Source organism: Lycium ferocissimum, chromosome 5 (assembly GCF_029784015.1).
Source record: "Lycium ferocissimum isolate CSIRO_LF1 chromosome 5, AGI_CSIRO_Lferr_CH_V1, whole genome shotgun sequence".
Classification (NCBI taxonomy): domain Eukaryota; kingdom Viridiplantae; phylum Streptophyta; class Magnoliopsida; order Solanales; family Solanaceae; genus Lycium; species Lycium ferocissimum.
This window is the reverse complement of record NC_081346.1, coordinates 3,265,802-3,336,238: the sequence shown is the minus strand read 5'-3', so window position 1 is coordinate 3,336,238 and position 70,437 is coordinate 3,265,802. Positions and strand designations below refer to the sequence as shown.

General features: G+C 33.0%; 7 protein-coding genes, 1 long non-coding RNA gene and 1 other non-coding gene across 15 annotated transcripts in view; 5 read left to right on the top strand and 4 right to left on the bottom strand.

The window, feature by feature from the left end:
• The window catches only part of LOC132055468 (MAR-binding filament-like protein 1-1), a 6,672-nt gene extending 4,844 nt beyond the window's left edge, over positions 1–1,828 (top strand). For both annotated transcript variants that reach the window (XM_059447310.1, XM_059447311.1), the window contains exon 4: positions 1–1,828. This exon is cut by the window's left edge and continues 100 nt beyond it. In XM_059447310.1, coding sequence (XP_059303293.1) covers positions 1–1,631 — 1,631 coding nt within the window. In that variant the 3' untranslated portion in view covers positions 1,632–1,828.
• Positions 1,829–2,002: 174 nt separating this feature from the next.
• On the bottom strand, positions 2,003–2,076 carry TRNAR-UCG (transfer RNA arginine (anticodon UCG)). Its single transcript has one exon. It is a non-coding gene; the product is annotated as a tRNA-Arg (tRNA).
• A 1,957-nt stretch (positions 2,077–4,033) lies between these two features.
• LOC132055466 (uncharacterized) lies at positions 4,034–9,157 on the top strand. 3 transcript variants are annotated; one of them, XM_059447308.1, is made up of 4 exons: positions 4,034–4,410; positions 5,429–5,655; positions 6,579–6,699; positions 8,764–9,157. In XM_059447308.1, the coding sequence occupies exons 1-3, from the start codon at positions 4,187–4,189 to the stop codon at positions 6,653–6,655; spliced, it is 528 nt and encodes a 175-aa protein (XP_059303291.1). In that variant the 5' UTR covers positions 4,034–4,186; the 3' UTR covers positions 6,656–6,699; positions 8,764–9,157. The 3 variants fall into 3 exon arrangements, with proteins under 3 accessions (XP_059303291.1, XP_059303290.1, XP_059303292.1); XM_059447307.1 differs by having other exon boundaries at positions 4,035–4,410; positions 6,579–6,677; XM_059447309.1 differs by lacking the exon at positions 6,579–6,699 and having other exon boundaries at positions 4,036–4,410.
• A 786-nt stretch (positions 9,158–9,943) lies between these two features.
• Positions 9,944–15,346, bottom strand: LOC132055465 (probable sulfate transporter 3.4). The gene is made up of 12 exons (XM_059447306.1): positions 14,826–15,346; positions 13,638–13,845; positions 12,643–12,814; positions 12,459–12,524; positions 11,996–12,109; positions 11,800–11,916; positions 11,583–11,709; positions 11,100–11,386; positions 10,819–11,009; positions 10,652–10,737; positions 10,480–10,556; positions 9,944–10,386 (listed from the first exon to the last, which is right to left on the bottom strand). The coding sequence occupies exons 1-12, from the start codon at positions 15,190–15,192 to the stop codon at positions 10,216–10,218; spliced, it is 1,983 nt and encodes a 660-aa protein (XP_059303289.1). The 5' UTR covers positions 15,193–15,346; the 3' UTR covers positions 9,944–10,215.
• Positions 15,347–39,317: 23,971 nt separating this feature from the next.
• Positions 39,318–42,300, top strand: LOC132058087 (coatomer subunit beta'-1-like). Its single transcript, XM_059450652.1, has 9 exons — positions 39,318–39,654; positions 39,776–39,837; positions 39,996–40,050; positions 40,502–40,538; positions 40,625–40,950; positions 41,024–41,155; positions 41,234–41,382; positions 41,842–41,916; positions 42,064–42,300. Exons 1-9 carry the CDS (start codon positions 39,643–39,645, stop codon positions 42,137–42,139), a joined length of 924 nt encoding a protein of 307 aa, XP_059306635.1. The 5' UTR covers positions 39,318–39,642; the 3' UTR covers positions 42,140–42,300.
• A 1,763-nt stretch (positions 42,301–44,063) lies between these two features.
• On the top strand, positions 44,064–54,807 carry LOC132055464 (coatomer subunit beta'-2). 3 transcript variants are annotated; one of them, XR_009414578.1, is made up of 26 exons: positions 44,064–44,250; positions 44,764–44,784; positions 44,875–44,936; positions 45,564–45,618; positions 46,691–46,727; positions 46,859–47,184; positions 47,304–47,435; positions 47,535–47,683; positions 47,950–48,018; positions 48,307–48,457; positions 48,550–48,615; positions 49,144–49,332; positions 49,699–49,839; positions 49,930–50,004; positions 50,148–50,324; positions 50,423–50,514; positions 50,604–50,720; positions 51,060–51,174; positions 51,285–51,356; positions 51,829–52,025; positions 52,110–52,203; positions 52,691–52,797; positions 53,009–53,135; positions 53,358–53,590; positions 54,076–54,118; positions 54,338–54,807. XR_009414578.1 is itself a non-coding variant. In XM_059447305.1 (26 exons), the coding sequence occupies exons 1-25, from the start codon at positions 44,248–44,250 to the stop codon at positions 54,093–54,095; spliced, it is 2,751 nt and encodes a 916-aa protein (XP_059303288.1). In that variant the 5' UTR covers positions 44,064–44,247; the 3' UTR covers positions 54,096–54,118; positions 54,338–54,807. The 3 variants fall into 3 exon arrangements, 2 of the variants coding, with proteins under 2 accessions (XP_059303288.1, XP_059303287.1); XM_059447305.1 differs by having other exon boundaries at positions 53,358–53,514; XM_059447304.1 differs by lacking the exon at positions 54,076–54,118.
• Positions 52,257–52,684, bottom strand: LOC132055467 (uncharacterized). The gene is made up of 2 exons (XR_009414579.1): positions 52,420–52,684; positions 52,257–52,389 (listed from the first exon to the last, which is right to left on the bottom strand). It is a non-coding gene; the product is annotated as an uncharacterized LOC132055467 (long non-coding RNA).
• Positions 54,808–58,130: 3,323 nt separating the features above from the next.
• Positions 58,131–63,335, top strand: LOC132055462 (nuclear pore complex protein NUP50A-like). Its single transcript, XM_059447302.1, has 2 exons — positions 58,131–58,273; positions 61,665–63,335. Exon 2 carries the CDS (start codon positions 61,722–61,724, stop codon positions 63,111–63,113), a length of 1,392 nt encoding a protein of 463 aa, XP_059303285.1. The 5' UTR covers positions 58,131–58,273; positions 61,665–61,721; the 3' UTR covers positions 63,114–63,335.
• A 1,443-nt stretch (positions 63,336–64,778) lies between these two features.
• Positions 64,779–66,140, bottom strand: LOC132058086 (thionin-like protein 2). Of its 2 annotated transcripts, XM_059450650.1 has the most exons (3): positions 65,682–66,140; positions 65,083–65,155; positions 64,779–64,952 (listed from the first exon to the last, which is right to left on the bottom strand). In XM_059450650.1, the coding sequence occupies exons 1-2, from the start codon at positions 65,983–65,985 to the stop codon at positions 65,094–65,096; spliced, it is 366 nt and encodes a 121-aa protein (XP_059306633.1). In that variant the 5' UTR covers positions 65,986–66,140; the 3' UTR covers positions 64,779–64,952; positions 65,083–65,093. The 2 variants fall into 2 exon arrangements, with proteins under 2 accessions (XP_059306633.1, XP_059306632.1); XM_059450649.1 differs by having other exon boundaries at positions 64,779–65,155; positions 65,682–66,135.
• Positions 66,141–70,437: the final 4,297 nt, after the last annotated feature.

Sequence of the window (70,437 nt, the reverse complement as noted above, 5' to 3'; positions counted from 1 at the left end):
TTAGGCGAGCAGGTGAAGAGCAGCAAGCTCTGGTTAACCGATTGAATACAGCAAGGAGTACCATAACTAGCCTTGGTCATGAGCTGCAAAAAGAAAAAATATTTGCCGAAGAGCTCAAATTTAAGATTGAGGGCCTTCAAATTGACCTCATGCGAACGAAGGAAGATAAGAAGAAATTGCAGGAAGAGCTTAAAGAGAAGCTTGATTTGATACAAGTCCTGCAAGAAAAGATTACTTTGCTTACTACAGAGATCAAAGATAAAGAGGTGAGTCTTCAGAGTAGCACCTCTAAACTAGCTGAAAAAGAATCGGAGGTAGATAGATTGAGCTCTATGTATCAGCAATCCCAGGATCAGTTGATGAATTTGACTTCAGAAATCAAAGAACTTAAAGATGAAGTCCAGAAAAGAGAGAGAGAACTAGAGATGAAACGTGTATCAGAAGACAACTTGAATGTGAAATTAAACTCTTTGCTCCTTGAGAGAGATGAATCTAAAAAAGAGCTCGATTCCATTCAAAAGGAATACAGTGAGTTCAAGTCCAATTCTGAAGAGAAAGTGGCTTCAGATGCGAAGCTATTGGAGGAACAAGAAAAAAGACTACACCAGCTCGAGGAACAACTTGACACTGCCTTAAATGAAGTAAGCAAAAACAAAGTGCTAATTGCTGATCTGACTCAAGAAAAAGAAAACCTTGGGAGAATGGTGGATGCTGAACTGGAAAACGTAAACCAGTTGAAGCAAGATATTGAGTTAACTCAGGAAAGTCTTGAGAAATCAAGAAGTGAAGCTGCTGATATAACAGAACAATTAGAGCTGTCGAGGCATCTTTGTTCCAAACTTGAAGCTGAGGTTTCTAAACTTCAGATGGAATTGGAGGAAACAAGGACATCATTACAGAGGAATATCGATGAGACAAAACATGGGGCAGAGCTTTTAGCTGCCGAACTGACCACTACTAGGGAGCTTCTAAAGAAAACAAATGAAGAAATGCACACAATGTCCAATGAACTAGCGGCTGTTTCTGAAAATCGTGATAGCTTACAGACGGAGCTATTCGATGTATATAAGAAAGCAGAACGTGCTGCTAGTGAACTGAAAGAAGAAAAAAACATTGTGGGGACACTGGAGAAAGAGTTAAAGTTTTTGGAGGCTCAGATGACAAACGAGAAAGAGTTACGGAAGAATCTGGAACAAGAGTTGGAAAAAGCTACAGAATCACTTGACGAGATGAACCGGAATGTGCTGGCTCTTGCAAAGGAGCTGGAGGTTGCTAATTCTCATGTTTCTAGCCTTGGAGATGAGAGAGAAGTGCTCCGAAAGTCTGTTTCTGAGCAGAAGCAAATTTCTCAAGAAGCCCGAGAAAATCTGGAAGATGCTCATAGCCTGGTGATGAAACTTGGCAAGGAACGCGAGAATCTGGAGAAGAGAGCAAAGAAACTGGAAGATGAAATGGGAGAAGCAAAAGGTGAGATTTTGAGGCTGCGGACGCAAATAAACTCAGTAAAAGCTCCAGTGAACAATGAGGAAAAAGTTGAAGCTGCCGGGGAAAAAGAAAAGGCTAAGGCAACTGTATCAGCGAAGAGAACTACCAGGAGGAGGAAGACTGCTGCTCAGCAAGAGGAATCATAGTTGCCTGTTTATGTATGACATATCTTACTTCTTTTTTGTCCTTGACTCGTTTGTTTCTGATATTTTACCGGTGTATTATAGTGAAGCCGGAATTAGGACATTGCTGTTCGAAGAAACTTCAAGCTGTATTCTTAGTGAGTGTACATTTCCAGGCGAGAAGTTGAACAAACAAATGGAATATCATCATTTTTACGCAATATGACTCATCCCTTTTTTTTTTTGGGTTACATATGGCTCATCTCCTGGTATTCAGTCAGCTGCAACTTGCAAGTATATGAATCAAGCTATAAGTATTAAAATTGAGAATGCAGCTGATATCAGATCTTTCTTAAAAGGAGAAAAAGAATGAGATTCACCTTAAATCTCTGCACCGACCACAGTGGGAGTCGAACCCACGACCTTTTGATCCGAAGTCAAACGCGCTAATCCACTGCGCTATGCGGTCTCTTTGTTACGTGTTCCAGTTTTCATTTGATAGACCTTTTGCCAAATCAAGATAAGCTTCTTAAAGAGAGGTACATCTGTTTTGATTAAATTTAAATTAAATGACGCAAATCACACATATAATTCTGTTTTACCCCTTATACAAGGTGTCATTAGCACACTCTTCTGCAAAGTTTCTTCGCAATAATTTATTTGGATGATATGGCTTTAATTGCAGCTAGGGGTGTCAATGGTTTTGAAAAAACCTATTTAACCGACCGAACCGTACCGTACCGATTTTTAGGTTTCTTTTAATAAACCGACAGTTTTTATATAAATTTATAACCGTACCGAATAATTAGGTTGGTTTTTTATTTTATAAAAATAAATCGAAAAAATACGAAACCGAACCGTATAAGTATATATAAGTAAAATATATTTTATATATTAAATTTACATACAATAAAATATTAAAATTTTCACCTTGGGTTTGGGATGATGAAAATGACTACAAGCTGGCAACATAATCAACACTTAAAGTTTCAACTCTGAAACCTATTATATTACTCCTATTGAACTTAAATTAGTTTAAAGACTTGTGTAGTAACTAGTAGCTACAAGGCATTTCAACGATTTTGGATAGAAAAGCTACAAAATATTAGATATTTTTCCTCTCGTTTGATTTTAAATTCTCTTAGTGGATACTCAATCTCGGTAGTCTCAGTTCTTGAGTCTCATCTTCATTGATTTTTCCCCCTCGTGCGATCTAAAATATATTTGTTTTTGCTTAACATTAATTTACACTACTGTAAAATAGTGGGATCAATCTCTATTCTTGTCGTGTTTTATGTTTTCGATTCATCACCTTTTAATCAAGCAAAAATATCTAGAGTGTTTGTCAAAGTCCTACAGAAGTATGTATGTTCTTTAAAAAAAAAAAAACGAAACTTGACCCAACCGTACCGATACTGAAGAAAAACCGACATGATCAGACGGTTTCGAAAAGTCTAATTTTAATTCTACAAAATAAAATAACCGAAAAACTGATACGATATAAATTTTATGAAATAACCGCCCGAACCGTACTATTGACACTCCTAATTGCAGCAAACTACAATTAGCAACCCTTTTACTTGCATGCCTATCAATCAAAATCTTCTTTGCAGACATATCAATCAACCATTCTCATTAGTAATTTCCAAGCTAAGTAATATAAACATAATAACAATATTTTACAAAACATGTATTGGATTAAGTTAACAGCAGCTTTTTAACATAAAAAACAATACAAGATACTCCGTTAAAAAGGTAACGTAAAAGGGAAGGAGGAAAATAAATGAAGGAAGTATCAATTTTTCTTTCTATATATTCGCTCCCTATATATTAGACCCAATTTAATTTAATTTCCTCTAAGTTCCTTTAATGGAACACCTAATAAAGCTAAATTAGTGAAAATAATAAGATGAAAGCAATAGTAAAAAAGATAGGCGAAGAGAAACTTTTAACATAATAACAAGGAGGAAAAGATACATGAAATTTAAGAAAAAAATACAATAACAAACTCGCATCTTCTCTTTGACAATGAGAAATTTTACCATTCAACCATATGCACATTTTTTTTGTTCTTCATACACAATATGTACCCACATGTATGAAATTTTATTTGATTTTGATTATATTGTCTTTCTTAAACTTTTTATTTTATCGTTTTAACAGTAATTTATTTTGAAAATCAAACAAATATGTTATGTTTGGAAAAATAAAGGTAAAAAAGAACAAATAAGTTAGGCTATATACATAATGGGCCCCTAAACTTTGTCCTATTGACGCTTTACAAAAGAGTTCAGGTAAAGACGAGTGCCACCAAAGTCATCATCGTTAGTTTACCAAATTTGTACTCTTTTTTCAGATTCACAATTTAGATTTCATTTTCCAAATTTCAAGAAACCCGACCCGAACCTGACGAAATTAGGGTTTCTCCTCTGTTTCTGATCCCAATTCCCAATTACTCTTTCCTTTGAATTTACTTCAATTGAACTCAACCAATTTATTGTAAAAAAAAAAAAAAAATCGATTTTGAATTGTGATTTAGTGCCATTTTTTTTTTTTAGAGGAATTGGAATTATACAGACATGTTCTATGGAACGGCAGTGTGGGATCCATGGCTTATTGTTGCACAGATTGTGTGTTTTCAATGTTTATATTATTTGACGCTTGGGATATTCATGGTAATTCTTGTGGGGACACGTGTTTCTCGAATGAGTCTTGTTTATTTCTTTGATTATGCAACTGTTACTGCTTCCACTGTAACTGGATGGTGTGTTATTGCTTCATTCATTCTCACTTCAATTGCAGGGTGAGATTTCTCTCTCTTTTTTTTTTTTTTTTTTTTTTTTTCATATTGTTGAAACTTTGTTTTATTGCTCTCTTCAATTTCTTTGCTTTTTTCCGGATCTAAATTCATATTGTACTGTATTGTTATTTTAAATACAATGTTTGTTTTGATTGTTACTTAAATTTTTATTGTACCGTATCTTTAAATCCATCGTTACATAACTACGAAAAGTCCCATTTTATGTAACATCGATTTGGTGTGATCTCGTCGTTTCGTTTATTATTTGATAATCCTATTTTTGTTATAGGGCCATAGATGCATAGCAAAGAAAATAACTAAGTAGAATTGGTTGTTTACTACCATAAGTGGTCTGTCCACCCTCCCATGATCCAAACTAGAAAGAAGAAATTGAGTTTGAATAGGGAAGACTTGGGAAGACTTTCGTGTTGAAAAACATATTAGTATTTTATTATTTTTGATAGCGTTTTCCCATAGTGATTGAAAGCAGACTAATGTTCATATCTCCTAAGTAAGCAAGTTTCTTTTTTCTCCTTTAAAATTTCCGGTGTACTTCTGATCCGTTTTGTATGATTGTATATTAAGGTTGGGTTTATATATAAAAAGGTGCAGCAGGATTCAGCAATGGTAGTTTAAAGAGATGTCATCAGTGTTTTACAGCATGTCAACTTTGATCTTTGATGTTGAATTATTTAACTGGTTGAGTCATTACTATATCTTATATTCTTATGTTTGCCGTAGAAATGGGTGGAAAGGGTAATAGAAAGGCCAAGGAGCTAACCCTAGCGAAGAAAAGAAATTGGAAATGGAACTGTAAATAAGCCAAAAAAGGAGTGGTCAATGAAATATCATGATACTTATTTTATCTCTCCAATTTGTACTTCCGTTACTTTTATGTAGGTTTTCTTACGCATGCTGGTCTTGGATGAAGAAAATTTATATTCTGTGAATGGCTTCTTAGCTTTCCAGAAAATCTGGTTCAACATGCATAATTGAATATTTTTCTTGTCACAATATGCAGAGCTGGCTTTTTACTTTATTTGATTGAGAGGGCAAAGAAGTGCTTAGATTTTTCAGCAAGTCTCTACATCATCCATCTTTTAATATGTATTATCTATGGAGGTTGGCCTTCTTCAGTAACATGGTGGGTTGTGAATGTTACTGGGCTTGCGGTGATGGCATTGTTAGGTGAATACTTGTGCATAAGACGTGAATTACTAGAAATTCCAATTTCAAGATTCCGATCAAGTAAGCTCCTTTTCCTCCATTTTGAATAATTTCTGACTGAGAACAGCTTCTTTTTGTTATTTCATCTTTTCATATCATTGGCCTGAACACTATCACTTTGTCCTGGCATCTTTCAACCCTACACACTATTTTATCTTCTTTTAGGATCCTGGTAGTTGAAGCCTCTTTGATTATGATGCTAACTACTGCTATTTCCCTTTTATTTTTGGGTCATTTATTTATATTCTAAAGTTGAAGTGCTTGAGATATTTATGCATTGGCTGTTGTATATCTCTGGAGATTTGTTAACACCTCATTTCTCTTCACCATTGCATAGAGTATGAAGATCTTTGTCAATGTCTTCTACTATATTGGTAAACTTTTTGATATTTCCTCTTTCTAGGTCTCAGATCACAGCTTGTCGTAGTCATAGTGAAAATGGGATAGCATGTATAATTCATGAGCATCTTGTGCCTCTCTGGGTTCTTTGGGTACAAATTGGTATTTGGTACTTGATGTCCATGTGTGATGCACTAGGTTTGTCAATAAATTAGAGCAGTAGTTGCAGCAATAAATTTGTTAAAAGAGAGTAGGTCAGAAAAGATGAATGGGAGGTGAGGCTGAAGTAGAAGACATTGGTGCAGTTGATGGTTACTGCTACTTTGGCATAAATTACATAGAGCAATTGAACATTTGCTTTTAACAACATTGGATGATTCTGTTTTAGCTTGAATAGAGTCAGGTCAGGTTACATCTCACTTCCCAAAAGCACTGTGTATCACTTCTTTTTAGCATTTCCCATAATGGCGCAGCAGTGAGCTTCAGAAAACAGAAGAGGAATATTAGCCGCCATCTGTTGTGCTTCTCCTTCCGATTATGTTTTAGTTATCTTTTAGGCTTGTGAGTAGAATTTGTCAATTAGTACTGAGAGAATCTAAATGCAGGGTCAGTCAGTGAGGAGAAGCCAAACGAAGACATGGATGAGCAAATCCCTTTGTATCGTGCGGACAATATGGCTTGAAGAAATCGTAGGTGCTTTGAGGGTAGGGAGGAATAATTGCTTTTGTAAGAAATAGATCTATTCAGCATCTTAAGATTTGGTGTAATGCCTTTTTTATTTTGTCGCTGATGTTATGCTGGAATTCTTAGACTCGCTCCGGTTATAAGGGATTTAATTCCAGTAATTTTTTGTACTGATCTGCAGTATCATATTGGTACTGTTGTTTTATGAAATAAAGAGAAAATAGTCAAATGCCCCCTCAACGTATACTCGGATTAATTATGACGCACCTAACTTTTGCGGGCGACCTATTACCCCCCGGCCTTATTTTTTCTATATTTTTGTACCCTTTTCAGCTGACGTGGCACAAAAAAAGTTAGATGACCAGTTGCACACTCTCTGCCACATCGGCGCCACGTCAGTGCCACGTTGGAACTTTCTAAATTTTATTAAACAAGTATTAAAATTTTATTTTTAATATATCTTTTCATAATATATATGTATTTTTAATTAATTTTTCCTTTTTTTTTTTTTTTTTTCTATCTCATTTTTTACTTTTACTCCCTCCCTCTCTTCTTTTCGACTTCATCGCCGGCGAGCGCACCGTCCCAACGACCCTCTTCCTTCATCTCCAATTTTTTGGAAATCGATCATTTTCGACATTTTTTCATTGTCTTTAGTACGATTTGGCTTCACCTACTTGATGAGTTTCCTTATGAGTGAGTTCGTAGGTGCCTTTAAGTCGAGTGTAGAAGGGATTCTCCTAAGAGAAGCTTTAGCCCTGAACTCGAAACGACTTTTGGCGAGCCGATTTGTCCCCGATATCTCTAGGGCATTGACACCGTCGATGGACCGTCGGCTTGTGTCGGCAGCACCGAGCCCGTGCGTACTCTTGGTGAGGCTGTTCTCTCCACTGCTTGCACCACTGCGCCAATGACCCCTCCCCCTTCCTTCGTCTCCTTCTCCCCTCCTGCGCCACCACCACCACTGACGAGCGGCCATTGCCCCACCACCGCCGCCGGAAGTTGGTCTTTTTTAAGAAAAGAGAAGAAGCTTTTTTAAGAAAAGAGAAGAAGCAGCCCCGTGGAAGAGAAATTCTTGAACCCAAATAAGTTGATTTCTTGAAAAGATATGTATGATTGATGATGAAATTGAATGTGTGTGTGTTAATGGAGGAAGAAAATGGGTTGAATGTGTGTGTGTTACTGGAGGAAGAAAATGGGTTGGTTGATTTCTTGAAAAGATATGTATGATTGATGATGAAATTGAATGTGTGTGTGTTAATGGAGGAAGAAAATGGGTTGAATGTGTGTGTGTTAATGGAGGAAGAAAATGGGTTGGTTGATTTCTTGAAAAGATATGTATGATTGATGATGAAATTGAATGTGTGTGTTAATGGAGGAAGCAAATGGGTTGAATGTGTGTGTGTTAATGGAGAAAGAATATGGGTTGGTTGATTTGTTGAAAAGATATTTATGATTGATGATGAAATTGAATGTGTGTGTGTTAATGGAGGAAGAAAATGGGTTGATTGATTTCTTGAAATGAAGAAGAAGAAGAAGGGTTTAGTGATGAAGAAGATAAAATTAATGGAGGGTTTAATGGTTAATTAGAGGTTAATTAGTGTAAATATAATTAATAAAAGAAAAATCAAATGAAAAAAAGAAAGGAAAAGAATATAAAATTAAAATTTAGAAAGTTCCAACGTGGCACTGACGTGGCGGAGAGTGTGCAACACTCTCCCTTGTGCAACTGGTCATCTAATTTTTTTTGTGCCATGTCAATCGGAAAAGGGTACAAAGATACAGAAAAAATATGGCCGGGGGCGGGGGGTAATAGGTCGCCCGCAAAGGTTGGGTGCGTCATAATTAATCCGAGTATACGTTGAGGGGGCATTTGACTATTTTCTCATGAAATAAAATTATCTTATACTTGTCAAAAAGAGAAAATCTTAATTTGACAACTATTTATCATCCATATTAGAAGAGCCACTCACCACTATATGACTTTAGTATATTATGATGATTTGCATCTATTGGAAGTTCACATGCCACAGCGTGTATAAAAACTAGACAGGGTTCTGATTCTGCTATTATGACTAACTTTTTGGGTTGCATTAAAATGTGCAGATGTTTGACTGAGTTGAAGCACAAGAGCAAGAACAATTGTCTTCCGATTTTGTGATGTTGTTTCCCTGATCTGGATAAGCTTGTTTGTTTACAAGTTCGTCTTCTGATCTGACATTTGAAGCTTCTAAAAATGTCATGTCGAATGTGTTGGGAGATTGAAACGCTGGACAGGAAACAAGCTAAGCAGAGAAGTTCTCAGACATTTTATGTACAACTTGAGGAGACTTAGAATGAAGTAGCAGTTCTTAATGAGAACGACTGTGTTTGGCAAGCTTTATGCTAAGCACTCAGAAAGCATTCGTAAGGTTTTTTATTTGTATATTGCATGTTGTAGGTGTTGCAGTCAATGTACTTTTGTAATTCTTCTGATACAGTAATTGAAAATTGTTTGATGCTTCTTGTTCCTGGTCTCCTCCTAAGATGTCTCTTTTGACTTTGTAATATTAGTGGTATAAGAAGAATACTGAATGATGATTGAAGAACGTCTGATAGAAAAACATTGCATCAAAATTTAAATTGAATGCGTATACTTTCTCTTAATGAATTTAGTTGACCTGTTAGTTTGTCTGATAGTTAAATACACTTTGAACTCGGCTTAGAAGCAATAAAGGAACAGGATTAAATACTATGGCTTCACTATATATTTCTTCAATAATTCGTCCATTAATTTTATCATTAATTGTTCCATTCCCATCCTCTCCTACTTCCCTTCTCAAAAACAAATTAATTGCAAGTTTGGGAAGATGGCCGAAATGGTTGTGTTTTTTCTTTTCTTTTCGAAAGATGATTTACAGAGATGGAAAAGGAAGCAAAGAAGTTTGACCTTGATGAGGGAAGTGAAAAGAGTAATCTGCTGATTATTACTCCCTCCCTCCCATATTACTTGTCCACTTTTCCCTTTACGCGTCCTTTAAGAACTCATAAATAAAAATGTATTTTTACATCACCTTTATCTCTCTCCATAAATTGCACTCTAATTAATATTGGTTACTTTAAAAAACAATTAACGTTAAGGGCAAAATAGGAAAAATTTAATTAATTATATCTTGATTTTGTAAATGGATAGGTATTTTGGGATGAATATTTTTAATAACGTGGACAACTAATGTGGGAGGGAGGGAGTAGTTTTTAGTTTCTTCTTGATTTCCAGAGAGAGCAAACAAATGGCAAGACGAGACAAGAAAAAATAATAGCTCTTTGTTATTCCTAAACAGAAAAGAAGATAGATAGCCCCTTCCTAAATTATGTACAAACATGGGTAAACCAACTTAGATACATGCATATATGCTTTCTCTTCATTCTAGATAAAGATAAATAATATACGTCAAAATTCTCTTCTACGTAGAGCTTAGAACAAAAATCAAGTTACCCCCAAAACTTCAGATTGTTAATCCTTCTTGTCTCCATCCAAAATCCCACCTCCTTTTTCTTTTTGACAGGATAGTACAAAACTCATATAGTTAATGGTTCAGGCTTTTCCGGCTTTTCAGGCTTCCAAGAAGATGAAATATCGTCCACAGCTTCAGAAACTGTTAGATATAATCCGTCTAATCCAAAGGCCTCAAGAGAATTTGAGTTAAACAGCTTTTCCATAACGTTTCCAACTGGATTTGCCAGCACAAGCTGCAGCCGTAGACATCAAAGCATAAACGAGCAAGTAAAGAAAGGACAACACAATCGCGAAAACAGAAGCTTATTGACAAATGAAAATTTTACCTTAAGTGATCTTTTCTCAAGTAATCTTCTTAGTTCGCATATTGTATCAATGCCACTAGTGTCTATAGCTGTCACAGCTGCAGAAGGGAAACCCCAAAATCCGTTACGAGACCTGTAGATTACTGGTTAAAGAAAACAAGCGCAGATTGGTGTGTTCTCCTTTTCAACCAACCTGTCATGTCAATGATTACACATTTGATTGGAGGTTCGTTGTTGGCTTTGATCCTCGCTTCCTCTTCTCGAATCCATCTCAATGTCCTGTAGTTACATTTGTTAACTTTTAGTTGATACAACTCTAATATAACAAACATTTAACAACTTTACTACTATTACACTTACCTTTCTTGTAGGTAGGTAGAATTTGCAAAGTAGAAAGGAGCCTCAACAGCTATGATAAGGAAAGAAGGAATCCTAACAGCTGTGCTGTATCTGCTTAGGCTTTGAAATGATCGAGTACTAGAAATGTATCCCAAGACATTAGTATTTGGCCTAGTAACATGCAATAGGATCTTGAAAACTGAAACACCAACCTGAAGTTTTTTCCATGAACAAAATATTAGTACATTAGATATGAGAAGTAGAAATATTGGATTGAGATTTCTGAGGAGAATTAAGCTTACTGCAATTGCTAGTCCAATAGGCACTGAGATGAAAAGAACGCCAAAAAAGGAAGACAAGCACGCCACACAATCTAGTTTGTCAACTTTCCATAAACGGAATGCACCTTGATAATCGATTAGGCCGATCACCGCTGTTATAATAATTGCTGCCAAGATGAGGTTAGGGGTGTAATGGAACAATGGCATGAGAAACAGCAAGGTGATAAGCACAGTTGCTGCCATTACTATATTTGAGACGACAGTTTTTCCTCCAGCATTGTAACTTACAGCAGATCGAGAAAATGATCCTGCAACATTGAATTTTAATTGGAATAAGAAAAAGAGGAAACTAAGCGAGACAACTAAAACCTAGACACTGGCTATGTATATAATATACAAAACATATATGTCGGCTATTATTTTTTACAGCACCAGAAATGTAATTAAACTAAAACCCCTGAGCTAAAGCAAAATCTGAAAAGAAGAATGTTGCTTGGCTTGTACCCGTGGTGACAAAGCAGGAAGCACAAGAGCCAACCATGTTCATGAGTCCAAGAGCTATCATTTCCTTGTTACCATCAACTTGGTAATTCTCCATAGCAGCAAATGTCCTTCCCACTGCAATCCCTTCCTGCAGGGCTGTATATGTCAACCACAAATCTCCTCCCTTTCTTTCTCTGAGGAAATAAAATGCTAGTAGTAGTAGTTAGTATTCACTTACTGTGAGCGCTAAGACTCCAGTTATAATGCCAACTTTGAGAGCAAGAGCCAGGTGAGGGCCACCAAAATGTAACATGTTCACTGATGGTGGATTTATCCCCTTTGGCAGGTGTCCAATCTGTGCAGCAAAAGAATCTTAGTCTCGTGCGTCTAAAATTTAATAACGGATGAAAGTAGTAATGATGCATGTTACTCACAGTTTGAATCGCATGAGTCTGAGATTTAATTGCGTAAGCTATGACAGTTGAGAGAATAACTGATACTAATGGAGCTGCTGCTGAAATCCAGAAAAGTTTCGGGTTCCTTGCACTCTGTTGTATGGTGGAAGATCATTAATTAGAATATGGTGATCGGGCCAGGTCCAGCTTGCGCGCACCTCAACTAATTCCTAGGATATCTGCTACCTCCCACTAGCAAGAGGTACCAGGTAACTCTATCCACCAAGGCTAAGACAGATGGAAAGAAATCGCCTAGTATCTTTTTGCCATCTGTCTAAGCCTCAACAGAGTTATCTCGTACCTGTTGCTAGTGGGAGATAGCAGATATCTTGTGAACTAGTCAAGGTGCGTGGAAGCCGGTCCGGACACTACGATTATCAAAAGAGAATAAGGAGGTGAGCATCAAAGCAACTTTCTCATCCACATAAACCAAAAAACTTACGATATGCCTTGTAGTCAGCAGGAAGACGAGGAAACAAACACCCATAAGAACAGTTTGCCAAGACCACTGCAAACAAATATTGCAGAGTTACAATAATAATTTTATACCTTCAATAGCCTTAGAATAGTATATCTTTTCTGCAATATTATCCCATAAGAGCTCATTATTGGAGGAAGCTTCTAACCTCATCTTTGTGCGTGAAAACCGAAGTCAAAACAGGAACTATTTGCATCTTGTTTGTGAAGTGGACTATCCCTAGCAACCCTTTCAGTTGTTGCAAAGAGACAATGACTGCTGCACCAGCCATGAACCCTAGTAGAGTGGCCTTCGAGAGAAAGTCAATGATGAATCCTAATCTGCAAGTTATCGAATGTTAAGTCGATTCCATCTGTAAGCAAATCGGGAGCAGAACAATTTGTATCTGCATTTGAGTATGTTGATCTGAAATTATGTATGATACTCAAGTAATTACTTTTCGCGTATAGACTTAAGCAGAGGCAGATTTAGGATTTTAGCTCTATGGATTCAACATTTAAGGTTCTTAGCTTTTAAACCGTTATGTTCTTAGAGTTATTGATTCATATCTACTATTTATTGCAAGTTTAGTGAAGTTTTACACATAAATTTATACAGCTCCATCAGCCCCTGGACGTAAGACGTTACCAGATACAAAATCCCAAGTGACAATCAAAGAGTATCATGACATTAGTGCATAGGTTTCATATGTTTAAGTCTTGGTCAGGTAAAAGTTTCTATGAAAATATTTTATAAATTATGCTTACTGCCTTACTGGTTAATTGAGATTCTAAAAGTGCAGGTAAATATCTACAATTTCAGTTTGTCAACCTTGGAATCCATAACCTTTTCCACTCTATTCTTTTCTTTTTGCAAACTGTATATGTGTTACTTTTGAAGGTGGTTCAAACCATCTGTTCATTTTTTCCCCTTCATGTTTTGCGTTCTCAGCAAAAGTGCCTGATGTTTCTGCTAAATGATTCTTTTGGTATATCTTTTCCTAAAAGTTTGTTTCCACTTTGCTACTCAACAGTAACATTGATAGTGGAAATGGAAAGTTTGCTTGAATAATTAAATTCCTTATGAAGTAAAGAAAAATCACTTAGTGTAACACTGTTTATACTAAAATTGTAAAAGAAAAAGTTCATGAACAGAGTACCATACCTGAAGAAACCCATTGCAGCTTGCAACAATCCTGCAAAAAGGGTTGATGTGAAAGCAAGTTGAAGATACAAAGTTGGCTCTTTGCTGTATTGAACTGCTTGGCTGAGCATTGTTCCCATCACAAGTGAGGCTATGGATACCGGACCAACAGCTAAGTGTCTTGAACTTCCCAAAATCGAATATATTAATGGGGGTACAAAGCTTGAATCTGTCACAAAAATCCATTCCACCTTAAATTAATGACTACGAACTACAAGAAATGAGAATTTTTCATGGCCACTTTACGTGACAAATTGCCTTAGTCATTACAAAAAGTAAGTGTTCCACACAGTGGCAAGGAATTTCGCCAAGGGCATTCAAAATCTAATATATATGTATAAGAAGCAGTATCAGACATATATACATATTAAGTGATATTTTTAGCAGCGACCATGTGTTACAAGAAATGAGAATTTTTCACGGTGACTATTCGTGACAATTGCCTTAGTCGTCACAAATAGTAACAGTTCCACACAGTTGCAACCAAGGGCGTTCGAAAGTTTAATACATATGTATAAAAAGCATCATCTGACATATGTATATAGTACGCGATAGTTTTAGTGGCGACCATGTGTTAGAAGAAATGAAAATTTTTCATGGCCACTGTGACGATCGCCTCAATTTGTCACAAAAAAAAAAAAAAAAAGCAAGGGTTCCACACAGGCATTCGAAATTTAATATAATAAATGTATAAAAAGCAACCTCTGACATAGCAAGGAATTTCATTACGGACATTCAAAATTTAATGTACTATGTATAAAAAGTAACATTTGTCATATGTCTATAGTAAGTGATAGTTTTAGTGGCAAACATGTGTTATAACATAGAAGAAATGAGAATTTTTCATGGCCACTTTTACGTGACGATTGCCTTAGTCGTCACAAAAAGTAAGGGTTCCACACATAAGGAAGGAGATCCAATGTCTCATATTTTTTTTCTTGTTTCCCATCCAGTGTCCGGTACCCTGGATTTTTCATACCCAGGGCTTGACTCAATGTCTAATATATATATATACATGTATAAAAAGTAACATTCAACATATATACATAGTATAATTCAATTGCGGTCGTCACAAAAAGTGATAGTGTTAGTGGCGACGAAAACCGGGGGAAAAAACAAAAAAACAAAAAGAGTGGTGGCGACACTTACATAACCCAATAATAGGGGGCAAATTAGCAAGTTTTGCGTAACTGATTCCTTGAGGGATAGAAAGGCTAGCAATAGTTATGCCAGCAATAATATCAGACCTTAAAAGGTTGAGATTATACTTAGGACCCCATTCAAATACAGGAAAGAAAAACTGTAGACCCAATACAAATTTCCTCAACCCCGTTTGGTTCTTGAACCTGTGTAGTGGATCATCAGGGAAAAATATTTCTGACAACCTTTGCCTTAGTTTCTGAAATGTTGTCCTGTGTGGTGGCAAGCATACCTTATGTACACCCCCTGATGATGATGATGATGCTCCATTATCATCACATGCATTACCTTCCACTTTAATGGAATTCAAATTCATTTTTTATTTATTTTTTTATTTTTTTTATATACAGATTTGGTTCAAGAACAAGAAGTTGGGGGCATTTGTGTATTGGGTTAGTTTCTTGATTTGGATCAGAGAAGAAGGAATCAGTTATTTACAGGCAGTTGATCTTTGTTGTTTGAATGGAAAAGGACACACTTCCCTTTTTATAGGGGGGAAAGTTTAATGTCACCCAAACATTACAGAAAAATACTCTAGTGATTAGTGAAAATACTGGGAATATATATATATAATAAATAAAATGTGAAGTGGTGCTAGTAAGTAGTAAAACTTTGAGAGGGCTAAGATTTTCTTTTAATCTAAAGATATTTTTCTTTAGTACTTTTTCTTTTTAATAAATCTAGAAATTTTTGAAGAATAACTAATGATGTACCATTTGAAACTCGATAAATAATGAGCCTACAACGGAAAAAGAAAGATAACTAGATAAATGTGAAGCGGTGCTAGTAAGTAGTTACAACTTTGAGAGGACAAAAATTTTGTTTCGTTTTCTTTTATCTAATAAAGATATTTTTGTTTAGCGCTTTTCCTTTTTAATAATTTAGAAGTTTCGGAGGAACAGTTAATGATGCACCATTTGGAACTCAATGAATAATGAGCCTGCAACGGAAAATAAATAAGATAACTAGATAAAATGTGAAATGGTGCTAGTTACAACTTTGAGAGGACAAGATTTTGTTTCTTTTTTCTTTTTTTATATCTTCAGATATTTTTCTTTAGCACTTTTCCTTTTTAATAATTAATAAATTTTGAGAAACCACTAATGATGCACCATCTGAAACTCAATAGATAATGAGCCTACAGCGGAAAAAGAAAGATCTATCTATATATAATAGGAGAGGCAAAAGAATCTTTGGGATGACAAGTGTCATCACCACAAAAAATAGAATTTAAAAGTACAAAATACAAAATAAATATTATTATTAATAATAATAGTATTTTTGATAACAATGAATTTGAATTGAAAATCGGTTGTTTGGTTGTGAGTCCTCCGAAATACTTGCACCATTTTGCCTTCTGTATAGTTATTCCAACTTTTACAGTTTTTAAAATTCAATAAAACACATTTATACCTCTTTCTTTATAGCAAATTTTATTTCCACGAAAATGTAGGCACCAAAAATCATTTTTTTTAAGGCTCCTTCTTTTTAGCACGTTTATGGCTCCTCCTTTTTAGCAACTAAAATAGCAGTGCACTTTTTTTAATTAATACTTACAGTATATATTTTACATTGATTTTTTTTTTAATTTGGAGAGCAGCAGTTATTAATATAAACCAATTATTAGCGAATCAATTATTATTATAAACCAATTACTTTAACCAGTTATAATCAACAGTTACTAGGTTTTGAATCTATATAAAACAAATGAAAGCATAATCTTCCATCTCAAGCCCTAGAATCTGATTGTGTTGATCATTTTGGTGATGAAAATAAACTTGTTGGGGCGTGTATCATTCCAATGCATAATGTAGGATATGGATACCAGCCATCATCTTGAAGATTGCTTTGTAAATAAAACTTTGCTGCAGCTTCACAGAGTTATATCAAGTAATAAACAATGATGGGGAACTTTGATTAATTGTTATGTATTTCAAAAAGTAGGAGGAGGAAAAATTTCAGAAGCTTTACGGATCAAGAAAGGTATGAGGTTTCCACCAAAAGTAGGTGACTAGAGTTAGGATAACAATACAGTTTGTAAGTCCTTTTTTTTTTTTTTTTTTTAATAGAGTATATACCCTTTTAAATGGTTATTTTCTACTCTTTTTGGGATGGTTTGGAGTATCTATTACTAAAAAAAGATTATCTGGAATTTTGATGAAAATAAATAGGAAAAGCCTGAATTGAGTTGAGACTGTGGCAAAAATTTATTCTGGTTTTAAATAAGTTTTATGAAATAATGTATAAAGATGGAAAAACTGAAGGGTAGAATGATGAAACTAAACAAGAACATAAAAGAAAGGAAAGAAAAAGCAGAAAAGAAAAATTATTGCAGAAATGAAACGTGATTCTACTACTGAAAAGTGGCCGAAATTGGTGCCATACTTTTCTTTATTGTTATTTTCATTTGAATTTTATTCTTCTATGTTAAATATCGTATACAAAGTATTTTAATTGCGAATCAGAATTTAACTAACAAATGAGTTTATTAAAAAAAAAAAGAGTCAAACTTGGATAGAAGCATGACAAGTAGAACACATCTATAAAATTAAGAAAATATAATCTTCTTGAAAAAATTATTATTCCCATTTTAAGAGTTAAAAAGAAATGCTAAAAATGCATTTTTCTATACATATCACAATAAATATTAGTTAATTTTATTTACTAATTTATGGTGCATATTAATGAATTAGAACATCTTCATTTTTTATTTGAATTTCCAATCAATTGTTGTCCAAGTATATCCATCTAAAGATCAAGGCTATAATGGCTGACTTATTATCTAAACAAGAAGTAATAAAATAAGAATAAGATATTTTAAAAATAAAATATTCAACTTAGATGAATTTATCCCATAACTGGATAACCAAGATTGATCAAAGTTCATTAGTAATTGATAATCTAAGTTATCAACACAGGTTTAGATTAGTGACATGTGTCTTTGTGAATTTTAAGGCTTATGATTTAAATTGAGTTATTCTTTATCAAGGGCTATGGATTTTCAAAAATATATGTGAAGACATTTTAAAAATATTCATTTGAGTTGAAATCAGATTTACTCCACTCATATTCTCAATGAATTTTGTAGCTTATATATTCTTATTGTAATTTAATAAGCATATAAAATACATTTAACAATAAGGAGTGTGATACTGCTTTACGCCATTATTTATTTTAAAATACATAAATTATGTTTTGGGTTGATTAATGTAGCCAATAAATAAACTCCCTCTTTACAAAAATTGTTATACAAGTGATAAGGGAAGGTGAATTCACTAACCTTATTTTTTTCCTTTCAACATATAATAGAAGTTAAATGAGTGAAAATATTAAATGAGTGAAAATAGAAAGTTTAAAGTTATAGTCTTTTGTGTACTAAATTCTCACCACTAAAAGTTGTATGACTATAGTATATTGTATGATATTTTCTCACTTCTGAGAAATTATTTTTGTTTATTTTCAATCATGTTACATTTTAGGAACATTTGTTTCATAAAAGAATTGAAGATGATATCTTTATTTCATCCACAAGCTATTCAATAACCATATGATTAGTTTATTTTATTTTATTTCATGAACATCTTTTTACTGGATTCTATAAAGATGTAAGATGACAATTGAGCAATTATATTCAATTTGCTCAAGCAAATATTATTACAATTTTTACAATTACTTTTTCTTAATATCTCATAAGATCGCACCGGTATGAATACTAATAACTAGATAAAATGTGAAGCGGTGCTAGTAACAACTTTGAGAGGACACAATCTTTTTTTTTTTTCGGTTTTATCTAACAAAGATATTTTCTTTAGCAGTTTTCCAGTTTAATAATTTAGCACTTTTCCTTTTTAATAATCTAGAAGAACCACTAATGATATACCATATTTGAAACTCATGCATAATGAGCCTATAAAGGAGGGGGAAAAAAAGGATAATGGGCCCACTTCTCTATCCCTATCCACTAAAATATTGGATTTTTGTATGTGTGAGTTCGAATACATGATGTTCTGTTTATTGAAAATTATTATAGTTTTGATAAAATATTAATTATAAATTCATAATTTTATACGTCCAATAAGTGCATAAAACTCGAACCTAGCAAATCAAAATTCCCCGTCTATTCCCTTGAGGAAGTTCCAAAAGCGGCCATTCTTTTTGCTGAAATATATTCTGAGAAGATTTTCGTTTGGTTCTCAACCTTTAGAAACAAATATATGGTGGCATGTATATATGCCATACATATTGAGATGCCTCTGCTAAAATGTGAGCTTCAGTCCCAACTTATGTCCCTCCAATTAATCTTTTTGTTAAGTATATGCCTGGGGAGGCATGCGTTTGAACAACGTTAAAACAAATCTGGAATCGGCATTTATTCTGTTCGCAAACATAGAGTAATGCAAGCAATTTTTTATATACTACTGAGGCTACTGCCATGTGCACCTATTCCTTTTTTTGCCATCAACTATTAATGAATAAATGATATTAATAAAGACTCGCCAAAAAGGGAGAGAAAAGATACGTGAATATTTAACTTACGCTTTAATGCAATATCAAAATAGCGTAGCATTTATTCACATTACATTTAACTTAACTTTATCTATACTATAACACTATAAAATGTGAACTTCATATAATATTTCTAAGACCGAAAACGAAAAAAAATGGAGAAGGGGAAAAATAGAAAACCGTTAAGTGAATGGACATTGAGCCAAATCAAACATCCCAAATATAGTAGTGATCTCATTCTCTCACGCCTAAGACTGGAGTAATAGGGATGGATTTTGGGTAAAAAATTACGTGCATCCGATGCTTACGGCAAAACAATTTAACTGTAGTGATTAAAAATTAAAATTGATAGAATTAACCATGGTTAATAAACAAGAAGTATATATATATATATATAAACAAATATTTTTGCATTTATTGGTTTGATATGATATCATGAATATATATATCTTAAGTCTAACTCAACCTCAAAAGTCGAAATTAGGTGGAAATTCATGATGTGAAAATGTTCAAGACCATATAAGGAGACAACAACTCATTCCTTCGACCAATGTGAGACATTTAACACCTCCCTCTGCACGCATATGACTGGACATCTGATATGTGAACAATATAGGGGTATGCTTCAACATCGAGTAAGCCAACAATAGCCTGGGTCTATAGTCCAATACCATATAAGGAAAACAAACCGATACCTTAGCTCAATCTTAAAATCTAACTCATGATTAGGAGATAACAATTTATTTGTTCAATCAATGTGGGACACTGAACATATCTACTCCTCAGAAATTAGATTGAGAAGAGAGTACAGAGGCCATATGTAAAAATGGTCCATCCGTGGTGGATTCTTGAAACAGTGCTCATGATTTATAACTGTGTTGCCTTCTTCAAAAAATTGAGGATTATATTAAGGCTGCTAGTCATTGTCCCTGTTATTTCGCAATGAGAAAGAGACAAGCATATAAGTATTCATAATACCAACAATTAAAAGAATCAGCAGATGCAAAGATCTATTTTTTTGTCATCAAATTAATGCGGCTTCAATTCTTGTTTATTCTCTTAAGAGGAAAAATCATCTGCATTGTGCGATTAAACCTTTGACCTCCAATTTATTCTCCATTACTTAATCACAAGAAGAACATATACTTAGCTCTTTAAAACACTAGTCAAATATTAAATGTATGCACCTTTAAATTTGATATGGAATAGAACTTTAATTAAGAATAATTAAAGAATCGACTGCTAATGATTCAGTTGCATCACTGGCAAATACTTGAAACGAGCATTTTTGTTTGCAAAGCAAAATAGGACTCGACACCTACATGATGATTCTAGCAGTATTTTTTTTTTGAAGAAAAGGATCAAGAGAATTATTGGGAAAAAAGAATTTCACCAAATTGATAGTTGCATGAGATCTATTTTGCTGGCCTAAAGTTGGCGTCATTAATTTGGTCAATTGTGATATCTCACTAATTATTAGTTAAGAATCGGTTATTCCATTCATCAAGTGGTCGCAAGTGGCAAATTATAAAGTTTATGTACAAGGCGAAAATTACATCACAGAGACTGAATTAGTAGTCATTGAACTAATTAATGTGATCTTTTCAAATTAAAGTTAATACAAAAACGCACGCATGAGCTACCTGTTTTACACGTACACTGGATGTGATCAGACTACCAGTAAACATTAGTAGTAGTAGTAATTAAGTGACAAAGTGCTGTACATGTTTAAATTTAACATGCTACTTTAGTGGTATACTTTTTCTGATTCAAGAAAATAATGATAATAACTATATTAATAATCGTGAAGAACAAATATATCTTTCGAGGATAATATCTTAGCGGAAAGATAGGCGTGAGGTAAAGTTGGATATATAAATCCAATTACAATTATTATGAAATTAAGACAAGTAAATCTAACATATATAATACAGGTTAATGCGAGAGCTTCACGCGTGAGATTTATTTGACAAAGGAAAGTCAAGAGATTAACAAAATAAATATGTACAAAAATTAAATTTATATCTAAGTTATTAGCACTTAAAGTCATTTGTCCTAAAAATAATCTTATTCTGCCTCTGCCAACAGATCGTGGAGTATCGAAAATTCAAGAGCCTTTCGATATTCACTACAACAAAATATGCTTTTAGCGGCAATTAATTTGCGGCAATAACTTAATTGCTGTTAATTATATTCTAGAATCAATTATTACCGGCAATACCAAACTTTATTCCTAACAGTAAATGCCGCTAAAGGCTTCAGCGACCTTGGATCTAATGGCATTAACTAATTGCTGGTAAATGTTTTTGTGGCAATAACTATTGCCGCTAAAAAGAAAATATATTGCCACTAAAAGCCTCAGCCTCTTTTGGTGTAGTGCTTCAAGATTTCAAGTGGGTGTTATCCACAATAAAAATCAAATGACCATTATTTTTATTTTGGTTCCTCATCCAATGTCCGGCCCTGATTAATTCGAATTCGTGTTGCGTAAAACTTTGAGGACGCGCTGGGGCATAATATCACGAAGTACATGCTAGTCTTAATAAGGCAACACAAGAAGTACTGATGCAAGAAAATAAAACCCCAGTAAGTGGCTAGGAATTAATTTAGCCTTTTGAGCGATTCCGAGCAACAACCTAAGTAAAGCTTTTTGGCACCCCAAATTTGAACAAATGGAAATGCTGCCTGCATTATTAACCAACTTGCTCGATCGAGTATGTTTCTTATGCGTTTGCCTCGATAAAGGTATATCAAATTAGTCTCTAAGTTCTGTTGAGAGTCAAATAATTCAATGCTTTGAGATATATGGAAATCTTTGGTATTGGCCAGCCACCATACCATATTGAATTATCCAACTCAATGTAACTAGAGTTCTGGTTACGGGTTTAGCAGAATTGACCATTAACTTTAGTTAAAATTCACTTAATATGCAAATAGTTTATCTAGAAACTCATATTAACTCAAAATTCTGAATCAGCCTCTTCTAATCAACCAAAGGGGGGGGGGGGGGGGAAAGAATGGAACATGCATTTTCCTCTTTAAAGCACCTGAGTTTGTCCAGAAACTAGTAAGGTAGCTATTTTTTCTAAAATTCAAAATCCATAACTCAAAATTTTAGATTCGCCTCTGCTAATGGAACATGCATTTTCTTCTTTAAAGCATTTGAGTTTGTCCAGAACCTAATAAACTACTTTCCTGAAATTCAGAAACCATAACTCAAAATTTTGGATCTCTCTCTTTAAAGTGCACTTGTTTATTTGGAATTAAAGAATAAAGAAAAGGTCATTTGAACACTCGAGATCTAGTGAATAAGTTGTATGATCTGTTGAAGTGACCAAGACCTAACAAATTAAAAGAGCACCCCGCGGCTCCTTCATCTCGAGGGGGGGAAAAGTGAAATGGTGGTTGTTAGCAGTCTAGTGGACAAGTTTATTCCCAGAATATACCATTCTACTCTTTTTATCTTTGGACTAATGATGATGGCAATATTGACTCATTTTGATCATACGTTTAACAAAACGAAGCCCATTTTTTTCTGAATATTTCAGATTAAACTAGCTAGCTCATGAAGTCAACTCAACTTATAGAAATGGCTGGATAGATATCAATTAGTCTACACGTTCTCCACTCTTGAGAAGTTGTGGTAATTGAGTGTCTTTGTGATACTCAATAGCCCTATAAATAGGGCTGCTTATCGGGCGGATTGGGCGGATAACTACACTTAACGGTTCGACTTAACGGTTATCGGCTTTCAAAAGTACTAATCTGCTAGCCAACCAATAAGATATCGGTTGGTTCGGTATCGGGTTAGCAATTATCGGACGGTTATCGGGCGGTGTATCGGTTAAATTACTTAACTACTATCTTTTTTTTGCCTTGAAAGACAAACGTTTTATTCATAATTTAACAACTAGGAAGCCAATTAAGCCCCATAGCCACAGTGCAGGACTTAACAGTTAAGAATCCACAAGTTTAATCTCAACCCTTCCGATGGTAATCACTTCACCACCTTTCTCGGAACCACAATATTCTTCAACACAAAATAGTAATACTTCCAACACAATAATAATAATAATAATAATTTATGGTTAATGGAAGAGTTTCTGAAGATAATTGCGAAGGTTCGGACTTTTCACTTTAGTGCTTTAGCTTTAGATTTTAGTGTTTTAGGTTTACAATACATATTTTATATGTTTAGGGTAAAAATATAAATATGATAAATTCTTAACGGGTTAACGGTTTGCCCAATAAGAAAATTGTGTAATCCGCCCGCACCGATAAAGCCGTTAACTACAAAATTTTAATCCATTCCCCAACCGCTAATCCGATAAACCACTACCAATAAGCCAATTTTACGGTTGGGTTATCGGTGGCAGTTTTTGAATGTACCTCTACCTATAAATCTACGAATTCCATGACGAAAAATTAATCGTGGACTATGATCATCGCATTTGAAAACGTAAATTGTTACATTTGTGTGCCGTAATATGTGAAATTTCTCTTTGATAATGGGTAATGATGAAACTCGGATCCAAAATCTATGTCTACTTTAAGATCATAGTGAAGTATGCGATCGGGCAATGCAAGGGTAGGAGAACTGATTGGACCACGAAGACCAAATGATTCTAAATTTATTAAAAGCGAAATTAGCTATGCTAACTTGCTTACAAGAATTATATATGAATTTGGTAGTCCTTTCCTACAGGTTATTCAAGGTCTATTCGCTTTCTTGATTACGCAGTACTTCGAGGGCTAAACTTCGTTTATGATAAAGATCGTCATGGCTTAGCTGGTAAGTAGGCAGGCTGCATCATCAATGGGCGAAAACTAAACCAGTCTAATCAATGGCCTAATGACACGCATTTTTAACGTATACTTTGGTCAAAAAAGAAATCGAGAGCTTTTGGGAATTAAAGAGAGCTTAGACTTATAGTGGTATCTGAAATCATCACCATAAATCAACAAGATTAATATTTAAATTGAAAGTGATAGGAAGCCGAGTAGAAAGAGCGTGTAGTGTATTTCTTCAAGAATTATAATGATTAATGGAATGTTTTTGTGTCTTTTTGGAGGATTATTAGCTGAGGAGTGGGAAAGTGATAATGTCTTTTTTGGAAAGGAAATTGACATCTTATTTATTTTTAATACTAGTATTCGTACCCGCGCGATGCGCAGCCGGTATCAAAGGAAATTAATCATAAAAAATATTAACTTATTTATTTGATACAATAAAAATTTTATAGCTCACTTTTGGACATATTTAAAATCAATTAATTTGTGAAATAATAAATATGCTAATACTAATAAAAATTGTAACATATTGATATTTATATCTTATTTGTAATATTACATCAAATATAATTTCTTAAGTATTCAAACTATCCTTTTTGCTTATGTTATTTATTTCTTTTTTATAAGTTAATTTCTAATACTTCTACACATGAAAAATAAATTAAATTCAGTAAAGTGATAAACAATAGGCTTTTAAGTTAAAGAAAAAAAATTAAAAAAGGCTTTGAAACTCCAAGAGTTTAAGTGATATTCTTTTTTTAAAAGTGGAAGCTTTTTCTTATTCTAGGCTCTAATTAATATTAATATAAAACAAAGACCACACTCTACAAATTTGCCTTTATAGTATTAACCTCCTCCCTTATTGTATGCGATGTTATATTTATCTCCTTATTTTGATTTTTGTCAACTATTTATAATTAGTATAAATAATATATCAATCACTTTATCTCTTTAATATAATATAAATAGATGATATATATATTAAACTTCTTTATGTTTAAACTTCTTCTTGTTGCTCAAAATTCTTTCATTTTTTAAATTCATCATTAATATCTTTAAGTATTTTATTTAATATATTTATTTCAAAGTATAGACAACTCATATCATCTTCTTTTTATTTATTTTTCTATTTCGTATTTCGTTTTTTACATTATTCATTACTTAGTATTATTACATTGTTAATATGAATTTTTAAATTTATTATTTGTCTTAGCATTCTTGTCCACTACTATTCTTTCAGTGATAACATAGATTAAATTGCTTAGCTTCTCAGTTGGTGTAATTTTCATAACATACTAAATTGCTTACCATGAATATTCATTATAAGAAAATGACCAAAAATTGATCATATAAGTCTCACAAATAAAAGTTTTCCGTCAATCACCGTCATATCTATCCAGCCTTCGTTTTATCCTTATCCATTCCACTGTAATAGCATCCCTGTAATATAAGCTTATCAAGTTCAACCTGATGACAATACACTATTAGAAATCTTTTCTTCACTAAAACTTACCCAACACACAAAAAAAAAAAAAAAAAGAGAATAAAGCAAGAAAACAGTAAGAAGCTTTTATGAAAAAAAAACTATGAAGAGTTTGTTATCATAAATTTTTAGAGAGGACGCGATGTGCGGGTAATAGTTGCTTCCATCATAAGATTAAAAAAAAATTGGTTAGATAGAAATCGAAAGAGGAGAAAGCCTAACATTGATTTATGTGCTAAAAGGGTATATATATAAGTTGGAACTTCATGGCAACTTAAATTTTATTTAAATTCAAATACCATATCTACTTGTTAGAAATAATTTTTTAAAACACAATATATATTTGAAAAGATAGAATTAATATATTCTTATCTTTCTAATTCTTATGTTTCTAACCTATACATTTGAATTTAAAAAAGTATTTTAAATAGATAAGACCCTTTATTATCCGTCCTTATCTCTCTCATTTGAATTTAAAAAGTATTTTTTTTTAAACCTTTTCCCATACGTTATTTTGTCTCTCTTATATATTTTTTTTTATTGCTTTGTTTTATTACAAAAGTTAAGTGTGTGTATATATATATATTATTATTATTATGAAGAACACTAAAATGTTAATTTGGGATAGTGCTTTAATACCAAACAATGAAAAGAATATCCTTGTACCTTCCTTGAAAGTAGAATGCTAGATTTTACTTCAACCAAAAAAAAAAAAAATTGCAAAAAAGACGTCAAATGATCTTCTTTCTCCATTTCACCTTCACTATTCATTAGGACTTCATTAGGACAATAAAAGAAAGTAGTAAGAAAAATTTACAAATTTCATTTATTGTTCACATTTATCAAAGGTGCGATTTTGTTCTTAATACAATAAATTGAAAACTCTAGTTTATACATATGTAGGCTTTAAATTGTTTAGTCTTCGTGAACTTTACCAAATGCCTACATGAACATTTTTGCCATATCCAAGTGCTCTAAGCACCAAGCAAACTTCTTTATTATATCCTTGGCTTATCTAATTGTTATTTTGTACACGTATTAAAAAGAGTTTATACACTTTCTAGTCTCTAAAATATTCTATTGTATGGTTTGGGAGACGGGGAAATTGCATTCACACAAGATTAGAAATATGGACAAAAGCAAGAGATGTGAATAAAAAAACTTATATGTATAGTAGAACAAAAATTCAAATCTTTAAAGTACATTATCATGCTAATTCATTTTAGGTATTGTTTGAACCAAAAAAATTCAAAAAAGGATCAAAAACTAATACTCTTGGGGTCTCACATATAAAGTTCTCCGTCTTCGATCCGCTATGTCTTTCCCCATTCCTTGCTCTCCTTATCCTTCTCCACCATAATAGCTTCCCGAGAGCGCAAGCATATCAGTTTCAAACCTGTAACAATAGATTATCAATAACTTTTCCTTCACTAAAATTCACCAAGAACCACAAATAATCTACTCTTAACACTCAAAGTTAACATGTTAACAAAAAAGGAGAATAAAGCAAGCAAATAATAAGCTTTCGATTAAAAATAAAAACAATGAAGAGCTTATTATCATGAAAATTCACAGAGAGTACGCGATGTGCAAATAATATTAAGCTTTTCCATCATGAAATTAAAGAAAGTGAGTTTTGTTAGATAACAACAAAAAGAGGAGCAAAAAGCCTAACGTTTGATTTATCACTAAAGTTCATATATATAGTTTGTTAGGAATAGTTGTAAAAGTGGTAGGACTCTTTCACTTGTAAATTTTATCAAATCTTAATTTGAACTCCTAAAATGCTTTTACTTTCCAGCCTACACGTATGGTAAATATATTATTCATTTTGAAACTACTACTACTAAAAGAAAAAGAGATAAACATCCGATTTGTTGAGATATCATAGTATCTTATAACATAAACTACTTTAAATTTATTAGCTATAAAATTAAAAATACAAAAATTACGTGAACTTGTATTTAATCTTTAGCATGTAGAATTCAAATATAACTTTTTATCTCAAATTGAACTTGTACTTATTTTATTACTCTAAAAATTTGAAATGGTTATATCAAACTTTTGTTAAACTTGATTATTTTATCTCCAAAAGTGAGCTAAACCAATTTTTATTAGATTTTCTTGACCGTAATTTAGATTATATATTTATAGTTTTATGTTTAAATTCTGAATTATTTTTCTCTTTGTTTTATAAGGCAATTTGATATGTTATTTAATGTTTTAGATATTTAAAATCCTTCTTAAATCAAACAATCAAATATCTATATGCAGACAATTACAGTAAGTATCAAATATTGAGTTAAAAATCGTCCTTTAACTCTCATTTTTTATGTTAGTTAGTATCACTCTATCTCAATTTTATGTTAGTTAGTATAAATTTATCACGTATTTAAACTATTTTAGTTGAACTTTTATCTTTATATTTTGAATTAGTTGATATAAGATAATACAATGTTTATCTCTTAAATTAATTATAGTAATTATTTTAACTTACTATGATAAAATTAATTATTAATTATATTATTAAATATGTCAATGAAGCTAGGAGTCTAGGACGGATGATTACAAACCTAAAAGATCTCATGTTCAGTTATGTAATTGATACATATTGTACTTTACCTTTCGATTATCTTTTAATTTAAATTAAAAAACTTTATCCTTTAATTCAAATTTAATGTTATTACATAATCTAATTAACTTTGTCTTAAAATTGCCAAGTGGCTTGTTTTTAGCTTGCCACTTGGCTTAACCACATTGCTTATACCTCTCCTATTTTATATATACTAGTTTTCGTACCCGCGCGATGCGCGGCAGCCAATATCAAAGAAAATTAATCGTGAAAAATTATTATCTTGTTATTTGATATGATAGTTTTTTGTCATATCGTATTTACATATTTAAAATCAATAAATTTGTGAGATATTAAGTATAACTATTAATATACTAAATTTAACGTTATCAATGATGTATACTCAAACAAAAAAAAAACTATATTGAAAATTTAAATTGACGCTTAACATCATATCACGATTGCAACTACTTTAGATATTTTGATATGAAAACAAAAAGAAAATATCTCTATAACATCCCATTGACATAATTAAAAGAAGTTCTGATATTAAAAATAATTGTTAATTAGTCAACTTCGATATTTATTTGTTTAATCCTTTAAGACATAATGACATAATTTTTATCTTCTAATTCAAATTTAAAATAATCTTTCAATACAAATTTTTAAAAATATCATACTTAATTTTAAAACTTTATGTTTTAATTACAATTCAAAAACTAACATCACGTTTTTGTGTCAAAATTGAAAGATTGTATTTAACCAAGTAAAATTTGTTTTTTTTGCTCTTTGGATATGTCACCTTCTATTATTAGCTCGTCCCTCGATTTAATATCTTCACTACCTATTCTCCTTTTAATATTGGGATAATTTAAGAGAGAACACTTTTAAAATTTTCTTTCTTAACACTAACCTCTCTAGTGGTTGCAATAGTATATTTATCTCACTTGATTTCTTTATGACACTGACCCCATTTTAATGTTCAAATTTGTCACATAATATTTGAATAATTTTAAAATAAAAATGTTGGATTGTGTAACAAAGAAAGCTATATAGCCAAAAGAAAAATGTCATCCAACAGAATGATATATGAGAATATGGAAAGATGATAAATGCAAACTTCAACACAATCTAAACAAAAACCTTTAGGATAATTGAATTCTTTTTTTATGTGAAACTTGTTATGTTTCAAAAATTACAAATAGTGAACAAACAAATATATTCTAGGTTATCGTACCTCATTAATATTTTGACTATTCTCCATTTGTGATTCTAGTTCAGTAAATATATATCTCCACCTACATATAATTGCAATACATTTTACATAAGTAAAAGAGAACTGCTATGACAGTAAAAAAAATATGAAAGTTTTTGCATCATTAAAAGTCAGACACTTATGAGAAAGTGGAATTCAAAGAATGAAAAGAAGGCGAAGAATGTACCAATTAAATCCTGTAAATAGAGGAGAGATCATATTCAAATGTATCGATATCCTCACATTATCTTTATCCTCATACAAATTTAATTCAAAAACTTTATCTTTCACAATTATTTTCTAATTCAAATTTCAAATATTTAATCTTTCAATTGAAATTCAAAAAAATGTATTGATGTATCCCAATTTTTTTTTTATTCTTAACGTTATAAATATTCCTTTAAAATTGCCAAAAGATTACTTCGTTGATACCAAATAAATTTTAGATATGTGACTTTGGTGATACAAAATAATTAAAGCTTATCTTTAAAATATTATTGTAAAAAAGTGCAAAATAGGGAACTTAAAGAATAAATTCTTTATATGATTTTATAAATTAATTCTCTAATTAATACATAATATTGTATAAATTAATATTTCTATTAAATATAAATATGCTAGGGAACCCAACTACTTTAAAAAGTTGATGATCCGTCTAATATTTATTTATATAATTATTTTACCTAGCCACAAATGTAATAACTTATTTAAAAGAAGCCTCATCTCCTTCTCATAGTTGATATCATTCAAAATCCAATTACAACTAAAAAAACGTATCTAGTTAATTTTGAAGTTAGAAAGGTAAAACAGATACATATAATCATAACAACCATATAAAGTATTCCAAAGAGAGAAAAATAAAAGCAAACAAAATGCCAAATAAATTCTTGTAAATTCAAAATACATTCATTCATTCCTTGCACGAATGATTTGGTAAAACTCTTGTACATATTTCGTCTATCCGTTGCGTTTGTGAGATATTTGTATACATCATTGAAACTTCAGATATCTTAATTACATCTGTGACAAAAGATAAATGTGTAATGTTATTGTAAACAAAAACTTAAACTTAATAACAACAACAACAACAACAACAACAACAACATTAAATCAAGCATGAAATTATACCTTGACAATTTGGTAAAACTCCTTTATATATTTCGGTTCTCCATTGTACTTGTTTATTTTTCAAATATTCATTTTGCATTTGTGAAATATTTGTATATATCATATCTGTGGAAACTTGTAATCCTTAGTTACATCTGTAACAAAAGATAATTGTAATGTTAATTGTAAACAAAAAAACAATACTTGTAATGAAGTTAAATCAAGCATAATAATGTACCTTGACAATTATTGAGAGAAATTTGATGTGCATAACCTATAATTTTTTTATCCATTGTAGAAAACTTATATGACAAAAAAAAATTATATATTAAGATATTAGCATACGAAAACTATAATCACATACTCATAAACATTGTTCAAGTGGACACATACATATGAAGTGACAAATATCTATATAAATAACACATATCTATATAATTTTGATTATGATTTAGTAAAATCTTTAATAACAAAGTGGTACTGCATTCATTAACGTCTTAATATAGAGAAGAATATTAGAATTTTCATTTCTATCATTTTCAAATCTATAATAGTTTTTTCAAGATCACCATAATTCTTTGGTCATAATTGAAAGTTGATGGATAGCCTATCACAAAAGTGGGTTAAACGCTATAAGCTTAAAAAAACTACTATCATCTATATTCACATCCAAATAAAAAGTTCACTACCAATAACGTGACCAAAAATAAAATACGTTATAAGATAATACTTTTTAAAGAATAAAGGTTCAGATAGCTCACTTACTGATTGCTGGCCAGATGCTTGGATATGAGAGAATAGATATTGATTTATGTTTCACTGAAGGGGTATATATAAGAGGCCTAAAGAATTGGAATACAACTCGAATTTTATTTAAACTCAAATTCCAAAATCATATCAATTCGTTATGAATAGTTATTTAAAATTTAAATACAGATTTTGAAAACATAGGAACCTAAGATCCTAATTATCCTTATTTTATAATATTAATATAAATTATTGTTATTCCAAAAATTTAAAACTGAAGTTGTTAGGGCTTGCAGTGTTTATCTCCTATTTAAATGGTGAAGTTTAAAGGATAATGATTATAAGTGATATCATTTCTTATGCTACTCCCTTTTGTCCAGTAAAAGGGCACGTGATTTTTCTTTATCCTATGAGATCAAAAAGATAATTCTTAAATTAAATTCTAAGCCCACTTTGACCGGCTTGTTTTTTGTTTTCTTACTTTTTATCCCATATGTTTTCCCCCTCTTTTATTCTAATTATTATATTTTTAAAATTTCTTTCTTTCTTTTGGTACAAAGAAATTCATTGTATATATATATATAAGTGATTAGTGAATGCATAAGTTGATTAGTTGACTCTTATACAACACCAATATTTAATGTATAAATAATAAAATTCACATTGGAGAAGATAATTTGAGAGAGGAGCATGAGAAGCCTCTCATATATATTTGATAGCTTAAATTTTAAAACTTCAAAATAATTTCAGGTTCATTGAATAAAAGAACGCAATGGAATTTTTTGACATAACATGGGATGCAAATTTGGCTAGCTTGCAATTTGAATTTCAAACGATATTTTCAAATATACCATTTAATAAATAAATAACCATAGAGTTTAAAAATAAGATAATAAATTTGACTGAATTTTGGGATTATCTATAAAGTGTCCATCTTGAAAAGAATTCCGGATTAACTTTTAAAAGATTTACACAATTGAAGTTCACCACATTGTTAATTAGTTTGAATAGTCCTATAATTGTGATACATTGTGTTCTTGATATTCTTGATAAAGTTTAAAGCTTTTTCCCTAAATGCGGATAAATATTGTTTGTTTTAAATTTAAAAGTTTAAACTTTATTTCCGATAAAATTATTTTTTAATTTTGAATTGTTATAAAAAAAAATGTTAAAAGCATTGTCCCTATTCTCATTACTTTTGTCTTAAAATTGTCAAGTGGCTTGTTATTAGCTTGCCACTTGGCTTAACCACATTGCTTATACCTCTCTTATTTTATAGATATAGATATAGATTTATAAAATATCATTAATTGGCTTATTGAAATACATTTGATACTTACAGTAAATATTTTGAATTGCTTAAGATTAAATTTTCAATCACATAGCTCAAGCAAATATTTATTTAGTTATAAACGTAAAAGCCATAAAATTGGTATTTATTTCTATCACAGTTGTCTCCATATCCGTGAAAATATATATTTACGTATTCTACTATACCAATAGCAAAAAAAAAAAAACAAAAAAAAAAAACAGAATTTCATTGGTTAATAAATAATTGTTTTTAAAAGAGATAGTTTGAATTTGAAAAGTGCTAAAATTACGATGCTAATGATAAAGATGAGTAGTTGTTTTAGGTAATTATGCTAGCCTTATATTAAAAAATTAAAACTTTATTTTCAGTTATAAAATTAATTCATCAATTAAGGAATTTGATAATAATTATAAAAACCTTTGTCCTAATTCTCATTAAATTATTCTTAAAATTGCCAAGTGGCTTGTTATTAGCTTGCCACTTGGCTTAACCACATTGCTTGTACCTCTCCTTTTATATATATATAGATAGATTTTGGCTAGTCTATTTTTTTGTTTTGCGCTTTTAAACAACCAAATTAGAAAAGGAAACATGAGTGGACTTGTAGCCTCCTTTCCGATAAAATCACCGTTGCTTTTGTCGACCATAATATAGTGATTAAAGAAATTCCTCATTGGTTAGATTTAGTTGATTGTAATCATAGTCGTAACTTTTGCGTCACTATAACATATAACAATTTGGGAGGATGATACATTATTTGTCATCTTAGTATTTTGTAGCGTTGAGTTTTCCGAGTATCAATTTTACTGATTTTTGGACTTAAATTGGACATTTAATACCAACTTCAGATTCTTAGAAACAATGCGAAAAGTTAGGATGTAAATTGAGTACCATTTAGAGTGTGTTTGGGATGAAGGAAAATGTTTTTTCTTAATTCTATTAGAGAAACCATATCCTTAATTTTTAAGTAACTTGTTTTTTTAGAAAAAAAAAATATTTTGACCAACCCAAACGTACAAAATCATAAAACACTTTCCATGGAATGTTTTCCTCCCTACAAAACACACCTTAAAAGCAACAAAGTATCACTAATTACTATAATAGCATTGATCATAAGGAATATCAGGCTAGTTTAATCTTTATTTCTTTCTTAAAGTCGTAATTAACGACTATATGCCTTCTAAAAATAGTGATGAAGTGGAATTGGAAAAAAAAAAAAAAAGTGATCTGGACCAAAACCTCAAGCCTCAAGAAGGCATTTCTCATTTGTCCCTACGTACTGCATCAACTACCATGAATATATGCTATTTACAATTTCAGAGTTTCCTCTACAGAAAAAACAGATGAATAGTGAAGAATGGAATGGCGTAGTATTCTCTGCGTTAACGTACACACCAACATGGCGAAGATTTTGGATTTTCATATCTTTTCAACGTTTTATCACCGTTGAATTTTTTGTGGTGATAACATCAACCCTTTAGAAGCTATTCCACTGGTTCCTTTACAACAAAAAGAATATATTATATCAAGGATATCGATATTTGTCATAAAATCAAAGTTTTGAAGAAAATAACCGGTATGTATTATCACACATTTCTGGCGCCATTAATTTTTTTTTTTTTTTTATAGTGTCTCAATTGTTTACTTTCTCCCTTTTCTTGCAACTTCAAAAGCCATGTATACGTGGTTCGCTCCGAGGAATTTTTTTCCTCAAGTTGTGTGTGTGTTTTTCTAACAAGAACTACTTTATATCCGATAGATACTAATTACTCGATTAATTAAGATTTTGTCCGTTTAGAACCTATTAAAATGGGAATTGCTCCGTAGCAGTGGTAGCGAGGCTACCACGGATACTTGAGAGAGTGGAGAAATCTCGTACATCCTCAACGACTCTTTTTTTTTTTTTTCCCTGAATTAATTCATAAATTGTTCATTCACCTATTAATAATTTTAATATCCAGCTATACATAAACTTAAACTGGAATGTGTCATGAGTTCAAATACAAAAGGATAGATTCGTACAAGAAACAGCACATAGCTTCTAAGAACTCTAGAGAAAATTAGGATTCAAATAATTACTTGGACTTTCTAAGTGTAGCAGTCCTAGCAGCACTCTCCTCGGTTTCTTTAAGAGTCTTCTTGTACTCTTCCAGCAGTCCTAGCAGCACTCTCCTCAGTTTCTTTAAGAGTCTTCTTGTACTCTTCCATATATGGTGTTAACCACCAACGATTGACATAATAAGCAATGGATGCTCTGCTAACGAAAGCAACAACAATGTGAGTATCTGGGGATGATCTAACATTAGCCAATTTTCTTATTTGTCCAAGAACATTTGTCACACCAGCACAACCAACAATCTTAGCCAATTGTTCGCGGAAAGTCATAACGCAGTCCTTCGAACCCTTGAAGAATAAATAGCGATGAAGATGGGAAAAAAAGCCCTAGAGCCTCAACGCCCCTTACTATGAATATTTTCTCCTTTTTTTCTTTTTTTTTCTTCTTCTTCCAGAGATCACTTTATTACCAAAATAATGTGGCCAAAAAAATCCATAGATTTGTGGTTCTCACCCGACTTTAATTGGGCCTGATCTATACAACTCAGCCTTCCAATGTTATAGCATCCAATTTCTTTTTTTCTGTGCGGAATGTACTTCAAAGCACTGGTCTTTAATTTTTATCCCTTAAATTGGTGGTCTTTAATTTTTGTCCTTCGCTAAAAATTCCTTGGTTCTGGGTTCGAACTCTCGCTTAGTCAAAAAATTTACAAAAAAATCGCAAGGTAGAGTTTGGATTTCGTAAGTTAGAGTTTTGATCAAACTCTACCTGATCAGGCAGAGTTTGAGGCAAACTCTGCCTTAAGGCATGATAAAACACTGCCTATAATTAAGGCAAATTTTTTATTTTTTTTATTCAGTTGAAATTTTGCAAAACTCTACCTTAAGGCTTAACTTTTACCCGAATAGGCCTAATTTTGCTACAAAACTCTGCCTTGCGATTTTTTTTTTCTTTGATTGAGCCGGGGTTTGAACCTAGGACTTCGGGTATTAGACGAAGCCAAAAATTAAAGACCACCAATTTGAGTGGCAAAAATTAAACACTAGTGCCTTTGAAGTCCTTGTCCTCATAGATCATGGGTCCACTAGCATTTGGACTTAGGCCTGCTGTATCCTTAGCAGTAACCTCAACTTCATAGCCAGTTATTCTCAACAGAAAAAATTTATCTGCACCAATATTTATATCAAATCAATGAACATAAGACATGTTTTTCATAGACACATTAATCATCTAACCGTGATTAGTCATATATGGAGTACATTTTTACTTTAATTTATAGCCACTCAGAAAGTTAAATTGCTTCATTTGTTGCTATAGCATGTATGGATAAGTGTTTATATTCTCATCCTCATGGAATGGTGCATGTAATAAGAGGAATCTATATATAATATAAAGCTAGGCATAAACAAAGTGATGTGGCACCTCTCTGTGGCCAGCATTCATATTTATCTTTTTTCTCCTTTTTTTGGCATTTTCCACCTTTTTTTTTTTGCATTTTTTTGGTTCATTTCTATCACTAATTAATGAATTAATAAAAGTCTCATATAATAAACGGAAAAAATTTCATAAATATTCCTAACTTTTATTGAAAAAGAAATTTCCATAAATACCTCCTTCCACATTTAGGTCTAAAAATATCCTTCCATCCACCTTTTAGCGCCTAAAAATACTTAAGGTTTGTTTTTGATTCAAATATACCCCTCAAACTAACAGGTCAAATTTAACTCTTTTAAAAAGCCACATGGCATTTTGTAATTGGTCACACATTTTAATTTCAAAATAAGTAAAATTCACCCAATTTTTAACACCCAAACCCATTGACCCATTTTAAAGTAAATGAACTAGTAATGACCTGTGCTAGTCGTGAATTCTTGCACAATTCGGGGGAGTTTTGTTCCACTTACAGCAGTTAATCAACCTAACAATTTCATGAAAGATGCTGGTGAAATAACTGTGGTGGAAAGCTCCATGCTAATAAGGAAGTCGGATGCATCTATCCGAATCAAATTTTCCACCAAGCTTTCCGGGCTCGTTCTACTGTTGCCAAAAGAACTGTGATGTTCAGAAAATTTTCTTGTGCTGGATTTTTTAAGGAGGATTGGCTTATAAATATGCACCAATCGAGTATTCATAAAAACTCTCAGTATCTGGGATACTTGTAGCTTGTTGCAAGCATTTTTTTGTTAAATTTACTTTAAAACGGGTCAATGGGTTTGGGTGTTAAAAATTGGGTGAATTTTCTTATTAAAATTAAAATGTGTGACAAATTACAAAATGTACGCGCTTTTAAAAGAGTTACGTTGACTTGTTAGTTTGAGGGGTATATTTGGTAAAAACAAACTTTAAGGGTATTTTTAGGCGCAAAAAGGTGGATGAAAGGGTATTTTTAGGCGAAAAGGTGGAAGGAGGGTATTTATGAGCTTTTTTCAATAGGTTAGGACTATTTATGAGCCTTTTCCGTAGCAGTAACCTTCCAATAAAGCCCAATTAATACTTTGAATCAGCCCACGTAACTAATTAAAACTCGCTTCTCCCCAAGTCAGCTTAATAAGCTCATTTCTTTTCTCCTTCCCCCCATTAATTCCCTTATTAGAGAGATATAGTCTATACATATTCTGTACTTAAGAAATAGTCTTTTACCCTTCCACATGTCCCAGCAATTTATAAATTGCTCCAGCCAACTTGAAGCCAGTAATCTTTGAGGAGTTCCAATAGAGCAGTGTTTCAAGAGGACAAATGATGAAGAACAATGAACGACAATGCATGTGGTATCATCAGAAAGGTCATCTTTCTTCTGTTTAAAATGAATTTATCGTACTGCCGCTGCTCCATTTTATGTCACACATTTTTCTTGAAAGATACTTTTACATATTCAGAACACTTATTAATTTGTTTTTTCACCTTGATAGTTTGTATTAGACCAAAAGTTCTTTCTTTTTAAATTTTATGTTGTCAAATAATATAATAACACATAAATTGGGACTAGGACAGAGGAAGTATATTTGTGGGATGACTTCTGTATTTTTTTTTTTTTTTAATTGTTCCCGTTTTCGTTGTAGAACCGAGGAGTAAACTTTCAAAGTGCATGAAGAATCGGGATTCCCTGTACTTCTCAAACAATATCATCATTACATGGTAAGATTGATTACTAAAAATTAGTTCATCACAAAGTTCTCATTTTGGGAAAATTTATGAAGCAACAACTATACATTTATTGCAAATATAAAATTGACTATTAATAATAGTTTTCCAAACAATTAAAGAATTGTACTCATTATATATTGATTTACATATATTTCTATCCTCCATTTGCTCTGGATGATTCAACGGTGAAAAAGAATGAAGATTAATTCTGAAAAATCAATTTAATTTATATTGGGATTAGGGGTAACAAACTTGCATGTTGATTAGGATGTGCTTGAACCATCTCTCTCTCTCTCTATATATATGGTATATCAGATTTGAAGTTTAATAATAAAAAAATTATTTGGGTCTTTATGTCAGACGAAATTTTTTATGTCTTTACAACCGCGCGAAGCGCGGACAAATCCACTAGTTACTTATAAGAATCAGAATTTTCAATTATTGTGATTTTCAGCAAATTAATAATTATTAGCTCTTTCATTAATCAACTAAGTCATATGAGCTCTTTTAGACTTAAGGGGATGTTTGGTTCGCTTACTAGTTGTTCGGGGATTATAATACATAGATTATTTATGCGTGATTAATAATAATTTTCGTGCCCATACCACCCTTCAGTCCAATAGTCCACGCTCATCGTCGTCTTTGGTATAGTTGGTCCAATATCACAATCAAACGACCCCTTGATTAAGATTTTGCCTATACATCCGAACAAGGCATTTGTTTTCATTCGGTATATAATTTATTAAAACATAATAAATATACGAATAAATAGTAATTAAATATTATAACAAGAATGATTAAGATTTTGTCTATACATACGAACATTGAAATTATCATTCAAGTGATTGATCCCACAATACCCATGTCCTTTTGACTTCTTTGTTTTTCAACATCTGAATGTATATAATTTATTATTTAAACATAATAAATATACAATTCAATGAAATAGTAATTAAATATTATAACAAGAAAATGTACGAAAAATATTAATTTAACAACATAAAATCTTAATTTGTTAAATATTCAAATAACAAAATAATTAAATGTTATATCAATAAATATTGGAGAAAATCTCAAAAGCTAGAGACAGGTTCCAATTAAACTGAAATTATCATTCAAGAATTGAATTAGGACGGAAATTCCCATCCCACAATACCCATGTCCTTTTGACTTCTAGTGCCTGGAAATATTGTGATGCTAAACCATATGATAATCAAAGTGAACTTTGAAAGCGAAAAGATTGGATTTATGAAGTTCTGAAAATAGAAAACATGAAAGAGAAAAAAGGCCACTGTTTACAAATAAAAATGAATAAAAGAAGGAATAAAGTAAAGAACTTAATTTTTTACTGAAGAAGGAAATTATGTTTTTGCCTTGTTGATAGTTGCAGTCTTGCTTGCTGGGAGTTTTACAGCATCTAGCGCAAAACATCAATATCCTGCTTAATTTTTCCTAATCTACCTTCCTTGTTCTTTTTCTTTTTTCATTTTGCTTTAGGCCTTAGCGAGCAAGAATGTTGGAATGCCCATACAATTGTAATATTTTTCTTTTACTTATGATATGGAATAATCAAAACTCAAAGCAAGCATCATAAGCGACACCAAGTGTTACATTGTCTTCATCCTTCACAAAACTTGATCATATAATATCTATAGATAACATCAGTACCTGTTGATTGCAAATATTCACTTTGTATGATCTCATCCTGACCACTGTTTATTGTTCATTTTCCCTTTTTTGCTCTGTCCTCCCTCTCTGTTGGATCAAATACTTGCGGTCATCAGCCTCGTGTAATGCAAATTGAGGTACTACATACTGCAGTAAATAGAGCTTGATCAATCTTAATTTCTCCCATCAATTGAATCATGACATAACACACATAATATTACAACTGAAATCAAACTGACAAAAGTGTTTTTCACACAGAAAAAACATGTCCAGAGATCAGAAAGGGTCAAGTCCTTGGAGCTCCATCCAACTGAGCCGTGGTAAGAATAAAAACTTAATCTGCTTTTACAAAGCGGGTGCTATATTGAGCAACAAAAGTAAATTAAAATGGTGCTTCATGCAAGGCCAGAGAATTTTTTTCAAAGAAACAGGATTAGTCTTGTTATCCTACATAATAACTGTGTTCTTGATCCTGCAGGATTTTAGCAAGCTTGTATACAGGAACTGTACAAATATGGAACTACCAATCTCAAGTAAGCAACCCTGCATGTAGGAAATTATTTATAGCGTCTTCAATTTTTTGTTGACTTGTAAAACAACAACTACGTGTCAATTCCAAACAAGTTGAGGTCGGCTATATGAATCCTGCATCACTTAACTTCAATTTTTTGGTGACTTGTCATTGATGAAAATTTGAACCGCAAATCTCTTCCCCTTCACAATAAACATTTGTAAATGCAGGGACGTTATTGCCTAAAATAATGATTTTTCCAATTTCACTTTTTGTGCAATATTATTATATTAAATTATTTTGAACATGAAACTCGTTGCATCACAGGCGCAAACGGCACATCTATATTAAACCACTTTGCAAATGTCACAAATTAGAGTTAGAAGTCTCACATTTACGTAATAAATGTTTCTCAAATCAAATGATTTTGTCCTCTATCGACTAAGTACTTTGTCATTTCTTTGATTCTGCAGACTATGGAGAAGAACTATCAAGTCTCACAATCACCAGGTAGATATTATTGAATCAATAGTAATTCAAGTGTACAACTACATATATATGTTTGGTTTTAATAATAAATATGCCTGGTTTTTCAGTCAGGTCAGCCAAGTTTATCGCCCGTGAAAAAAGTATTGTTGTCGGAGCAGATGATCATTTCATTCGAGTATACAACTACACAACAGAGGAAAAGACTAGAGAATTTAAAGCGCACGACGATTTTATCAGATCATTAGCTGTGCACCCTACTCTTCCTTATGTGCTGTCAGGTTCTGATGACATGGTGATTAAGCTTTGGGACTGGGAGAAAGACTGGGCTTGTACTCAGGTTTTTAAGGGGCATAACCATTATGTGATGCAAGTGGCCTTCAATCTGAAAGAAAACCAGACGTTTACGAGTGTATCACTTGACTGCACAATGAAGGTACTCGACGAATACATTGTGGTTTATAAGTTTTGATCGCTATTGATATTCACCTCTCATTTCCTTTTAACAGATGTGGAATCTTAGCTCCTCTGATCCGATTCTCCAAGTCGAAGCGCATTCAAAGGGGATAAATTGTGTTGAATTCTTAAGTTGTGTTGATAAACAATATCTAATCACTGGATCAGATGATCACACAGCTAAGGTATGTGCAAACTTATTTCATTTCAAGATAATTATTTAACTATCCCCGAATTGCCTGCTGACCAAATTTTTTTTTCAGGTGTGGGACTTGCAAACTCAAACTTGTGTCCAAATTCTAGAAGGTCATAAGAATAATATTTCTGCACTGGCAATGCATCCAGAACTTCCTGCTCTTTTTACAGGGTCCGAAGATGGAACATTTAGTGTGTGGGATGCTACTAATTACAGGTAACATGTGTAAATTAAACTTTAAGCATAGACGTTCATGCTATCACATAAATTCGACATACATACTAGGACCTTGAACATGATAATCTCACATAAAATTCATCATAGAGATATGTAGTACCTGATGCAGAAGTCATTATTACGGTAAAGCAGCAAGAAGGCTCATAGATAAATTGATTTATCTTCCCTTGTCCTATTGTACGTTATGGCTTTAGTGATGGAACATCATGTGCGAGAAGCTTCTGAAAAATTTTGGGGAAATTTAACATCTTAACAGTCTAAATGTTTCGAATGATGTTATCCTCTCACAGTTTGATTCATCATCAACAATTTGAATGTTTACTACCTGCATAACATTATTTATCATGAACTTAAACTATTATTTCTCATGAGGATATTGTGTATACTGCAAATTTGATATATTTTGACGTTCATCTCCCCGATATGAAAATAACACAGATTACTCAACACACAAATCTCTGAACTCGGGAGAGTTTGGGCAATTGGATTCGTACGCCTGGAAGGTTCTCACATGTAAGTTTCTATTTCCATCAATTCTTCTGGCTTTGCTGATTCTATTTTCAAACTTTAATAAGTCTGATTCTATTATCTATGCACTGTTAATCTTTACTTTTCCAGTTAATTTTTTGTCCTAACCAAAATTGTTGGTTTCCTTGATAGGCTTATACTTGGCTGTGATGAAGGAATGACTATGGGAAAGATTGTATGTTCAGAAAATACTCCCGGGGAAAATTGAGAGATACTATGAAGAAGCTTATGTTTTTCTTTTGCTTTCTAGTTTCTGCCATTATTATGTTTTTAGTTACCTGTACTAGGATCTTGTAAAGCCATTCTGTCTATCTTGTCCTTCTTTTCTTTGGAAATAAAGTTGATTTTGTACAAGAAGCCTAGAGTAACTTCATAAAGCAGTAATTCACATGGGAAAGGTTATGCTATTAAGCATGACAAAGTTAACTGCATATGCTTTCACAATCACTAATTAACAAGATATGAAAGCAAAGAGTAACAACTAAAAGCAGCTACAACATCATTTCAGTGTGAAACTCGTAGACAGTGCCAACTATAGTAGCAAAAAATAAGAAAATTAACTTGAAATTGAGGAGGAAACTGTTAACACTCCATAATTTAACAATGAAACTAGCAAAACGAATATAGTTTAGGAGGAGTTAATGTATTTGAGAAAGAAAAGAAAAAAAGAAGGAGAAATATTGATTTCAAATGTTAACTACAGAATGGTCACAATCAATCATATGGCTAAATAGTTCTCCTCCCTTTTATTTATAACTAGTTTTAATGTATGTGTGTTGCACGTGTGCATTGCATCAATTAAAAAAATTTGTATACAAGAAAAATGAATGATGTAAAATAAAATAACATTAAATAGATGCAACTTCATCCAAATGCGAAAAAAATGTCAATCATATTTATCATAGGCCAATAAAGGATAGGTATAAAGGAACTGCTTGTACTTTCTTTTGAATACTTACACGTGTAAGGTATTAATATGATATAATTGAGACATTTCTTAAATAACTGAAGTCATAATTCTCTGTCATATGAGTATACGTAAGTCGAAGTCGAACAAACTATGGTTACCGATTTACCATACCGCATAGTATCAAAATCGAACATAAAAATACCGAACTATATTGGATTAATTTAGTATGATAATGGTATCCTATTTTTTAAAGCCGAAAACCAAAGTTTCCAAAACCATACCCATACCGTACCATGCCCACCTACTACATGAGCCGTTTGCATCATGTCACATTGGAATGATCAAAGGTACTCCTTGCGTCCCAAAATAAGTGTCATTGAAGTAAAAAATTGTCCCAAAATAAACATCAATCTTAAGAATTCAAGACAAAAGTTGGCATGTGTTTTCAACTTTGCCCTTAACATTAAAGCGGCAGTCCTCACTTTATTGCAATATTCCCAAAAAAACATCAAATAAATATGGGTAATTTAGTTAAAATCATATTGTCCTCATTGATTTTTTGGAAAAAGGCTCAAATATGCCATCGAAAGATCGAAAATTACTCATTTATGCCACTCATCAATATTTTAGCTCATTTATGTCATCGAACTATCGGAAATGACTCATTTATGCCACTCATTAATAGTTTGGCTCATTTTTACCATCGCCTGTTACCAAAATGACTCATTCATGCCATTTTTCAGCATCACTGGTTTTATAATACCAGATATGACACGTGACCTCCAATTAGAAGTCTACATCATTTAATTAAACTAACCCAATTTTAAATCTCAAATTAATAAAAAATCCGATCAATACACCCGACCCACCCACAACCATAATCTAGTTGGAGGCTACGTGTTATATCTGGTATTGTAATTTAGCGTTAATGAAAAATGGCATAAATAAGTCATTTTGGTAATGAACGATGGCTAAAATAAGTCAAACTATTGATGAATGACATAAATGAGCTATTTCCGATAGTTTAATGGCGTAAATGAGCCAAGCTATTAACGAGTGATATAAATGAGTCTTTTATGTTGATTTTTTGATGATTTTTAATAAGATAACACTTATTTTATTTTAGGATGTAAGGTCAAAATTAGCTCAAAAGTGAAAAACAACAGAAAGTCCTCGAAAACAAAATTGGAAATTCTAATATTAACTCAACTACACAGGATCATCCTCAAAAAATTCCCCCTTTTCCATTTCGTTTTACAGGGGTTGCACTATTACACGAGCAAAACCTCTAGTACTTAAAATTTTCTCTCTCTTGATCTCAATTCGTCATTCTCTCACTTCAATTTCAATTAGAAGATCTCTACAGCCAAGTCTACTGTACTGATTTCGTCACAAAATCACTGAAAATGGTGAGTCTGTTAGTTTTAATATTTCTAATTGATTCAACATTACGTTACAACTTAGATCTGATTCAAATCTGATTTAATTTGATTGCGGTAGCTGATCATTCCCCCTTTCCACGATAACACAATTGAGTGTTAGGTCTATTATTCGTTAATTTGAGATCTGACACCTTGTTATTTACTAACTTAACTAGTATTCGTATAGAAATTAGTTATGTAAAATTATTACATTTTGTTTGTTTGAGCACATCAAATCTAATTTCTTTTAATTAAATTGTAACTGTGATTTTGCTTCCTATGCAATGTATCCTAAAATTACAAAATAATGAAATCAAAGATAGTAAAAACTTGTCATGTTTACACCAAACTAATAAATACATTACAATTGTTTCCCGTATTCAATGAGTTTGAGTGTTAGGTCTATTATTCGTTAATTTGAGATCTGTCGCTTTGTTATTTACTAACTTAATTTCGTTTCCTGTTTGTGTTTTTTTCAATCCCGAATTGGAAATGAATCAGCCTTTGAGGTTGGAGATTAAGGTACTATACTTTTTTTGGCATATTTGAAGATGTTTATATTTTAAATGTATCTACCAATGCGTATCGTGCTGACTGTAATTATTGATTCAGAGGAAACTTGCTCAAAGATCAGAAAGGGTAAAATGTGTGGATCTACATCCTACAGAGCCATGGTAATTGGACTTTCAGGAAAATAGATGTCTCTTCAGTTTTACTTGATATGTTTGCTTTCCATTTGAAACTGTTTTATGTCGGTGCTAGTATCAGTTGTAATGTACGTGGACTGAAGTTAAATAAATGGGGGAGAAAAGGGGGAAGTTTATTACTTGTAAACTTCAATAACCCGTAACTACATTGAATGGTTAAAAGGAAAGAGAAGAATTCGAAGCTAAAACTCCATTAACGAGCTTCAGGCTCCTCTGTTGAATCCCTGAAAGAATTAGGAGGAAGAAGAGATGAGAAGAGATCGAGAGAGAAGATATTTTGGGTGGTTAGGAATTTACCAGATTTCTCATAACTCTTTCAGCCAGGTCCATGTGTGTGTGTGTATATGAGAGTGAATTGGCATTAAAAACTCACGTGCTTCCCATGTGCCCCAATTATATTTGGGTTCATTACATCTGTGTACCTGCAATTTTTATTTATTTCTTAATTTCTCTAGAGGGATGGGTTGGGGTTTATACAATGTCGAGTTCCTTTAGTTTTCTTTAGATGGTGATGCCGTGGTGGTGCTGTATATTAGTCATTTTTTCATTATATTTCTAGTTATTTGCAGCTAATTCCTTCTCTTATTCTCGCAGGATATTAGCAGCTTTGTATTCGGGGACTGTTTGCATCTGGAACTACCAAACACAGGTATGGGAAGTTACATCCACACTTGTATTTTTTTTTATTGGAGAATTTGAATTCTCAAATCTTGAAAGATGTGTACGGTATTCTCATTTGTAAAAGCGTGTCCTGAATGTGAGACATCCTGATAGAGTAGAGTGCATATCTGAAATGAATGATGGTGATTACCTTTTATGATCTTGAGCCAATTTTCATAGAGCATTCTAACAAAAACGAGAACTAGTAGAGATCTGGTTTGGGGGTAGCTTAGTTCCTATCGTACTTGGATGGATAAGTTGAGTCAACTTTTGATTATTTTGCATCGTCAATGAATGCTCGAAATTGTTTATAAGCATACTTAGTTGGGGAGGATTAGATTTACTACTAGTGTAATCCACTGGAAGAACACATATTCATTCTTTCAACAATCTACTACCGGTTGACATTTGTTGTTTATTTGAAATTTCAAGATACAATAACAACAAAGCCAAGCAAGTCGGTGTCGGCTATATGAGTCCTTATGGACCATGTCGCTCAGTTTAAGCTAATTGTAGGCCAAATAAAAAGTACTAGAACTTTCAGCCTAGATAATGCTTTTTTTTGGATAAATGACTTTCAAGATTATGGAGCTGAGAAGCCATTTAACTGAAGTAGGAGGGTCTTATGTTCCTTGTATCACTGCTTTCTCCTACTTTATCTTCCCTATCTTCATCGCAATAACATCTCTCTTAACGGTGATGTTGGACTCTGCAAGTTACTTTAGTAGAATTACTGCCCTCCAATGACTATAATAAATATTCTTACTGTAATTCATTTTATTAGGAGTACGTTCAAGTATTCATGATGGTGAATCATGTTAGGAATTACTGCTCCACTATCCCTAATGATATTTCTTACTGTAACATCCTATATTAGGAGCACAGTGACGTTTTCGTCATTGATGAATCATGTTAGACTTAAATCTTCTTCACTTATGTTCCAATCTGACTTCTTAGCTTACTTGGTATGAGAAGCTATTGAGCTAGTATTTAATTATAGAGCAAAAGTTACATGGTAATATTATTATCAACAGAGTGCTAATTCTTCCTGATTGTTGCAGACAATGGCTAAATCTTTTGAGGTTACTGAATTACCAGGTATGTTGATGGAGTTTGGATAGTATCTTTGTTTGGTCAGGACTGTGAACTAGCACTCTTTTGCTTTAACTAAGGTTTCCAGTTCTGTTAATGTTTCCAGTTCTGTTAAACACGTAGTTCATTCTTTGCAGTTAGGTCAGCAAAGTTTATAGCACGCAAGCAATGGGTTGTTGCCGGTGCTGATGATATGTACATTCGTGTATATAATTACAATACCATGGACAAGGTCAAAGTATTCGAAGCGCACACTGATTATATTAGGTCTGTGGCTGTTCATCCTACATTACCATATGTACTGTCATCTTCTGATGACATGCTTATAAAGCTATGGGACTGGGAGAAAGGATGGATGTGCACTCAAATTTTTGAGGGTCATTCCCATTATGTGATGCAAGTCACATTTAATCCTAAAGACACCAATACATTTGCCAGTGCATCTCTTGATCGGACTGTAAAGGTAAGGTTTTTTTCCTTCCTCATCTTCTGTGCTTCCTCCTGGAATTAACTTGTTCCAAACGTCATAACTTTCCATTTACCAATCTGAAATATTTGAATTGGTCATGCTTGGTTTTTCAGATTTGGAACCTCGGCTCACCTGACCCAAACTTCACATTGGATGCGCATCTAAAAGGGGTCAATTGTGTAGACTATTTCACTGGTGGTGACAAACCTTATCTAATAACTGGTTCTGATGACCACACTGCTAAGGTTTGCTGATCATTACCTTTCCCATGTTCTGTTGTTAGTTTAGATATTTAGTTTAGACACAGAGAATCTGAATCAGGTGTTATGCAAACTGTGAGACAGGTATGGGACTATCAGACTAAAAGCTGTGTCCAGACACTTGAAGGCCATACACACAATGTCTCCGCCGTATGTTTTCATCCTGAGCTTCCTATTATAATTACGGGGTCTGAAGATGGTACAGTTCGTATATGGCATGCAACCACTTACAGGTAGATTTAGACTCACAACTACTTTATAACTTCGGTAGTTTTCTATTGATTTCATATGAGATTGGGCCTTTTCTTTTCTTTGTTTGACAGAAATTCCTACATTTCAATAATTGTCTAATATTCATTATTTTGGTTCCTCTAAAGTGTGATAATAGCTAGGCATGTACACAGATATTTGGCCAATATGTCAAAATATATTCTCTTTACGTTGGTTATTTGATCCTAAATTTTGGTTGCCAATTTTTCCCACTGCATTTTGTATGCAGACTTGAGAACACTTTGAATTACGGTCTTGAAAGAGTTTGGGCAGTTGGTTACATGAGAAGTTCAAGAAGGTTAGTTTCTATGATAAGTTCGTCGCTGTGTCTTTATTCTCTTTGGAGGCCTTGAAACTCCTTTCAATTCTGCTTATGCTTTTTAATTTTTACCGTTTTCGTTTCCAAGTAAGAAAAGCTTTTATGGATGAAGAAAGAAGGAAATCACTTATTTGTAGACTAGCGGGCATAACAAATAGTAAAAACCCTTGAAACTAAAGAGCAACGAACCGGATTATCATTTCATCCCATGCTTTGTATTGCATTTATTCATCTAGTTGCAGTTATGCTGATTTGATACATGTGCAGGATTGTAATAGGTTATGATGAGGGAACTATCATGGTAAAGATTGGCCGAGAAGAACCAGTTGCCAGCATGGATAACAGTGGGAAAATTATATGGGCTAAGCACAATGAAGTGCAAACTGTCAACATCAAGAGTGTGGGGGCGGGTTACGAGGTATGACCTAATCCTGACTTTTAATGTTGCTCACTTGATTCGTTACACTGCTCAATATTGTTAAATTTGTGCATGTTTTCCTTATATCTCAGGTTACAGATGGAGAAAGGTTGCCTTTGGCTGTCAAGGAGTTGGGAACTTGTGACCTCTATCCACAAGTGAGTAAGCGTTATGTTAAAATAGAATCATGGTGACAGCCTGGTCAGCAAGAATTATGTGGTTGCCATAATTCAGCTGTTAGTTATGTAGGCTCATTCTGCTTGGAGTTGCTTATGGTGTACATGTTTCACTAGCGAGAGGCTAATCCTATATCTCTTTTCGGGAAAGGCAGTCCATACACTTGAAAGCCCACCCACCATTAATCTGTTTTCTGATTTTATTGTGCGTCGGTGTTTCTGTGTCTTACTTTATTTAGGGTGTCATTGTCTGTATTGATGCTGTAAAGATCTGGTGGGTTATTTCCCATTGTTCTGGTCTTTTTTGTTTTTAAAATCTTTTCTTGCCTTTGGTTTTCTTGCTATTGTCATCTTCTTGTTATTTGAGGTGTCGTAATTTTTTTATGTCAACTTCTTGCAGTTTAAAGAGTGTGAATAGAATATTGTCGCTTGCAACTTTTTAACTGCATTGTTTGGTTTGGAGAATATGTAGAGGTCACTTATTGAATTGCATACTTTTTCTCTTAACAGAGCTTGAAGCATAATCCCAATGGAAGGTTCGTTGTTGTTTGTGGAGATGGAGAGTATATCATATATACTGCTCTAGCATGGAGAAATAGGTCATTTGGTTCAGCTCTGGAATTTGTTTGGTCTTCTGATGGAGAATATGCTGTGAGAGAAAGTACATCAAGGATTAAGATCTTCAGTAAAAATTTTCAGGTTCACATTTGTCCTCCAACTGTTTGCCTCCAAGGTTCATTGCATGCGTACCTATCAAAAGGAAAAAAGACAAAAGCAAATTGATTGCATCATGTGGTATATTCGAGTTTGATGATGGACTATTTTATATATTTGACTTGAATCAACTGTTTCTTTCCAACCTGCCTTCTTCTATTTAAAGCCTTTGTTAGTTGTGACCTTTTACTTCTTAGAGAGCTTCATAAGTGAGTTTAGTTCACACCCATGCGATGAGTTAGTGTAGTAAACACATTGGCTTCGCTTTTCTTGAGTAGAAGCATGCAATGTGTCATGGTTTCTTCTTGTTCATGTGGTGGCCTAAAAGGTGAATTGTGTTGATATCTCCAGGAAAAGAAGAGTATCCGCCCTACTTTCTCAGCGGAGCGCATATATGGAGGTACTCTATTGGCGATGTGCTCAAATGATTTTATTTGTTTCTATGATTGGACTGACTGCAGGTTGATACGGCGAATTGATGTTAGTGTAAAGGTGAGAAACATAAACTTGACTGCTATACACTGTAAGGTTGTTTTACTCGGAAGTCATACCTTTGTTCATGTTCTTTTTAAATTTCTTTAGAATCTCTACTGGGCGGACAGTGGTGATATGGTGGCAATTGCAAGTGATACATCCTTCTACATACTCAAGTATAATGTGAGATCTTCTTTCCAAAATCAAAATTACATTTGCTAAAGTTTGTTATTCTTTTTTTGAGAATGGTAATGTTAAAAGTTTGTTATTCTTTTCTTTGCATAATTCTGTTAACGATCATTTGTTTGCTTGTATCTTACCTGCAGCGCGATGTGGTTTCTGCCCATTTAGATAGTGGAAGATCAGTAGATGAGCAAGGCGTTGAAGAAGCTTTTGAATTTCTTTATGAGATAAATGAACGGGTCAGGACTGGAATTTGGGTTGGTGATTGCTTCATTTACAATAATTCTTCCTGGAAACTTAACTACTGTGTTGGCGGGGAGGTACGATTGGTTGCGCCTGCTGCTCTTCTTGCACATATATCTGGAGAACATCTTATTTCATGTGTGTGAATCAGCAAAACTATTTTTGTATGTTTTAGGTCACCACAATGTTTCATTTAGACCGGCCTATGTACCTGCTCGGATATCTAGCTAACCAGAGTAGGGTTTTTCTGATTGACAAAGAGTTCAAGTGAGTACTTCCCGGCAGATTTTGATATTGGAAACTTCAGCTTGAGATTATGATACTGGGACAAATGAATTCATTTCCTTTTTGTGCAGTGTCATTGGATATACTTTACTGCTCAGCCTGATCGAGTACAAGACACTTGTGATGCGTGGTGACTGGGACAGAGCAAATGAGGTGCTGCCATCGATTCCTAAGGAGCACCACAATAGGTAAATCACATGTTTAAATGTCTTCGGGGAACATGACTAATATATTGGGCATGGTCTTGCAACTTAAAATTTTGAACATGGTTGTAGTATGTCAATGAACTGGGTTTTCTGGATTATATGAATGTGTCTTTTTGTGTTATAAAAGGGTTATATTTCCGGCCATCTAGGAAACTTCAGAGCAACTTTCTGCTCTTATACTCTTGAGGGATTGGCATATGTATTCACTTGTTTGTATAGATAGTAATATCTGTTATATTCTGAACCTTCGGAAGGGAGTGGTGGTTTGCTTTGTTTTATATTCAAGTTTCCTAATTTGTCATCAAATCTTTTCCCTGCCAGTGTTGCTCATTTCTTGGAGTCGCGAGGTATGGTAGAGGAAGCATTAGAAGTTGCAACAGAGCCTGACTACAGATTTGATCTGGCCATACAGCTGGGAAAATTAGATATTGCAAAGGTGGGGGCTGCTAACTTAATGCATCTGGTTTGGACTTCCATATCTTCCTTTAAACTTGTTGCTTCAAAAGAACCATATGTTGTTTTGAAGTGTGGCTTTTGGCTTGACAGGATATTGCAGTGGTAGCTCAGAGTGAGTCCAAGTGGAAGCAGTTGGGTGAACTAGCCATGTCTGCTGGAATGGTAACTGTTAACTGCCATTAATTGGAATATTATTTTTGCTGCATACCTTTTAAAAAAAAAACTGCCGAGGGTCTTTCGGAAACAGCCTCCCTAGCTTGGGTAAGATCTGCATACACTTTACCCTCCCCAGACCCCACATTGTGGGATTTCACTGGGTATGTTGTTGTTGTTGTTGTTGTTTACTTTTAGTTTTTAAACTGAGAAAATGGATGGTTCAGATTTTAGGAATGACGCCGTGGCTTGTAATGCTCTTTGTACTCAAACAATACTTGCTTATTTTGCTGAACTGAGACGACTGCTAAATATATCATTTAGAGCAAAGTAAAGTTCCCCAGGTGTTTCTTTTTGTATTCAAGTGGTAGAGGTGCTTTGTAGTTTGATCTCTTCAGATGCCAGTAGTACTTCTTTTCTGAAATGCACATGTATTTTCCTGAGTTCTTCAGAATTTTTGCTCATTTGCTACGTTTTGTAGCTGGAGATGGCAGAGGAATGTCTGAAGTATGCCAATGACTTGAGTGGTCTGTTGCTACTCTATTCTTCACTAGGAGATGCCGAAGGAATAACTGAACTAGCTACTCTTGCCAAAGAGCAGGGGAAAAACAATGTCACATTCCTTTGCATGTTCTTATTGGGTAAAGTGGAGGAATGCATTCAGCTATTGGTTGATAGGTATTTCTTTTCACTGAAGAACTTATTGTTTAGGCGCGTTTTCAACGGTTTGGATTGATATATCGAGTTACAATTTGTTTGCAGCAATCGGATACCCGAGGCTGCTTTTATGGCTAGATCTTATATGCCAAGTAAGGTTTCTGAAATAGTTGCAATTTGGAAGAAGGACCTCAGTAAGGTCGGTATTTTTTTCTGGTCTTGAGCTTTCTTATATATATATATATATATATATTTTCTGAATTTCTGGCACTTAGGCTCCAATATTTGGTGGTATGGTCACCTGAGAGATTTGTCAGAGCTGCAGAACCATTTAGATTTGATTTTCATTTCAGTTTCTGAACATACTGGGATTAAACTTCTTGACCTAAGCTTCATCAAAAAAAAGCTTCTTGACCTAAGTTACTGGTGCAAAGATGCTTCGGTGCTCTTTACCTAAGGACTTATTATTTACACCTCTGATAGGCATCAAAAGTAACATTTTTGGACAATTTCCGTTTACCACTTGCACTTGAGTATGGATTGAACACAAATGTGAAGGTTGTAATTATTTTTCAATACGGACTATATGACTCCATGCAGGATTACACATTGCTCCATTATCATTAGTCCCGTGGCAGGAAACTTGTTGTGTGTTTTAATTGTTTATTCATGAATCTGTCATGCAGGTTAACCAGAAAGCAGCAGAAGCTTTGGCTGATCCTGAAGAATATCCTAATCTGTTTGAGCACTGGCAAGTTGCATGCGCTGTTGAATCTAGAGTTGCAGAAGAAAGGTGTTGATAGTGGCTCTTTCCGCTTCCCATGCATTTCTTCTATACTTTCTCAGCCTACCCTGGTGGCTTTCTGAAAATTCATGGGAGTTCCCCATTTCCGCTGAGATTTTCAGATATTTTGGTCAATTATTACCCCTTTTCTCTTCTTACTAGGAAAGTTTTTACACCAACTTGGATATCTTTTGTAATTTCCGTTCCAATTCCTATGTAGGCGTGCCCACCCACCAGCATCAGATTATGTAAATCATGCTGATAGATCAACTATCAACCTCGTAGAAGCTTTCAGCAACATGAGAATGGATGAAGAATCACTTGAAAATGGAGACATGGACCACGAGGTATGACATGATGTATTTCTATTTGCCTTGTAGTCAGGGTTGATTTAACATTCAGTATATGTTTTTCACAAAAGAAAAGAAATATAGAACCATGTATTTTAGCACGATGAAGGAGCAGTCCTTTTTTCGGTGTTATTTTATACCCGTATTGGAGCAGCTTAAAATCTCTATCAATCGGTGTTTGTAAATGCTAACAATTAAATGTCTGCGTTAACTGTTCAGGTTGCAGAACATAGTGGTGATGAGGTGCAAGAACTGGGGCAAGATGATGCACAAAATGAGGGACAAGAAGAGGGCCATGAAGAGCCTGTGGTTGTTGATGCTGACTCTACTGACGGTGCAATACTTGTTAATGGAACCGAGGCAGAAGAAGAGTGGGGTACGAATACTGAAGGAAAACCGTCAGCCTAAAAGCAATTGGTTGGGCCGGTGTGAAAATCCTAGTTTTGTTGCTGGTGATTAATTGAATTTCTTTTATTTGCGTTTTTGACTCCCATACCTTAATGTTGTTTCCATGATGCTGCCCTGTTTATATCATCTTTTATTATGTTTGTCTTTAGAAAATGTTGAATAACCCCATCAAGAAAGATAAATTTTGTAGTCCATTTTCTTCTTCCCTGTGTAGAAGTTTTTAAGCATATGCATTTTTCAAGCTTAGCTGACAGAAGGATGTGAGGAATAGAAAAGGTTTCAGTGCATCATGGGGGTCCTGATTTGTCATTAATATGTTCTTTCACGCAGATTAGAGCAGTTGCTACCCTGTTTCGTCTTGAACTGTTTGCGCATATTAGCTGATTATCCCTATTATTGTTTTTATTTTATTTTGCCTCTTTCTCTTTCTGTCTCATACTTTTGCATTAGCTGATTATCCCTATTATTGTTTTTATTTTATTTTGCCTCTTTCTCTTTCTGTCTCATACTTTTGCTGATGCTTTTACAGTGCTTACACCACGTCACTAGGTTCATTCAAGGCGGTTCCAACTGTATGTAATCTTTTCTTATGTTATAAATTTTCTTCATAAACGGCTCATCTATATGTAGGCTCTGTTAGGTGGTCAACTGTCATCCTACTTGGGCAAGTAGTTTTCTACTTACAGAAGTATCTATACATTGATATTCTTTTGTCTTCGAGGCACATTAGAAAAGCTCTACATTTTTTTTGGCTTGGCTCATCAAAATATTGATATTTCTTAATATTGCAGGTTCAATAGGCGTTTCCTTAAAAGGGGGCGATCAAGCGACCGGGCATGTCTGTTTCGCAGGTGGTGTCATTTTGTAGCAATGAGTTTTGTAGGCATACTGGATATGTGTTTCCAGCTTCGATTGTTAGCTTAGTCACTCATAGTTGCTTTATCATATTCTTTCGAGGCACACGTTTTTCACCCTTCAGTATCCTTATATGCCATTGTCACTGTAGAAACACTATAAAACCATATACGGAAGTGAGATAGTGCGGATATGTGTTGAGCTCAAATATTGCAATATCTAGGAGGTACCAATTAATTAAGAATATGTTTAGTCATGTTAGTTATTTTAAATCTTATATTTTCATTAAGTTTTTTAGTCGGTAGAAAATATTGAGAACATATGGTTCTTTTTATTTTGTACTCCATAATATTTGCTTGAATGAATTTATATGGAAAAATATGGTCAATGAAGATTCATATAGCAACATGACTGTTTGGATTAGTAATTTCCCTTGTAAATTTGGCTCCGGTATTGTTCAATGGTTGCTTCAGATTATTTGGTTATGATAACTTATTAAATTTTTTAAACTATTATAGAAGAGTGGGTTTTGATCGGCAATCCACTCTTCTATAATAGTAATAATAATTAAAAAAATATTAAGACGCGGTTCACGTGAAGAATTAGGAGATAATTGTAAGAAAAAAAAAATTAAAGTGGGGTTAACGTGAAGAAGTAGGAGATAATTGCAAAAAAAAGAGGACAAAAGTGATAATAAGTTCATAAATTAGTGAAGGTATGCTTAGAGAAAATTTAAAGAAGAGAAATTCAGGAAAAAAGAAATAACGATTTAAATTGAATAGAAAAAGCGCTAAAGAAGTCATAAAATCAAAAGATTTAAAACTTATACCTTTGGGTAAGGATAAAATTGCACTAATTTTAGACACATACGTTTCACACAACTAATGAGGAATAACATCAAGAAGATGAAATATAAACGGTCAAGAAACGTATACACATATTTTCTTAAAATGATGAAGCTGGTCTATGCTTCAAAATTTAAGACTACACAGATGCTAACACATGAAAGCGTTTTTTAGTGTTGTTGAGTAGAAAGAGATAATGACATGAAACTCGGTAGGAGAAGGTGTATTCCAAATATTTCAATTGGAGAATCAAACCAGAAAAGTCATTTATGGGAGAAGCAGACTAAGTAAAATAATTTATTGAGATTTTCAATTAATTAAATTATAATACTTTCTATACTAAAAAATTTCATAATTATATTACTAAAAGGTACTCTCTCTGTCCTAATTTATGCGACATAGTTTAACTAGGCACGAAGTTTAAAAAAGAAAGGAAAATCTTTGAAACTTGTGTTTAAAACAAAACATAGATATTTGTGGATTTAAATCATTTCATTAAAGATAAAAGGAGAAGTTTCAAGTTAAATGATTTCTAAATATAAAAATATATTATTTTTTTTTTTAATTAAAAAGAAAAATGCGATTATTTTTTTTTGCGTCTGCGTTTAACGGGCTTTCATCACGCAGTAACATCTAAAAAGCTATGATTTATGTCTACAAATAACTTAACTTCCCTCAGTAACTCTTTTTCCTTTTCTCTTGCAACTTAAGTTGCAGAAATCATTGGCTTTCCATTAGCCACCAAAACCAAACTTTAAGCCATTACATTTTGCCATGATATCATAGGTACGAAACTCGAACAAATATTAAGAAACACGTGGTTGATGAGATGGAAATTTTTCTCATAAGCACGCATTTGAACCCTTTTTTTTTTTTTTGCTCGGATAGTCCTTTTGGGGCGGTCTTTAATTTTTGGCCCTCAAATTGCTGGTCTTTAATTTTTGGCCTTCGCTTAAAAGGTGGCCGAATATATGTTCAAACCCCTGCTCAGTAAAAAAAAAAAAAAAATCACAAGGCAAGGCATTGCAAAAAGTCTGCCTTATGCTGCAGACTTTGGTTAAGGCTCCGGCAGACTTTTAGTTATGCCTTAACCAAAGTCTGCCGCATAAAGCAGACTTTTCCTTAAGGGATAATCAAAAGTTTGCTTTATAAGGCAAAGTCTTCCGTATCCGGCAGACTTTTAGTTGTGCCTTAAGGTAAAGTCTGTTGCATAAGGCAAACTTTTTGCAAAACCTTGCCTTGCGATTTTTTATTTTATTTTTATGACTAAGTCGGGGTTCGAATCCAGAATTTCGGGACATTTTAGGCGAAGGACAAAAGTTAAAGACTGGCGATTTAAGGGACAAAAATTAAAGACCACCCCCAACGAAGGATAATCGTGCAAATTGTCCCATTTGAACCAACCAACTCTCGGAAAAAGGTATTCAAATGTGAGTTTACCAGAAAAATTTAACTCAGCAACATGAGTACATAATATGAGAGAAACAAAGACTCAGAGGAGGAAGAAACAATGGAATAGGCCAGTATCTATCAAACTATCCTTCTTCCTCTAGTACAAAGTATGACAGATACTAGTACTAATAAGAATCAAAGAACTCTTATCATATTAATTATTTAATTCAGATGATCAATGTCGACTAAATTAATTATATGTATTCATCTTGAATAAAAAACACTACAGCACAACCATAAATGCTAAAGCAAACAATGATGGTTTCTTACCGGGCTTCACAAAAAGATTGTTGAAATTAAATATTTGTTTTGAGTTTTGGCTTTTTCTTGTTGAAGCTGCACTTAGATTACATTGTAATTCGATTGATTTTGCCTGAAGTTTTTTACAGGCCGGGGGGGGGGGGGGGGGGATTGAACCTTGCCAACACTTACTACAGGTTTAAGGACCTGTTTAGCCATGAGAATTATTCATCTTTTTCCTGAAATGTTTTTCATTTTATTTGAAATCAGCGTTTGGTCATGAAAATTCTAACTACAATTTGAAATTGGAAAACACCTTAAACCAATGTTTTCACTTTTTTCTTTTTCAGTAAATTTAAATAACCAAATTCTTTGCAAAAACTATAACCATTTTCAACTCCAACTTCAAAATTTCCAATAAGCAAAAAATATTTGATTTCTATGGTCAAACGCCTACTAAATGATTTGAAATATTTGAATATAACTTAAATAGCAATGTAAAAACTGGAAACCAAATGCAATTGTTGCACATTTTTTTGTGCGGATTGCCCTCCAAAAGCACCTCTTCTAAAAAAGTCAAGGTATTTCGAATTGTTTGTTGACACGAGCAAAGTCAGGGAAAACATCTGAAATTATTTCAATATTGAACCTTGGACATATAAGAGTTTCGAATCGAACCTGGTCTTTAAGTTTTGCCCTTAAATTGGTGGTCTTCGCTAGAAGTCCCTTGGTTTCGGATTCAAACCCTCGCTCAGTCAAAAATTAAAAATAAAAATAAAAATCGAAAGGCATAAGTTGGGATTCGCAGGACAGAGTTTTGCATGCCTCAAGTATACAAAACTCTCCCTGCAGGCAGAGTGAAGCAGTTAGAGTTTGAAACTCTGCCTGAGGTAAAGTTTTGCATTTAAAACTCTGCAAGTAGAGTTTTGCATTCAAAACTCTGCCTGAGGCCTAACTTTGGCCCGAATAGGCCTAACTTGTTACAAATTCTGCCTTGAGATTTTTTTTAAAAATTAAGCCAGGGTTCGAATCCCAATCCTCATGATATTAGTCGAATGGAAAATATTAAAGACCACCAGTTTAATGGACAAAAATTAAAGACCAACCCAAAAAAAGGATCCACTCCTTGGGCCTATTCGATGTTTTTCCTTTTGCGGCCCAAAAATTTATATTTCCTTTTTGTTTTCATCCAAAAAGCCCCTTGTTTAATGACACACGTCCCTATCCTCATTTTTTTCCTAATCAAGATTAGCTCTGAACTAGGGTTTTATATACTCCCCAACCTCGGTTCGAGACCACATCTCATTTAACTGAACAAAATTTCAACTGTGTCAGGTAAATTCCACTCATTTTACTGTTCTATTACTTTCATTTCTTGTCTTAATTCATGTTTTTGCCTATGAAATTTGTGCAATTATCGTCGAATTTTTTGTCTGCTAGTTCCTTAAACTTATAGTTTCAATTATTAGAATCTAGAACAAAGTTGACACTAAGTTTAGATCTTCTTATAAGCTGTTTTTTAGACCCACAGTTATTTGTTGATTTTGAGCTGATTTAAATACCGTGTCTATTAAATTCCACTCATTTTAATCTTATTTTACTTCCATTTCTTGTCTTAATTCATATTTTTGCCTATGATATTTGTGCAATTATCATCGATTTTTTGTCTGCTAGTTAGTCCCTTAAACCTTAAACTTATAGTTTCAATTATGAGAATCTTAGAACATAGTCGTAACTAAGTTTAGATCTTCTTTTTTTCACCAAGATAGGCTGTTTATTTAGATGTGTTGATTTTAAGCTGATTTAGATACCGTGTCTCTATTAAATTCCAATCATTTTTAATCTTAGTACTTTCATTTCTTGTCTTAATTCATATTTTTGCCTATGATGTTTGTGTTTCGTTGATTGTTTTGGCTGTTAGTTCCTTAAACTTATAGTTTCAATTATGAGAATCTAGAACATAGTTGACACTAAGTTTAGATCTTTTTCTTTTGCCCGAGATATTCAGACTCTTAATTATGTGTTGATTTTAACCTGATTTAGATACTGTGTCTATTAAGTTCTACTCATTTTAATCTTACTACTTTCATTTCTTGTCTGAATTCATATTTTGCTTTTGATATTTGTGTAATTTCGTGGGTTTTTTTGTCTGCTAGTTCCTTAAACTTATAGTTTCAATTATGAGAATCTAGAACATAGTTGAAACTAAGTTTAGATCTTCTTATTTTGCCCAAGATAAGCTGTTTATTAAGCGAGACTCAAAATTATGTGTTGATTTTAAGCTGATTTAGATACTGTGTCTCTGTTAAATGCGACTCATTTTAACCTTATTACTTTTATTTCTTGTTTTAATTTCATATTTTGTCTATGATATTTGTGCAATTAGCGTCATTTTTTTGTCTGCTAGTTCCTTAAACTTATAGTTTCAATTATGAGAATCTAGTTACTTCTTATTTTGCCCGAGATAAGCTGTTTATTAACACGTCTCTGTTTAGAACTTCTTATTTTGCTTAATTCATATTCTTGCCTATGATGTTTGATAAGCTGTTTATTGATTGAGACTCATAATTATGTGTTGATTTTTAGCTGATTCTCTATTAAATTCTACTCATTTTAATCTTATTACTTTCATTTCTTGTCTTAATTCATATTCTTCCTATGATATTTGTGCAATTTTGTCGAATTTTTGTCTGCTAGTTCCTTAAACTTATAGTTTCAATTATTAGAATCTAGAACAAAGTTGACATTTAGTTTAGATCTTCTTATTTTGCCCAAGATAAGCTGTTTATTGAGTGAGACTCATAATTATGTGTTGATTTTCAGCTGATTTAGTGATACTGTGTCTCTATTAATTTTTTTTTTTTAATCTTATTAATTTCATGTCTTGTCTTAATTCAAATTTTTTGCCTATGATATTTGTGCAATTTCGTCGAATTTTTGTCTGCTAGTTCCTTAAACTTATAGTTTCAATTATGAGAATCTAGAACATAGTTGCCACTAAGTTTAGATCTTCTTTTGCCCAAGATAAGCTGTTTATTGAGAGTTGAGACCCATTATTATGTGTTGATTTTAAGCTGATTTAGATACTGTGTCTATTATTTCAACCTTATATTACTTTCATTTCTGGTATTAATTCATATTTTTGCCTATGATATTTGTGCAATTATCGTCGATCTTTTGTCTGCTACTCCCTTAAACTTCTAGTTTCAATTATTAGAATCTAGAACATAGTTGACATTAAGTTTAGATCTTCTTCTTTTGACAGAGATAATCTGTTTATTGAGACTCGTAATTATGTGTTGATTTTCAGCTGATTTAGATACTGTGTCTCTGTTAAATGTCTTGTCGGTGACTCAATTGTTAAGCTTTTCTTTGAACTTTGATGAACTGAGTAGTGTAAGAATGAATAGTGTATGAATTGTATTTTGCAAGAGTTAGCATAAAATTTTCTGGCTATTTCCCCTCTCGAAAGTTTGGTTTAATCAAATTTTATGATATGCACTCAGTTTCTCTTTCCAGATATAAACCGTGTCTTGATTAATCAAAATTGATCTCCTTTTTGTTTGCAAGATTTATGTGGTATTAATTAATCGTTGTAGTGGAGACGTTTGCTTGCCTCTTTTATTAATCGGTATTGCTTGATTGGTTGCGCTCAGTTTAAGCTCTCCTTTTCATGGTTGGTTGTGATAACTTAGAAAGAAGGTTTTAAGCTCTCCTTTTCATGGTTGGTTGTGATAATTAAGAAAGAAGGTAACTTGTTAAGAAACCACGAAACAAGGAGAAATGCCCTTTAGCATTTAAACTCGGCATTTTTCTTTGGTATGTGAGTGCAATTAAGTTGTTTTACTACCAAATGTAAGGAGATTCGTGGATTTGTGGTTAATAGGAAGAGCTGAACAGTGCCACTAGTTTTCAAGTAATTGTAACATAAAAGATTTTTTAACAAATAGTTAGATTTGAATAATCCAGTGTATTTTCTTTTTCCTTAGCTGCATTTCTTTTTATATCAGAAACCTGCAATGTTGATAGCTAGATTCAGCAGATGTGGCAATTTCTCTTTTTAAATATTGTTGTTTTTCTTTCATTTTCTCATATTTCTTTGATCATTATATGTAAATCTCATTTGAGATGATACAGCTGTCAGCTATCTCAAAATCCTTTTAATTAATCTCTAACCCATTTCCAACATTTCTATACCTCTGCCTTGTCGTTGGGAGTTTAGGAAAAAAAAAAAAAAAAGAGAGATTGGACAATATTTTATGCAGATTCTTGGTAGGATTTGGATGCAATGCCACCTCTTACTTTGCCCCTCCCTATGATTTGAGTCTACATTAAGGTTCTTATTAGTAGTTGGCTATCATATGCTGGACTTGTGATATTACAAGCTATTTGTGGATGTACATTACATCGGAGCTTATAAGACCTTCCCTTTTTTCTCAATTATTCTGTGTCCAGCCCTTCTAGATGCGACAGCTACGTGGTTGTGTTAAATTTCTATCTACAAGTTATGCTGTCAATGCCTAGGAGTCCGTTTAGTAGGATTAGTGAGGGCAAGTATGTATTTATTTGAAAGAAGTACAAACCTTTTACCCACTTCAGTTGTTTCATTTAGATTTCATTGGTTATATGAATCTTGTGACTTTCCTCCGATGGCTTGGTTGCAAATCTTTTTTTCTTTTATTTTAGTGTGTCTGGTTACTGATATTTTCTATGCAATTTCCTGCAGAGATAATCTATCCATATCTATTTTTAGAACACTTCAAGTGTCTTTCCTCATTTTCCGATGGGAGACGCAGAGAATTCTCTTCAACCCTCAAAGAAAAGGGGGGCTTTAAAGGAAATATCACGAGACAATCCTGGTCTCGATGATGATGAAAATGAAGCTGAGCAAGAGACCGGAACTTTCAAGAAAGCAACTGAGGAGGTGATGGCAAGTAGAAGAATTGTCAAAGTTCGGCGCAGTCAAACTACTTCATCTACAACTACACCTTCAGCTAATCCTTTTGCAGCAATTCGCTTGGTTCCTCCCACGGAGTCCAGTGTCTCCTCTGCTGTAACTACAAGTGAAGTTGAGAGTAAACCAGAAGGAAAAAATGATGTTGGTGAGGCAACTGAAAAGGAGAAAAGTGATGTGAATAAGGAAGAGAAGACGGAACCTGAGGGAACTGAAAAGGAGAAAAGTGATGTGAATAAGGAAGAGAAGGCGGAACCTGATCAAATTTGTAAGCCATCAGAAGATAATGTTGATGAATCTAATGTTGTGAAGGAGAAAGTTGAAATAGCTAGTGAGCCTGACAAACCTGAATCTGCTGAAGAGAAGGTGGCAGATGATGAGAAAATCGAGGTTGAAACCAAGGAAGGAACAGTAGTTGAGAAGAGTGAAAATGACAGTAAGAAGGATGTGGAAGTTGAGAAAACAGAAAATGAAGCGGGTGGTGAGAAAAGTGAGAAGGGTACAGAAACTGCTTCTTTTAGCTCATTCCAACAACTTTCAAGTAGCCAAAATGCTTTTACAGGATTTGCAGGGACTGGGTTCTCGGGCACTACGTTTTCATTTGGAGCTATTTCAAAAGAGGGATCTCCTCTAGGTTTTGGTTCTGGATCCGGTGCTGGTTCTGGTTCTCTCTTTGGAGCAAAAAGTGACCAGTCACCTTTTGGACTTAATCTTCCCACTAATGGAAATACTTCTCTGTTTGGAAACTCGGGGTCATCCATTGTGAACAAGGGTGAGGGTACTGGATTTCCTTCCAAAGAAGAGGTCACTGTCGAAACAGGGGAGGAGAATGAAAAGGCCGTGTTTACAGCTGATTCCGTGCTGTTTGAATATCTCGATGGAGGGTGGAAAGAGCGGGGGAAGGGAGAACTAAAGGTCAATGTTTCTACAACAGGGGCTGGAAAAGGTAGACTTGTTATGAGGACCAAAGGAAATTACAGGTTGATCTTGAATGCCAGCCTTTTTCCAGAAATAAAGCTCGCTAATATGGAGAAAAGAGGGGTTACTTTTGCTTGCTTGAATAGTGCTGGTGACGGAAAAGGAGGACTTTCTACAATTGCTCTGAAGTTCAAGGATGCATCCATTGTTGAAGAGTTTCAAGCTGCTGTAACGGAACATAAAGGTACTACTACTGGTTCTTTGAAGACACCTGAAAACTCTCCCAAAGCTTCAGATGATTGACATTGCAGTATAGATGCATAGAGACTATTTACGTCATGGGAATGTGCCCTACTATTTTCTTTTAGTTGCAGAGAAGAATAGGAAGGAAGAGAGAATATTTTGTCGAGAGGTAAGAGACTTGTAATCCCACATACTTAGTGGACTATATCGATTATGGTGCACTGCTCATCTGTTGTAGACCTTTACTCAGCAATTTTAATCCATTTCCTCTCTTTTTTCGGATGTTGATGTATTATTGCCAGTGTGTGTTGCCTTCTTGCGGGGAAGCTGTTCAATAATCTTAGTTGATGAGCTCCTAAGCTATCTTTAGTGGCAAGGACGCAACATGTGATGTGCAGTTAAGCGTACGTAACGTGTTTGAACCTTATTGCGGATATAGCCTGATAGTTAAGTTGGGAGAAGTGTTGAGGGGGTAATCCATATTTGCGGAAGTCATCAAGATAGATGAGTTGCTCGGAACATCATGGTCCTGTCAGGAGTTTATGCTGGTTAATTAAGTGGATGAGAACAGGTTAAATTCAACACTCTTTGTGAACGGTTGGACAGAATTCGAATTTAACTTGAAAAAGATGATTTGAAGTTGAGGAAAAAAAAAAAAAATTGAAGTTGAATTCAGTTGTGTTTAGATAGTGGTAGTTTTTTAAAATAAAGAATAGAGTTTGTGATTAGTAAAATAATCTGGCCTGTCTACTTGAGCCGTAAAAGAACAGTTTCTCGTTAACTAGTACTTACTGATCTTCCTTTCTTCACGTGCAATCATAAGCTCTTTATTGCTTTTACATTCCATGGTGTACGGGTACATGGATATGCAATCTTCTTCATTTGATCCGTGGATGGATAATACTGCCTTATTTCTATTTTTCACATAAAATTAAATTGCACCACCCAATTACTCACAGTTTTCAAGAAGAATTAGTAGGCGTTTGGCCATAGAAACCAAAAAAAATCACTTTTTTTTTTTTTGGAGTTTTTGAAATTTGTTGTTGAAATGTACTTTTCAACAAGTGTTTGAAAAAAAGTGAAAGCAGTTTTTTTGCAAAATAATAATTTGTTGTTGAAATGTACTTTTCAACAAAGTTTTGGTTGTGCAGAAAAAAGTGAAACAAGATTTATTATTTGAGTGCCTCTTTGGGTTTTTTTTCAAATTTCAAATACAACTTGTTTAATTTTTGCCCTTATATTTGGAATTTTTCGAACCCCCGCGGGAAGATAAAATAAAAAACACTAATTTTTGAAAAAAAGTAAAAAAGTTTTCAGACGAATATGTCGGTCCGTATGAATAATTCTTATGGTCAAATAGTCTACTCATTGCTCACCATTCTTATGGTCAAATAGTCTACTCATTGCTCACCCAGCAGAGAGTGTCCAATAATGTTAAAGAGTGAGGATCTTTTAGGCCCTAGCCATAACCTATTTATTATCAGCCGATAAATAATTGCTCATACCGAGTGTTTGCACGAAATCAGTTTAACTTGCTATAGATAAAACATATGAATTAATTAATCATAGTTAAGTGATAAAGATTTATACACATACATATAATGTATCTATTGATTTGGCGTAAAAATTCGATAGGAATAATTTTTCACCATATCAGCCCCATTCACGGGTATGCGAAGACAACAATTCAATAAAGAATACTGATAAATGATTACTCGTGATAGATTGTCGCCACAACCGGTAAAAGCAAACTGACATTTCACTCAATCTAAGAAATGGAGAGAAATCACAAGTGGATTGTTACATGAGTAGCTATTATAGTGAATACTGTAAATTTCTGATGCATAACATACCCCTTTTTTTAAGGGAAGCTTTTAATATAAGAGAGACGACCACATTCTGAAACACAATCTGTAAATTGATTTTGCATCCTTAATAACTTGGAAAATAAGAGAGATAATAAAAAGAAGGGGAATAAGAGAAATCACAAAGATTAACTGAGGATAATGAAATCCACTAATGATGCCACTTCTATGGCGATCAGTAGCTCTCGGTGCAGTTTCTTGAGCAGGATCCAACACAGTCATCCATCTTTTCACCATCTAAAGAGACAAGTAAAAGATTAAGGCAGAGAAACAAAAAACAAAAGATAAGCCGGAGAAATATTTTGTTTAACATTTAAAACCGGAAAAGGAAGCAAAATAGATACACATAGGCGAGACCAATTAGTTGGAATTAAATTTTAATCATAACTAGTGCATCTAATTTTGGCCAAATGCTTTCTTGGAATCTTTAATCCTGAATATATAGAAAACTTCTATCAACGAAGACAAAAACACTAGGTGATTTCTTTTCATCGGTACAAGCTTTGGTGTATTTGAGTTACCCGATACTTGTGCCGGTGAGGGGATAGCAAATATTAGTTGAGATGTGCATAAGTTGGCTCGGACACCATGGTGATATAAAAATATAGAGAACTTCTAGGGTCATTCTATTTTTTTATTTCTCATAGATAATATTAGATCAAGATGAGGTTTAAACCAATCCCAACATGCTTGGGACTAACACATACTAGTTGCTATTCCAAAAAAGAAAACAAATGAGTGATAGAGAGGAGCAAATACTTACTAGGTTGATGTTTTTTGCTAAGAGTGGAGCAGGTAGAAAAGGCACAGCCCAATTTGCAGAACTTAAGGTTGCTACTGTCTGCTTTGTGTCCCACACTATTGGTAGAAGCAGAACCAGAATCAGAATCTGAATTGAAGATACACTGTTTCAAGCATTTGGTAGTGCATTTGCATACTGTCTGAGAAGGATCAATCATGCAGAAGATGAAGCACCTTGTATAGCAGTCACTGAAGGCTGCACTTGACTGCCCTGCAAACATTCCCAAAAAAACTAAGGCCATAAGCTTTAAATTTATTGACTCCATCTTCTCTCTTACTAGATCCCTTTTGGCCTGTGGAGAACTTGAAAGACTTATGGAAGTATTCAGTAATTAGTATTCTCAAGTGGCCACATATAAATAATGAGCAGTGAGCCAAACGAACAACATTACACTCTTTGGCTGTGACTAAAAGAATGAGTTTATTTTTTATCCTGACAGTGCAAATAAATTTTGTACTTCAGATTATCTAAGATATACAAGTAACCATCTATAGAAAGTGAGATTGTGTCTTAGGTCTGACAAAGGTCGAGGGATTTGTGCAGGTAAGTTCGAGCACTGCACTAAGTGAACTAAATTTAGCATATAAGTGGAGAAAGATACAAGGGCGGCCCATCATATCTGAGTTCCGAAGTTGTAATTGGCCCAAAAAGTTGGCTCTAGACAGACTTCTCGGTAGTGAGACCAATAATATGGAAATTAAGTCATATTACCTGCTACAAATATATTGATAGTATAAAAATCTTTACATGTTAGTATACATAAGTGGGTGTTTGAACATAAATTTGATTGAAAGTTGAAAAAAAAATGAAGTTAAAGTTAAAAAAAAATGATATTTAAAAGTTAATTTAAATCTAAAGATAATATAATAATTCACTTGCTATATTAAATTAAGTTTTACTATTGATAGTATAAAATATTAAATCCATTAAGAATTTGGTGGGAGTTGGGTTTACATGTGATTGTTTGTTTGTCTTTGCCTATGGTACTCTAATTTCGGATAGGTTGTCAAGCAAGAACAAAGTCAATGTCTTTTTCTTCTCAAAACCAAATAGGTAAAAGAAAAGTATTAAATGCTGCTGACAAGATTAGGCAATTAGGGGTTGTCATAATATGACATAGTGGAATTTCATATGGCTAGATTGTGAAATTCAACTGCTGATATATAAGACTCCCATGGCATTCTTTTTTTTCTCTATAAAATAAAGAGTAATTTAAAACCATTTACATGTTGACATTTTTTATCCATCTTAACTTTCATATTTATGTTTACTGTAATAATAGCTACAATAGTTATATCCTCCTTATAATTATTACAATTAAACAACACTAATTATCACACACACACAAAACCATCATTTGCTCAACCATAATGGTGTACAGCAAGATTGAGAGAGAGGTATAGATGACTAAATTATAAAAAGAAAAAAGTGTAATTATTGCTCATGATAATGAGATTAATATAAGTCTTTGAAATGTGGGGAGCATTACCTGCACAATTAAGCACAAAAAATGTATTTATATCAGAATTTAATATTATACACTAGCAACTTATATTGAGTAATATTCTTTTCTGTTTTTTGGCATTCTTTTTTCATATAGGTCCATTTGTATCACCCAAATAGCTTAAGTTGACTTAAAAATTGACTCATCAATTGAGCGTGCTTGTTATATTCATATGAATTAAATTGAACACTCTATACATATGATGATGAGATGAAAGATTTTTATAAGTGTCTTGGCAGTGGCAATGTGCCTGCCCAGTTAAAGAATGAAAGGGTTATTATAGGAATAAAATGCAGAAAATAAGCCTCTCCACTTACAGTGAATTGTGAGTGCCTAGTAGTGCTATGTTTGATGAGCTATTGTGCAGAGCCATGATCTTGTTAGTGCTCAGATACGTGTCCTCCAATTCACTACTAGTCCTGCTGAATTTATGTTTGTTAAATAAAAGAGTTAGATGTATCTACTAGCCCAACCAGGGATAGAACTGGCGAAGGGTGATTAGATAACATACTTTATCATAAAATTATGTTATGTATATAGACTAAAATTATTTTTCATCTATGTATATATTAAATTTTGAGCCGAAGGTATATCAGAAAAAATCTCTCTAGCTTCCCAAGATAGGGGTAAGGACCGTATACTCTCAACACTCTATCTTCCAGATTTCATGTGTGAGATTATACCGAATTTGTTGTTATTTTGTTGTTGTTGTTGTTGTATATATTAAATTTTGAATATTCTTAGTAAAGTTCTTTGTGCTATTGTGGTCAAGATTCTATGGTCCATCGAGGATGCGCCTAGCTTGGTTGATCGGGCACAAGAATTTTCATATACCTTCTTAAGGTTTGAAATTTAACTTTTGTCCCCGTTAAAAAATTTGTGCAAAAATAGTATTATTGTTAAACATCCTTAAAACTTTTCCGCGCCTTATTTTTCTCATCTCATTCTGCTTTTCTTCTTCTACTTAAGGTTGCTTATATTTCTACTTATTGTTACTTTTATCTTCTTCCACCTCTTCTTCCTCTTACTTGTCCTTCTCCTCGTCCTCCTCCTCTTCTTCTTTCTCCTCTCATTCTTCTCCTACGTAATGTTATTTTATCTTCTTCCACCTCTTCTTGCTCTTTTTTTCCTCCTCCTCCTCTTTTTCCTCCCGCTGCTTCTCCTTCTCCTCCTCATTCATCTTACTTAATTCTAATTAACGCTACTTATTCATACTTAATGCTTATTTCTTGTAATGATAGTTTTTTTTTTTTTTTTTTTGATTATTTTGTTATATACAATTATATTCTAAGCGTCATCAAATGATAAATGAGAAAGAAAAATATGAATTGTAATATAAATAAACAATTACTTACTATACTTACTTTGTCCTATCATTTATGAATGGTTAATGAATTATTATTTTGGAGATTATTTGGAATATTAAATCATTTAATTTTCAATCTCAATTCAAACATTAATTTAATGATTATTCATTATTAACACTTTGTTTCAGATGTATAAACACAACATAATTGTATATAACAATAAAAATAATCATGTCTTAGTCTCAAACTTTGAAACACATCATCATTATAAAACCAAAATATTAAATAAAATTCATGTAAAAATCAAACAATTGTAAATGATTATGAATTGTTAATCTATATAATATTAAAATGAATATATATGTTAAATAGAAAAGGATTATCTTAAAAAAATAGTTAAAATTCTTCTTTTCAAGGTCAAAAAAAATGACCATTGTAGGAAAATATGTGATCGACGAACTCTTTTAGTTTAATTATTATCGTAGTTGTGTTTTTTATCAACTAAAAATATATCATATTCAAAATACGGTTCTAAACAAATATTCTTTGCTTTGAATTTCGATTCCCGCTAATTAACTTAACAAGTCTTTACTATCACATAATTCAAAAGTAATTAACTTAAAAGTCTTTGCCATTTATTGTACCCCTCTAATCTCATTCAACATGCAATTTATATTAATTATTCACAAGATATAATACTACATAATTCACATATTCCCTACAAATTATTAATTAGTTAATATAATTTATCTTTCATTTGGAATAAAAAGTAATTTAGTTTTAAAACTGACTAACTTGATCACAGATGTCATTTTCTAATTCGTCATTATACAATTGAATACACTTGATATTGAACATTTCTTTTTTCTTTTTTTATTTCTCCACTTTTCTTTGCTCTTCTTCTTCCCTCTTTCGCTTCATGTTTTCACCACCACTACACCCGTTTCCTCCACCCCACAACCTCTCCATGTCTTTTCTCGTCGTCTTTAGCTCTAAATCAATCCACAGCTACTATAAAAGGAGCTCTAAAATAGTAGCAACAAATCATTTTTCAGATCTGAAGAATATTAGCTCGAGCTTCAAGCTTCTTTAATGGAGTTTTTCCCCATGATTCTTCAAGCTTTCAACTCTCTCCACGAGTGGTGGCTTCCAAAGTGAATTCCAAATTAAAGCGAGAATCAATTGCATCAATGATGCCAAAAACAGAACAATGACTCCATTTTTTTTTAATTTCAAGTTCTTTTATTTTTAATGTTGATTTTTTTTTCCTGAAATCAAATACTAAAATAATGATTATTGGTGTTATAAATATGTGTGGATTTTGTCAAATTTGGCCACGGGGTAATAAAAGGTGATTATGTAGTCCAACCCGCTTAAAAATTTTATTTTCTAATTGCTTATAGTTTCAATATAACCAAATCGCATTTTAGCTCAACCCAACATAGGTCATTTTAAAGTGATCTCCAATTTAGCCTAATACTAGTTCAATTCTAGCTCGTTTTTTAGATTTACTTAAATTTGAGTTTATTGATGAGCTTATGTCTATTTTTTTTTAATGTATACACTTTTGCTATATTAGATGGTTTCATGTATCTTATAAGTTTGTAGTGTGTTTGATATGAAGGGAAATATTTTTCACCAAAAAAGTTTTGCTTTACCACGGAAAATGCTTTCCTCAAAAATATTTTTGAAAAATTCGCAAAAAATGTATTTCTAAAAAATATTTTTCACGAAAATAGATCCTTCAAAAAATTGATCTCGCGGGCGATGCGAGGCATTATGACTCAACCTATTTAATTGCATTAATTGTTACGTTTTAAAAAATAATTTTAACACAAATATCGTTATCGCACCCATTTATAACTTTAGTCTATTTTGATTGGGTAATTTCAGCTCAACCCTCTCA

Excerpts from the sequence above, each read along its gene's own strand:
- LOC132055466 (XM_059447308.1), top strand. The coding sequence starts at position 4,187 with ATGTTCTATGGAACGGCAGTGTGGGATCCATGGCTTATTGTTGCACAG. Across the intron at positions 4,411-5,428 it reads ATTCTCACTTCAATTGCAGG|AGCTGGCTTTTTACTTTATT; the intron begins GTGAGATTTCTC and ends CACAATATGCAG. Across the intron at positions 5,656-6,578 it reads AATTTCAAGATTCCGATCAA|GGTCAGTCAGTGAGGAGAAG; the intron begins GTAAGCTCCTTT and ends ATCTAAATGCAG.
- LOC132055465 (XM_059447306.1), bottom strand. The coding sequence starts at position 15,192 with ATGAATTTGAATTCCATTAAAGTGGAAGGTAATGCATGTGATGATAAT. Across the intron at positions 13,846-14,825 it reads GCCCCCTATTATTGGGTTAT|ATTCAAGCTTTGTACCCCCA; the intron begins GTAAGTGTCGCC and ends TTTTTGTGACAG. Across the intron at positions 10,387-10,479 it reads TTGAGAAAAGATCACTTAAG|CTTGTGCTGGCAAATCCAGT; the intron begins GTAAAATTTTCA and ends CTACGGCTGCAG.
- LOC132058087 (XM_059450652.1), top strand. Across the intron at positions 40,951-41,023 it reads CACTTGACTGCACAATGAAG|ATGTGGAATCTTAGCTCCTC; the intron begins GTACTCGACGAA and ends TCCTTTTAACAG. Across the intron at positions 41,156-41,233 it reads CAGATGATCACACAGCTAAG|GTGTGGGACTTGCAAACTCA; the intron begins GTATGTGCAAAC and ends TTTTTTTTTCAG.
- LOC132055464 (XM_059447304.1), top strand. Across the intron at positions 49,333-49,698 it reads TCTTCAGTAAAAATTTTCAG|GAAAAGAAGAGTATCCGCCC; the intron begins GTTCACATTTGT and ends TGATATCTCCAG. Across the intron at positions 50,515-50,603 it reads CTGATTGACAAAGAGTTCAA|TGTCATTGGATATACTTTAC; the intron begins GTGAGTACTTCC and ends CTTTTTGTGCAG.
- LOC132055462 (XM_059447302.1), top strand. The coding sequence starts at position 61,722 with ATGGGAGACGCAGAGAATTCTCTTCAACCCTCAAAGAAAAGGGGGGCT.
- LOC132058086 (XM_059450650.1), bottom strand. The coding sequence starts at position 65,985 with ATGGAGTCAATAAATTTAAAGCTTATGGCCTTAGTTTTTTTGGGAATG. Across the intron at positions 65,156-65,681 it reads TAGCAAAAAACATCAACCTA|ATGGTGAAAAGATGGATGAC; the intron begins GTAAGTATTTGC and ends TTGTCTCTTTAG.